At 33.4% G+C, this 63,979-nt stretch overlaps 2 protein-coding genes across 2 annotated transcripts; one reads left to right on the top strand and one right to left on the bottom strand.

The window, feature by feature from the left end:
* Positions 1-16,173: 16,173 nt before the first annotated feature.
* On the top strand, positions 16,174-53,783 carry LOC132756491 (soluble scavenger receptor cysteine-rich domain-containing protein SSC5D-like; the record flags this gene model as incomplete). Its single annotated transcript, XM_060747572.1, has 2 exons — positions 16,174-16,500; positions 53,428-53,783. Coding segments are annotated over 2 exons (602 nt in total), but the record flags the coding sequence as incomplete, so codon positions are not given.
* On the bottom strand, positions 24,082-27,052 carry LOC132756490 (tigger transposable element-derived protein 6-like). The gene is made up of 2 exons (XM_060747571.1): positions 26,662-27,052; positions 24,082-26,012 (listed from the first exon to the last, which is right to left on the bottom strand). The coding sequence occupies exon 2, from the start codon at positions 25,977-25,979 to the stop codon at positions 24,543-24,545; it is 1,437 nt and encodes a 478-aa protein (XP_060603554.1). The 5' UTR covers positions 25,980-26,012; positions 26,662-27,052; the 3' UTR covers positions 24,082-24,542.
* Positions 53,784-63,979: the final 10,196 nt, after the last annotated feature.

Here is a 63,979-nt window from a genome sequence, read left to right on the forward strand (position 1 = left end):
TATTTTTATACAGTTTCTTTTTAAATGTTAAAAAAAGATCTTTTGACTACATACAGAGAGGATATATTATGTTTAAAATACTACGCAATAGGTAAAAATTGTATGAATAAAATGTAGTGTCATAAAAAGATCAGGCAGTTTATTTTGGAAAAGACCCAGTTTTCCAAATATATTTTGTGTTTTCTTTTATTCAAATTGGACATATTTACTATTAACAAATTCCTACATTTTAATAAATTTCTGCAACAAAATTATTTACATAAAGATTAGCAAAGAATATCATTACTGGATAAAAATATGAAAAATTATGATTTTGATTACCTAAAATTTCATTGGCCGCACCAGAATCATCATGTAATAAAGTTGGGCGGGGTTGGCTATTGCAGTTATAATTTTCAATTACCAATGAATAAAGGAATAACCATTCGGCTAATAAATTGATTGGATTGCAATATAAATCAATGGCAGATCTGTTTGGGCCCCAATTTATGTTGACACCCCAAAAACTTGTGAAAAACATTATCATCACATGCTATAAATTACGTAACATATTACGCAACAGAAGATCAGATCGATCAATTAAGTTTTATTACCCTTAAATCAGATTGAGATAGCATTGCATGGTGTGAAAAACACAAATGACCCCTCTTTGGATATATCACAAAAAAATAAAATGTGGTTTATTAAGGTGACAACAGACACTTTCCGTGGTACTCACATAAATGTCATTTAAACCAACTTATTTTAGTAATAATTGTTATTTATTTAATCTTTGTGCATTAAATGTCGTTGATCATCATAAAAAATAACATATTTGAAAATAATGCCTTTGTAAATGATTGAATTTTAATAAAAATCCTAAAATTTTAAATCGTCATATCAAAGTTATTTTTTATTTTTTTGTCATCAAACTTTTGGAAAATAAACATACTTATAATATCTGGGGAACCGTGTCTCAAATTTTTTCTATCTTTTCTCAAAAAAATATTACGTAACGTCAAATATTTTATGCGACTTTTTTCACCATACATATTACGTAATTAAAGATAATTAAGTCGCTGATTGAGCAAACAAAATTCCCTGACACGGTTCCCTCCGTAAATGAATTCCCTTTCATGTGCTTTAAACCGCATGTTAATTGCTTGATTATTAAAAAAGTTATGCCGATTCAAAGTTAGTCCGACCCGCATCAAACGAAGTGTCATAAATCGGCTGTTCTCTCTCGGACCCCTACGTTTCACGCTAAATAATTGCATAATACACAAATATCGCACCAGAGAGGGTCACAAGTTGCGGTAACATACTCTAACAACATTTTATGACCCAGTGACATCTGACCAATTAAAAAGTTGCTGATTAATATCAATTTATAACAGAAATATCTTCAAATCTTAACGTGATTTACCTTCCGTCTGATAGCAGTCGCACATGTCACGTGACTTTCGGTAAAATTTGAGGCACTCGGTGGGGGGAAATGGAACGTAGCGGGGTATTTAATTGTTTCACTTTTGAAGTTTATTATTATTATGATTATCATCGGCATTATTATTATATTACACCAGTGTCACTCTGTCTGTGTATTCGTGTATGAAATTCCGTTAAAATATAAATTAAAATAACAAAAAACTGAGCTTCTGACGGTCTTTTAAAGTCCACGGTAGAACGGGATATTTTTTCCTCCAAATTGATATAAATGCTTAACATATTTTAATAGAAATAAAAGGTATCACTCGATCATTATGATCTGACCTTCTTGACTTCTATGATCATGAAAATCATCTATGCACGGCATAGGGATCCAGTTTCTACTGGGATATACAATAAATTCCATAATTTGTTCCAGGTTTATTAGTACTGTGTTCGATTTACTGGCGAACAATTTATTCAAAGCATTCACTGATAATATACTCGTATTTTATTATCTTTTTTATTGATTCATAGAGAAATAATCATCCTTAGACAACCTAAAATGGTTTAGAAATTTGTCAGGGACACCTTAAATTACCACAAGTCATATAGGCGTTCACATAAAAAATGTTGTCTGTTTTGTTGTTGTTTTACTTGACATTGTTAGAAAACGAGGTTGAATGTAAAGCAAGCCCTTGAATACGTACAAAAGTCCATAAACTCAATGTAATATCTATCAGATTAACGGGACAGACAAATTATTTTCACACATTATGGATATTTTAGCATCAACCACGTGGTCGTGCGATTTGCCGCTATATATTTATGTTTCATACATTATGTTACGTACATTGGCCGACAATTTCTTATTTTATAAAAAAAAGGCTAAATAAAAGGTAGACGATATTCATAAAAGATGTACGGTATTTGTACGATACATGAATTACGGGTAGTATGGACCAGTATGGACCGGTAATTCACGCATATATGGAACTACCGATTTCCCTCATTGATGCCTCAACAGGGGGCGGAGCGTTATCGATAATTGACAGGTTACGCGAATAGCAGATAAAAATGCGACAGGTACCGTTTTAAAACGTTTAAAAACACATTTTTTGGACTAACTACTTCCAAAATTAAATCACGAATGTGTTCAGAAAAGGTTGATAAATCTACGAAGCAAAAAATCTCATTTTAGGTATTTTCAGTGATAATTGACTCCGTTGTCACCTTAAGCCTAAATTTTACATACAGTTTATTAAGGAAATAAACTTAAAAAGACGGGATTTTTAGTTCATTCATTCATTCATTCATTCATCGAGTATATGATCCAGAAGAGTCTGAACAGGTCGTACTTTATAATGTACAAAAAATTGTTTTACCTGAATTTCATCATGATTCTTTTACTCGATATGTCAATGGCTTTGTTTTGGACGGGTAAGAGCCCCATGAGCCTAATATAATCAATTTTATACACGGTTGTGTAGGTATTGGTCCTTGGTAGCTCATTAAATATGAATCGCTAAAAATTATTTCAAGTACAGTCATTTCAAAAACTTCATTGGAGTCCCTTTGTTACAGTAACTTTATAAAATTAAGTTTTATTACCCTTAAATCAGATTGAGATAGCATTGCGTGGTGTGAAAAACACAAATGACCCCTTTTGGGATATATCACAATAAAATAAAGGATATATTATGCCAAAATTTGATATTTGCAATACTGATTATTTTTATACAGTTTCGTTTTAAATGTTAAAAAAGGTCTTTTGACTACACACAGAGAGGATATATTATGTTTTAAATACTACGCAATAGGTAAATATTGTATGAATAAAATGTAGTGTCATAAAAAGATCAGGCAGTTTATTTTGGAAAAGACCCAGTTTTCCAAACATATTTTGTGCTTTCTTTTATTCAAATTGGACATATTTACTATTAACAAATTCCTACATTTTAATAAATTTCTGCAACAAAATTATTTACATAAAGATTAGCAAAGAATATCATTAATGGGTAAAAATATAAAAAAATATTATTTTGATTGGATGATTACCTAAAATTTCATTGGCCGCACCAGAATCATCATGTAATAAAGTTGGGCGGGGTTCGGCTATTGCAGTTATAATTTTCAATTACCAATGAATAAAGGAATTACCATTCGGCTAATAAATTGATTGGATTGCAATATAAATCAATGACAGATCTGATTGGACCCCAATGTATGTTGACACCCCAAAAACTTGTGAAAAACATTATCATCACATGCTATAAATTACGTAACATATTACGCAACAGAAGATCAGATCGATCAATTAAGTTTTATTACCCTTAAATCAGATTGAGATAGCATTGCATGGTGTGAAAAACACAAATGACCCCTCTTTGGATATATCACAAAAAAATAAAATGTGGTTTATTAAGCCTAAATTTTACATACAGTTTATTAAGGAAATAAACTTAAAAAGACGGGATTTTTAGTTCATTCATTCATTCATTCATTCATTCATTCATTCATTCATTCATTCATTCATTCATTCATTCATTCATTCATTCATTCATTCATTCATTCATTCATTCATTCATTCATTCATTCATTCATTCATTCATTCATTCATTCATTCATTCATTCATTCATTCATTCATTCATTCATTCATTCATTCATTCATTCATTCATTCATTCAATTCATTCATTCATTCATTCATTCATCCAGTCATTCATTCATTCATTTATGCATTCATTCATTCATTTATTCATTCATTCATTCATTCATTCATTTACTCATTTCATTCATTCATTCATTCATTCATTCATTCATTCATTCATTCATTCATTCATTCATTCATTCATTCATTCATTCATTCACTCACTCACTCACTCACTCACTCATTCATTCATTCATTCATTCATTTATCCATCCTTTCATTCATTCATCCTTTCCACTATTCCTTCATTCGTTCATTCATTCATTCATTCATTCATTCATTCATTCATTCATTCATTCATTCATTCATTCATTCATTCATTCATTCATTCATTCATTCATTCATTCATTCATTCATTCATTCATTCATTCATTCATTCATTCATTCATTCATTCATTCATTCATTCATTCATTCATTCATTCATTCATTCATTCATTCATTCATTCCCCGTCTTTTTAGAGCTAATTTCCTTCGTAAATTGTATGTTAAATTAATGGCTAAATGATCCACATTTAATTTTTAGTGCTATATCCAAAGAGGGGTCATTTGTGTTTTTCACACCATGCAATGCTATCTCAATCTGATTTAAGGGTAATAAAACTTAATTGATCGATCTGCACTCCTGTTGCGTAATATGTTACCTAATTTATTACCCGTGATGATAATGTTTTTCACAAGTTTTTGGGGTGTGAACATGCATTGGGGGCCAATCAGATCTGTCATTGATTCATATTGCAATCCAATCAATTTATTAGCAGAATGATATTTTTTTTTCATTGGTAATTTAAAATAAGAACTGCAATAGACAAACCCCGCCCAATTTTATTGCTTAATTATGTTACGGTCAAAGAAATTTTAGGCAATCATCCAATCAAAATCATATGTTTTCATATGTTTATTCATTTAAGATAATCTTTATGTAAAAAAAATTTTGTTACAGAAATTTATTAACTTCTTATTGAAACTGCCAAATGGTGTTTAATATTATTTTCCTACAACATACTCAAGAGGTTATTCATGTGTGTATTTCAAACTAATATGAAAATCAGAAATAGATTGAAAATGTTTTGACACATTTAGATGGTGAAATTCAACATTATGAAAAAATAAATAACAACATTTTATTTTTTTTTGCATATAAATGTTATAACAACATTATCGCCATTAAGTATATATAATGCAAAAATATATAACTATATACTTGCCAATTACATGTAATGTGATGAGATATTTTAACGATTGGCACTAATTTTCGTACAATTTGACATATTTTATGTGAAATATTGGCATAACGCAGCTTTTAAAAAAATATTACAATTATAATAATATAAGAGGCAAAATATCAGCGAATTTCATTTGAAATTCCAAATTGTATTCAGCAAATCAAGGTAGGGTGATTTCTTTGAAGAGCTGCCGTATATGTGGCAGGATTTTAAAATGTATGATATAATTTTTACACAATAGACTAACGTGCATTTTGTAACTATAATCTTATTGAAATCGACGTGATTTGACAAATTTTGCTAACAAAAGTTCGACGTAAATTTTCATAATTGGAAACATCTAAATAGGGGAAGAATTGTAAGGGAAGAATTTTATATATACACGAGCTCTGAACTTTTAAATAAATATTTCGAAAATATAAGAAAATAATTAAAGGTAATATTCTATAAGTTTAAGTAACGAATTACAAACCCTGTTGAATTGAAGCATGATTATGTTTGTTTAACATAACAACAAATATTAAGTGAATGGCAGGATGTTTTGCATTGGCGTTTATTACCGATATTTTAATCAACAATGGTTCGCGACTAATATCCTAACCCATAAAATAAAACTCAATCTGTAAGATTTACAACACTCATTCATTTGGCGTGCGTGTTCATACACTTTAGATAGACTTTAACATATTAAAATTTATTTAAATGTAAAATACGACAACAGATATTTGATGTATAACCCGGATAAATTTACACATAGGTGAAACCGACATGTAGGGCAACACAGGTGATATAGGTATTGCCTAAAAAAAACTTCCAAAATTACATTTTAGGCATTACGAACAAATGTTAATAGTTTTAATATGTTAAAGTCAAGATTTGATCCTCTATCTAAAGTGTGTGAATACGCATGCCAAATAAATATAAGTGGTGTGTCATTGTTGATTAAAATATCGGTAATTAACACCATTGTATCCACTAAATGCTATTAAACAATCAAACGCTTCATTTTAACAGCGTTTGTAATTCGATACATATTACTTATAGCACATTGCGTTTAATTATTTTCTTTTTTATCAAATATTTATTTTAAAGTTCACAGCTCGTGTACATAGAAAATTCTTCCCCTATCCAGATATATTCAATTATGAAAGTTAACGTGTGAATTTGTCAAATCGCATCGGTTTTCATTAAGATTAGTCTCAGAATGCACGTTTGTCTATTGTGTAAAAATGATAATCCTGCCACATGTACGACAGCTCTTAGACGAAATCACCCTACATTTATTTGATGAATACAATTTTGGAATTTCAGTTGAAAATCGCCATTTTTATGCCTCTTCTATCATAACTCTATTTTTTGTAAAAAATAAAATGTAAAAAAATGCATAATGGCAAATGTTTTAACATTAATATATGAAATTGTAAAACAAGACAAGAAATTAAATGCATGTATTTTAATATGTAAAAAAATCTCTAGAGAATGTTGTAAGAAAATAATATTTAACACAATGTGCCATTTGTGTTTTTAAAAAATTTACCGACTATCCGGATTTTGTTCAGACCAATTCATAAAATTAACCAATTATGTCTTCGTCTGTTCGTATAGGCAGTGCCTCCTTCAACAGACGGAATTCGAGATAACCTTGTTTGTTCGTGTCAAGATGACTTTGTCTGTTCTGAAATACTGAAAAGGCGTAAAATGAAACAAACAAACAAACAAAAACTTAATTAATATTTCCTGTACAAAGTGTGATCAACAAACATGTGTTTTATGCCACAAAAATCATTATATACATGTATTTGATACGTATAATTATCTTATACAGTTACATCATGCTAGTTATAAATATTACATGTATGCATGACATCTGTATATCCGTTTACAGTACTGAATATAACTGACACACATCAATAAAAAGTTCCGATTTGTAGAAAGAGGGAAATACAACTATGTTCAAATAAATAATCGGCCTTAAATAAGAATAACGACATATTCTGTGAATTACGCATGTCATTAATTATCAATTTAAGAAATATAAGGTAATTAAAAAAGTTCGTTTTCAATCTTTTAAATAATTCGGTAAAACTGGCAATGAAAATATTAACTTATTTTTATTATGTTTATATAAATCAACATTTATTGAAAAATTTCGTAAATTTGCGTAATAAAAGTGTTTAATATGGTGTTTCCATGGATGGAGTTAAAGTTACACAATTTTGATGATAATGGAAACTTTTTTTACCTCATTATTCATGATTTATTTTGTAAAGTCACCAAATGTTAATAAACATTAAGTCTGTGCGAGAAACTGTTGTTTATTGACGACATAAAAATTGAGTTAATCGGGTGTCGAAGAGGCTCGAATCTCAATTAATCTCACCGAAATAACAGACAAGAGCATTTTAAATTGCATTTCCATCTATAATGCCCTTTATCACCCCTCTTTTAAAAAATGTGGTCGCATTACAGGTTGCGATTTCAAAAGAGCGGCTCGTTTGTTTACAGGATGTCTGTTGGTAGGCATGCAGATTTCTTGATAAGACTTAATCTATACGATGATTATGGTAATTAATTGATATACATTCGGTAATTTATGGATTTCGGATCAAACAGACCTGATGATGGCATACTACGGAAATTAATAGAATTTATCCTTTATTATTAAGTGCAATAAACGGGATTTAACTTGTCAAATATGAGCTATTTCTTTAATATATTTTTTATTGATAAACATAATTTTTATGCCCCCGCCATGTAATGGCCGGGGCATATAGTGTTACCCTGTTCCGTCATTCCGTCCTTCCATCCTTCCGTCATTCTGTCATTCCGTCATAATCAGTTTCCGTTCATTATCTTAAGAACGGTTGCACACATTCAACTCAAATTTGACATATGGATATGTCATGAGAAAATACAGGTCAAGTTCGAATTTGGTCATGGTTCGATGATTTTTGGCAGAGTTATGCCCCTTTTACTTTGAAAATAATATGAAATTTCAGTTTCCATTCCTTATCTCCCCAACAGTACAACACATTCAACTCAAACTTGACATATGGATATGTCGTGAGAAAATACAGGTCAAGTTCGAATTTGGTCATGGTTCAATGATTTTTAGCAGAGTTATGCCCCTTTTACTTTGAAAATAATATGAAATTTCAGTTTCCATTCCTTATCTCCGCAACAGTACAACATATTCAACTCAAACTTGACATATGGATATGTCATGAGAAAATACAGGTCAAGTTCAAATTTGGTCATGGTTCAATGATTTTTAGCAGAGTTATGCCCCTTTTACTTTGAAAATAATATGAAATTTTTAGTTTCCGTTCATTATCTCCCCAAAGGTACAACACATTCAACTCAAACTTGACATATGGATGCGTCAAAGGAATGCGCAGGTCAAGTTCAAATTGGGTCATGGTTCGATGATTTTTGGCAGAGTTATGCCCCTTTCACTGTGAAAGTAATATGAAATTTTCAGTTTCTGTTTATTATCTCCCCAATGGTACAACACTTTCAACTCAAATTTGACATATGGATATGTTTTTGGAATGCCCAGGCCAAGTTGGAATTTGGTCATGGTTCAATGATTTTTGGCAGAGTAATGCCCCTTTCACTTTGAAAATAATATGAAATTTACAGTTTCTGTTCATTATCTACCCAACAGTGTTACATTTTCAACTTAAATTTGACATATGGATATGTCAAAGGAATGGGCAGGTCAAGTTTGAATTTGGTCATGTTTGATGATTTTTTGGCAGAGTTATGTCCCTTTCACTTTGAAAATAATATAGGTACATCTTAGGAATAAGCAGTTTAAGTTTGAATTTGGTCGTGGTTCAATGATTTTAGACAAACTTATCTTTCCTGAATGTTGGAAAAACTTTGAACTTTCAGTTTTAGCACTCATACTTTTAGCCATAATTTTGGCTACAAATATGCAATATGCTATTTTTAAAAGGTTAAGACTGAATAATTTCAGTGCCTTGAACATTGTATGAAAATGGTTTGTGTTAACATTGAAAAGTTTTAAGGGCTTTGAACTTAAAATGAAAAAAATAATTAATGCACCATCTGAAATTTTGGCTGTATGCAGGGGCATCCGTGGCATGATGACACATTTCTAGTTTTTAAACTGAATTTCGTTGTGAATGAAATTTTACAAAATTATCTTTGCTATTTCATGTTTATCAACTTACAAAATAGAATAATAAAGTATTGTTTTTATACAATAGTATGAAATACGACGAAAAAGGCATCATTTAAGACTTAATCAGAAAATAGCATTGTAATCTTATATAGATTAGTTTGGTCACTGTCTTAATTTACTGACGATTTTGCACGAAAATCACGAGCCCCCACCCATATGTTAGGAAAACCTAATATCAAAAAATCATTACAAACACACATTTCATTATCGTTAAAGCATTAAATTCAAATTATGCATATGTTTAATATATGTTTAATTAATATGTCTACATGTGTCGTAGATCAGCTTTAACGGGTTCATATCAAATGTGGAACATTTTTAATACATGTTTGAGTTGATAAATGTTATGCTGGAGCGGAGTTTCAAAATATACTTTCAAAGTAAAATCTGATATCGAGTATTATTTTGGAATTAAAAAACAACAACAACAACAAAAGACGAAACAGACAGTCTTATTTTCTTATAATAATGTTAACCTTCTCAAAAATGGTTTAATCTTGGCTGTAGCAAATTCTTATATCATCTGTATCGCTAAAAGCTGTACCGCAGTCTAGCTAGGAAAGTAAATAACAATAAGCTTTTTCTCCGTTCAATCCACTTTACATATACATTTTCTGTATCTTGTGTAGTTTTGTAACTTGATAAATATGTTTAAACCAACGCCTACAACGCCTACCAAAAAGTAGGCATAACCTGCCGTCAAGGCAGGCACTGCCTGTCGTCTTGAAGCCTGTCTGTCTGTCTGTCTGTCCGTCACAAAACTTGTCCGGACTACTCCTCATTAACTACTGGTGCAATTTCATCCAAACTTTACAGGAATGATCAGTACCAAGTCTAGTTGTGCATATTGTCAGCATTTTCCGGTTCAATGATTTTTGTCAGAGTTATGGCCCTTTAATAATTTTTAATTTTAAAGTTTGTCCGGACTACTTCTCTTATACCACTAATGCAATTTCAATGAAACTTTACAGGATTGATCTGTAGCTCAAGTCCTTGTGCATATTGCACGGGTTTTCAGGTTGAATGATTTTTGGCCGAGTTATGGCCCTTTGATAAAAAGGTTTCTTTTTCTGTGTGTTGCCAGATACACAAAAGCTTGTCCGGACTACTCCTCATAAACTACTGGTGCAATTTCATCCAAACTTTACAGGAATGATCAGTACCAAGTCTAGTTGTGCATATTGTCAGCATTTTCCGGTTCAATGATTTTTGTTTGAGTTATGGCCCTTTAATAATTTTTATTTTTAAAGTTTGTCCGGACTACTTCTCTTGTATACCACTCATGTAATTTCAATGAAACTTTACAGGATTGATCTGTAGCTCAAGTCCTTGCGCATATTGCACGGGTTTTCTGGTTGAATGATTTTTGGCCGAGTTATGGCCCTTTGATAGAAAGGTGTTTTTTGCGACGGACGCGCCCTCAGGCGCGTTCAGAGCTATGTCATCTACACATGGAATTTCGACGTCTACAATCAAAAAAAGTGTCCAGAACCGAATAACATCTAACAAATAGTGCACGATTTAATCAAATAAAGCACACCCATTATGTCAAAATATGCGAAAAGCGTTTATGTTCCAGTTTGATTGCAAAGACCGTTAGTTATCTGACTTATAAGATAAACAAATGAATATCATATAAACGAGAAAATATTGTAATAATTGCACTACTTTGACCTAATTTGTCCAATCCGATTTACAGCCAAACACGGTTTTATGAATGAAAGTAATAAGCAGAAAAAGTAGACGACAAGTTATATAGAAAATAGTAAAAGTACATTTTAATATAGAGCAAAAATGTAAGTAAAAACATTAGGAAGTAACTTTTATGTGAAAAATATGTGCCAAAATATCTTTTGTGGTGACTGAAATAATTTTCTAAATAACGATTCCTCCTCCTAGAAGCACTATTTTTATCAATGAGATTGTACAGACACGTCACTCCTCAGACATTTTAACTTTGGCCATTTTGCAGACACTTAACCCTCAGACAGTTCACTCATCTTTTTAAGAAATTTGATTGAGACACATTTTCAATTTTTATTTTTTTCTGTTGAACGATAATTAATGTTAGAAACGATAAAAATATTCAATATTGAAGTATCTTGAGGGGTGGGTGTGGCTTGAATTGTCCGGGGGATTAAGTGTCTTTTTCCCATTAATCTGACCTAGTTTATCGACGATCAGATCAAGCATCAAACTGCAGTATTTTCATGTAAAATGTGTTTAGATATTAATTTCCTTCATTTGCAAAAAATGTGTAAATTATACGATTACGCATGTGTTAAAGCAACTAAAAGTAGTGTATACTGTGTAGAAGTACGTACTACGGTAAATGTTACGACCGAGTTATATCCCTTTACTTTCGGAAAACCTAGCTAAACACCGGATTCCGGCACGTTACGGATTTAGCTGCGGGAAATTTACACTAATCGATGAACATAACACAATAACATGATATTTCTATTTTTCTATCATTACTTTACCGTTTAAGGTGAAAATAATTGATGTGTTTGAAAATTATCAATATTTCTTTTATATCTATTGCAAATTTTTCAAAAAATATATTGTTTATAATGAAAATCAATAAAATTAAAACAGTCGTAGTAGTGGCATCTTCCATTATAAATAGAGTTATTTCTAGGTTTTCGAATAAGTGAATATATTAATGTAAACAGTAGAGATTGGCGAAAAATATAAATTCTGAAAAAAAAAACATGAAAGAGAACAATTATCCAGGCAGTAAGACAAAACAGTCGTTGTACATTTTCCTGAGATTTGGTTTCAAAGACAGTTCTTTTTTCACGGGTGGCACACTTCTTTATAACATGCATAAACCATTTATTCAGCGAACTATTATTTATTAACTATAGAAATACGACCCATACAAATTATTAAAACATTGAAATCGAAAATTGTTTATTTTTTATTATTTTAAATCGTAGACTGACATTAAAAAGAAACTTTATTAGCGAAAGAAAAGAATCGACACAAGTATGTTTTCTCCAGCATCATGAAATAAGTCATACTGGACCTCAATCTAATATATTCTAGACAAATACGATACGTACAAGTTTGTAACCAAGATATTAAAGTACGGTTCAGCTATAAGACTAAGATGTGTCTCAAATTGAACATTTTTATGGAAAGTTAAAATTGAACTGACCATTTATTTGTGATATTTTTCCATATTAAATAGACTTATGTGATAATATCAGGCACGGGTACACGGCAGGGAACTGAAGGGCTGGAGCCCCCTTCCCAGACACCCTGGCCTGAATTGTTTACCTATAAAAAGACAAAGCGCATTGAGAGTAAAATATGATATTAATCTAAGTCCTTTTTATTTGAACCTGGACCCCAGCTGAGTTTCCTGTCCATTTTACAATTAGTCGAGACTAAATACTATGGCTAAGACTAAATACATACATGCAGACACTTATTAGTTCTCTTGGTCAGTGTAGATGCAGTTTAAGCGCCTTGATAGAGAAACTTATTCATAGTACATCTAAATACATTTACTTTTGAACTATAAATAGCCCCCTATTGAATATTGAATGTGATGATGATTTTTTCGTATATATACGTGTTCAGCAACATTTTTTAATACTGAAGCGCAAGTGATGTAAATTTAAATTATTTTAATCATAAAGCACGCTTTTTATGGTTAATGTAAAGCATATCTTACCCTCTGGAAAATTCATTAAAAATCATAGCTTTCCCATACATGTAGAAGTTTTTTTCTCCCAGTTTTGCAGAAAAATCATTTTTGTGAAAAATATGTAGACACTTCAGTTTCAAAATGTGCAAATAAAATGCACCAAAAGCCATAAGGTATCATATGAATTTCATTTTTTTTCCTGGGAGAACCGCCAGACCCTCCCTCATCAAAAGGGGGAGTTTGGTCATTTCAAACATACCCCCCCCCTACGAATTCTTATGGCCCGGCCCTGTAATAACAGAGTAAGTCTATTCGAATGATATTCTCTCCCTTCACAAATCTTGACCTATTTCATACTCTGCATAATATGTGTGCACTGTTATAAATGCCCTGACTCTTGAGGAAAATATTACTTCCTTATTAATTTTCTGTGTTACCAAACACGGAACAAATAAAATTTAAAATATTGCAAGGTCTCATGTCACTTGTATATGAAAAAAAAGACTGGAGCCTGATGGAAACATTAGCTCAACTGTCCTTCTATCCTTCTCATCTTGGTGTCATGAGTGTCCGCGTTGGCATACCACTTTGGTTACAGGTTTTGGGGCAACGTTCAGCTTATAAAGCATAGAACTTCATAAACAATTAAACTATTTACTTGTAACTTCACAAATATTTTTGAGATCGTCCGTAATAAAATTTGCAAAGCCAATAACTCTAGCATAGTTTTTTGACAGAACAAATTAAAAATTTTGAAACAAATTAATCTTGCTTATTTCTTTCTATTTTATTGTATAATTATGTTTTCAGGATTATAAATGAAGGTTACTCTCTGAACCCCATGAATCTAACATTTTAACAGAGTAATAGTCATTTTTTAGGTTAAAAAAATCTTAATTTAAAATTTTGCAAGAAAATCAATCTTTAGGACAACAAATATATACTTGTGGTATTCATTTAAACATATAACATCAGTTTTCAAAAGAAAACAGAAGATATTCATATGAAACCTTTACATGTCTTTAGTCATAATTGGAAGCTTCTATCCAAGCTCCATAAAACTCAGGCATAGAATTTTGCTGCCCTTTGTAAATAATAAAAAAAAACTTAGTCCTTTTTTGACAGCATTTATGCAATTCCCTTTTCATGTCTGTCGCACCCAGTGCTTTCAGCACTTTGATTTTCTGTGTGTTGCCAGATACGCAAAAGCTTGTCCGGACTACTCCTCATAAACTACTGGTGCAATTTTATCCAAACTTTACAGGAATGATCAGTACCAAGTCTAGTTGTGCACTGTCCGTCTGTCTGTCCGTCTGTCTGTCACAAAATTTGTCCCAACATGAAATTGGCCATCATGAGGCGACACATGTGATTACTGATCGCTCTTGTGTTCAAATAAGGGCCCTGGGGTCAAAATTGTCCCTGCCCTGGGATAATTTATTTTCCTAATATGTATATAGTAAAAACTTAAAAAATCTTCTTTTAAAAAGCCCAAATAGCTAGAGCTAAGATATAAATCATGAAACATCTTCTAGTGGGTGTCTACTAAGTTTGTTCAAATAAAAGCCCTGTAGTCAAAATTGGCCCCGCCCCAGGGGGTCATTTTTTTCCTTTATGTATTAAGTAAAAACTTAAAAAATCTTCTTTTAAAAAACCCTTAGTGCTAGAGCTAAGATATTTGCCATGAAACATCTTCTAATTGTTGTCTACCATTTTTGTTCAAATAAGGGCCCTGGGGTTGAAATTGGCCCCGCTCCTGGGATCATTGATTTTCCTTATATGTATATAGTAAAACTTAAAAATTTTTTTTATAAAAAAACCAAAGAGCTCGAGTTTAGATATTCAGCATGAACTATCTTCTAGTGATTGACTAATAAAAGCTCTGGGGACAAAATTGGCCCAGCCCAGTGGGGGAGGTAGGGGGGCATTGTTTTTTTCCCCTATATATGTATAGTAAAAACTTAAAAAAATTCTTACAGCTAGAGCTTATATATTAGTCTCCTACCGGTTAAACCGGAGGGGACTTTAGGTTTACCCTCTGTCCGTCAGTCCGTCCTTCCACAAAACTGGATCCCGAGATAACGCAAAAAGTACTGAAAATATTTTTATGAAACTTGATATATGGATAAATGGCAGTAAGGAGATTATGCACATCTTTTTCTTTTTTTCCTATGTTGAAAATTCTGGTTGCTATGGCAACAAATAGACTGAAAAGGCAAATTTTACACATAAACTGGATTCAGTGATAACTCAAAAAGTACTGAAAATATTTTTATGAAACTTGAAATATGGGTAGATGACAGTCTGGAAATTATGCATATCTTTTTCTTTTCTTCCTATGTTGAAAATTCTGGTTGCTATGGCAACAAATAGAATGATTTTCAAGATTTCTGATTTGAATTTTTACGCTTTTTCACTATTAGTTCTTTATTTCTTAAGGTGTTTACTTCAAACTTTATATATAAGTTTCTGGTCATCAACCACATCATATGTGACAAGGTTTACAACTCTAGCACAAAAATTATCAGAATTACCTCCCTTGAACTTAGAATTTTTATGAAAAAAATGCCTTTTTTAAATAACTTCTTTATTTCTTAATTTATCTACTTCAAACTTCATATATATGTTTCTTATTATCACTCAACATTTGTGAGAAGGTTAAATACTCTAGCAAGACTATTTCTAGAATTATGTCCCCCTTGAACTTGATTTTTTTCGAGAAATTGGTATTATTTATTCCAAATTCCTCATCTTTATAGGATTTACATCATTATAATATGACAAGGTTTATAAATCTAGATCCATATTTCCAGAATTATCTCCTCCTTAAACTCCTCCTGAGATCACTTTTAAAGATTTGTTCCAACAAATTTACTTAAAATAGAGAAAAGTTGAAAAATTAGTTATACTTATTCATCCTGATAAAATTGGACTATTATCTGTTGTATAAACATAATTTTTTTTTCAGAAGCAGCAATATCACCTGTGGATAAAACATATACGGCTACTGTTGGTACTGACTTGACAATTCCATGGAGTTTTGATAATGAAGCAGACATGAGTTCAGTTTTTTGGTCCCATAAAACCACGGCTACACCTACAACAGTCATGTCTAAAACTGGAACTAATGCTGCTGTAGTTTTCAATAACTTTAATATTGAACATGTTAGTAATGGAGAAATCAAATTGACATCGGTAACAATGGATAATGCAGGCATATATTACTGTGAAGTGTCTTATTCATTACTTTCAGGACACGCAACAGTAACTGGAACAGCTACAATCTCTATTGAAGGTAAGGAAATGAAATAATTGATGTTGTTGAAATAAACAGTTACACTGGGAGACACTTATGCAACACATGAAACATTTCTGCATCCGGAAATATTGTTTCACTCCAGCTTTGGTACTGCCAGACTCCTTTAATCTTCCTATATTGTCATGGTAATGTTCGCAAGACTTGGTAACCAATAATTGGGCTCTATGATAATGTTTTCACAAACAATGAAATGATCACAATTTGAACAATGTTCTGTAATACATCAGGGCTCTAACAACTGGGCAATTTGGGCGACTTAGTCGCCTAAAGTTTCTGAACTTCGCCGAGTTTGAACATCAAAGCGAAATTGACTTCGCCGCGCTTTTTTATTTTCCGCATGTACATATCACACAGGGCATGCAATAAATTTAATCCTCGCCTCCAGGGGTAATTCAAACTGAACTGGTGACACACAGTAACTGTTACTGCCGATTATTTACTGCAATTAGCAATTTAAGTGTCATGATATGCAGATTTATATAACATAGCAATTTTTTTAGCATAATTTTATGACACCTGCCACTCCTATTTTTAGCTCACCTGTCACAAAGTGACAGGGTGAGCTTTTGTGATCGCTTTTCGTCCGGCGTCCGTCCGTCCGTCGTCCGTCCGTCGTCCGTCCGTCGTCCGTCCGTAAACTTTTGCTTTAAATGACATCTCCTCATAAACCACTGAGCCAATTTCATCCAAACTTCACAGGAATGTTCCTTTGGTGGTCACCTTTAAAAATTGTTCAAAAAATTTAATTCCATGCAGAACTCTGGTTGCCATGGCAACCGAAAGAAAAATCTTTAAATATCTTCTTTTAAACAACCCTAAGAGCTAGAGCTTAGATATTTGGCATGAAACATCTTCTAGTGAGTGTCAACCAAGTTTGTTCAAATAAAATCCCTGGGGTCAAAATTGGCCCCGCACCAGGGGGTCATTGATTTTCCCTATATGCATATAGTAAAAACTTAAAAAATCTTCTTTTAAAGAACCCAAAGAGCTAGAGCTAAGATATTTGGCATGAAATATCTTCTAGTGAGTGTCTACCAAGTTTGTTCAAATAAAAGCCCTGGGGTCAATATTGGCCCCGCCCCGGGGGGTCATTGCTTTTCCCTATATGCATATAGTAAAAACTTAAAATATCTTCTTTTAAAGAACCATAAGAGCTAGAGCTTAGATATTAAGCATGAAACATCTTCTAGTGAATGTCTACCAAGTTTGTTCAAATAAAAGCCCTGGGGTCAAAATTGGCCCCGCCCCAGGGGGTCATTGATTTTCCCTATATGCATATAGTAAAAACTTAAAAAATCTTCTTTTAAGGAACCCAAAGAGCTAGAGCTAAGATATTAAGCATGAAACATCTTCTAGTGAGTGTCTACCAAGTTTGTTCAAATTAAAGCCCTGTGGTCAAAATTGGCCCCGCCCCGGGGGTCATTGATTTTCCCTATATGCATATAGTAAAAACTTAAAAAATCTTCTTTTAAAGAACCATAAGAGCTAGAGCTTAGATATTTGGCATGAAACATCTTCTAGTGAATGTCTACTAAGTTTGTTCAAATAAAAGCCCTGGGGTCAAAATTGACCCCGCCCCAGGGGGTCATAGATTTTCCCTATATGCATATAGTAAAAACTTAAAATATCTTCTTTTAAAGAACCCAAAGAGCTAGAGCTAAGATATTTAGCATGAAACATCTTCTAATGAGTGTCTACCAAGTTTGTTCAAATAAAAGCCCTGGGGGTCAAAATTGGCCCCGCCCCAGGGGGTCATTGATTTTCTCTATATGCATATAGTAAAAACTTAAAAAATCTTCTTTTAAAGAACCCAAAGAGCTAGAGCTAAGATATTAAGCATGAAACATCTTCTAGTGAGTGTCTACCAAGTTTGTTCAAATTAAAGCCCTGTGGTCAAAATTGGCCCCACCCCGGGGGGTCATTGATTTTCCCTATATGCATATAGTAAAAACTTAAAAAATCTTCTTTTAAAGAACCATAAGAGCTAGAGCTTAGATATTTGGCATGAAACATCTTCTAGTGAATGTCTACCAAGTTTGCCAATTTTGACCCCAGGGCTTTTATTTGAACAAACTTTATGGACACTCATTAGAAGATGTTTCATGCTAAATATCTTAGCTCTAGCTCTTTGGGTTCTTTAAAAGAAGATTTTTTTAAGTTTTTACTATATGCATATAGGGAAAATCTATGACCCCCTGGTGCGGGGTCAATTTTGACCCCAGGGCTTTTATTCGAACCAGACACATATAACTCAGATTTATGGCCCTTGATTAGTTATGCAGTATGCATACATCTTATTGGCATTTCCAGATATTACTATTTAACACAGAGTTATGGCTCTGTTATTGCCCTGAATATTTATCAAGTTCAAAGAATATTACTGTTTATGCCATGATAAATATATAAATAAAGCCTTATGTCTTCAGTTGTTGTGTTAGTAATAACCAGTACTTGGTGGGGGATATAAATTCAACGAATTTGCTTGTTGTAACTGATTTACCATCATTGTAATGGTTAAATATTGCAGCATTGCCGCTAACAACAATAACAAACCTACTTCTTTGCACATTCAATCAGGCACGTGTATATACATGTACGAATGTCAACGTAATGGTGGTAGTTCCATGTTACTTGAATTCCGTTTCTCTCGAAGTAAAATGCCTAGTCCCTTGGATTTCGAGTTACCGAGAGTCAAACTGTATATATATATATATATACATATATATACATATACATAGATATACATAGATATATATATATATATATATATATATATATATATATATATATATATATATATATATAATGAGAGAATATATACAAACATACCACCACATCGATATGCCAGTCCAATTACGGCACAGCGCCTAGCAGAACAGTCATGAAAGCATAGCCACTGCTCATCCACCATCACAAAAAATGATGGTTTCAGAGCAGCTTTATATACAGTCACAAACTGCACTACACATTGAAACAGGCTCAGCATTCGCATATGTAGAGTTTGTTCTCTGTTAAAACGTCTCACAAATCAACGATGACATTTTTATTGTCTTCTTCACTGATTGGGACCAGAGAACTATACAGTCTAACTTGCCCATGCAAACACGTGTATTAAGCAACTTTGTCTTAAATGACCACTTTAAATTCCCCCCGATCATTTTCTCTCTATATTTTTGATGTATTAAGCGACTTGCTTAACGCGACCAGCGACCGCTAATTAGTCACCTAATTGTGAACAATCTTTTCATTAAACGACCACTTTTACCTGTCAAGTAATTGTGTTTTTAGAGAACGCCGTCTCGTAATGTCACAAATGTCAACAATCAAAACATAACAAATAAATGTCTGAAAAACTCTATTTCCCAAAACATTTTAGCGTAAGCAAATGAAGTTAAGTATACGCGTAACGTGTATTATCCAATAATATCGATTAAACAATGCAACGCTCCGCCCCTACTGATGTGGTGTATACGCTTCGCTTGTTGACATTTAGACTGCATTGAATTGACCTTGAACTTGATCAGCAATTAAATTAGATGTAGTATGTTTATTTCAAATGAAAAATGCACAACAGAAAAGCATCTTCACTAATAGGGTTTTCGTGTTGGAGACAAGGAAAAACAACGGAAAAGTTAAAAAATTCTGGAAAAAATGTCAAACATGTACGTAATGGATCAAAACTGTTTTGTCAATAAATAACAGAAAGTTTTGTTTTTTAGCTCACCTGAGCATGCTCAGGGTGAGCTTTTAGGATCGATGATTGTCCGCCGTCTGTCGTCCGTCGTCCGTTCACATTTAGTTGTTAACACTCTAGAGGTCACATTTTTGCCTCAATCATCATCAAACTTGGTCAGGATGTTTGTCTAGGTTATAGCTCTGATAAGTTCGAACATGGGTCATCTCGGATGAAAAACTAGGTCACCGGAGCTAAAAATAGAAAAACCTTGTTAACACTCCAGCAGTCACATTTTTGCATCAATCATCATCAAACTTGGTCAGGATGCTTGTCTAGGTGATAGCTCAGATGAGTTCGAACATGGGTCATCTCGGATGAAAAACTAGGTCACCGTAGCTAAAAATAGAAAAACCTTGTTAACACTCCAGCGGTCATATTTTTGCATCAATCATCATCAAACATGGTCAGGACGCTTATCTAGTTGATAGCTCAGATGATGAGTTCGAACATGGGTCATCTCGGATGAAAAACTAGGTCACAAGTGCTAAAAATAGAAAAACCTTGTTAACACTCTAGAGGTCACAATTTTGCCTCAATCATCATCAAACTTGGTCAGGATGTTTGTCTAGGTGATAGCTCGGATGAGTTCAAACATGGCTCATCTCTGATGGAAAAGTAGGTCACCGGAGCTAAAAGTAGAAAAACCTTGTTAACACTCCAGCGGTCACATTTTTGCATCAATCATCATCAAACTTTGTCAGGATGCTTGTCTAGGTGGTGGCTTGGATGAGTTCGAACATGGGTCATCCTGGATGAAAAACTAGGTCACCGGAGCTAAAAATAGAAAAACCTTTTTTTATTAACGCTCTAGCAGTCACATTTTTGCCTCAATCACCATCAAACTTGGTCAGGATGCTTGTCTAGGTGATAGCTCGGATGAGTTTGAACATGGGTCATCTGGGTTGAAAAAGTAGGTCACCGGAGCTAAAATAGAAAAACCTTGTTAACACTCTAGCGGTCAAATTTTTGCCTCAATCATCATCAAACTTCGTCAGGATGCTTGTCTAGGTGATAGCTTGGATAAGTTCGAGCATAAGTTCGAGCATGGGTCATCTTGGATGAAAAACTAGGTCACAGGATCTTAAAATAGAAAAATCTTGTTAACACTCTAGCGGTCACATTTTTGACATAAGTGTCATCAAACTTTATCAGGATGCTTGTCTAGGTACTTGCTCGTATGAGTTCGAACATGGGTCATCTCGGATGAAAAACTAGGTCACAGGAGCTAAAAATAGAAAAACCTTGTTAACACTCTAGTGGTCACAATTTTGACTCAATTGTCATCAAACTTGGTCAGGAAACTTTGTCTAGGTCATTGCTGGGATTAAATCGAACATGGGTCATCTGGGATGAAAAGCTAGGTCACAGGAGCTAAAAATAGAAAAACCTTGTTAACACTCTAGTGGCTACTGTTGTGATCCAAATATCCTGTAAATTGGTCTGAAAGTTTGTTTTGATGATTTCTAAGTCAAGTTTGAACATGGGTCACTTGGGTAAAAAACTACTAGGTCACACTGCTCAAATATGGATAATCCTTGTTTACACTGTAGTCGTCACATTTTTGACTCACCTGTCATGAGACTTGGTCAGAATGCTTGTCTAAGTAATTGTTTGGATGAGTTTGATGAGTCAGGTGAGCGATCTAGGGCCATCATGGCCCTCTTGTTTTACATTGTCATCCATTATATTTTAGATTATCAAACGAACTAATTATTCAACATTTATATAAAAATGAAGTTGTTAAACATTCCCACCGCATTTGAAAGATGCCATTTGTAAAATTTTGACTTTTATGTCATGCTTAATGTCTTAAGAGACCGTTTCATTGAGCGACCGTTTTTGGTGTTTCCCTTGCGCGGTCGCTTAATACAAGTTTGACTGTATATCCATGTGTGTATATATATGATATACATGTGGATATAATATTATATGGAAAGGATTCATACTTTGACAAAACTAATCTGACAAGACAGACCGATTAAATTTATAAAAAGGAAACGTTAAGATTTGTTCAAACATTTCTTTGTTTGTTTTTAGAAAAAGTAAAAAGTCGAGCGTTGCGCCCGCTCGGCGATGGCTCTTGTTTGTTTACTTGAGTATGAAACAATTTTCATTCAGGTTAGAATGATGGCCCTTTGATGTTTTTTATTAGCTCGACTTTTTTTTTTTTGAAAAACCTTGTTGTTTATCAAACCCAAATTTGCTTGGGCTCTTTAATGACCTTGACCTTGAAGGTTAAATTACTGAATTTTTCTCAGATTTGTGCATTAAATGACCATAATTATATATTTATTGGTGTGTGTATATATATATATATACACATATCTATCATCATCATCATCATTATCTAATATCATCATCATCAACAACAACAACAAACAACAACAACAACTTATAGAATTGCGTGTTTCTATTTATAGAATTGCGTGTTTCTATTTATAGAATTGCGTGTTTCTATTTATAGAATTGCATGTTTCTATTTATAGAATTTTAGTTTCTATTTATAGGAATTGCGTGTTTTTATTTATAGGAATTGCGTGTTTCTATTTTTAGAAATTGCGTGTTTCAATTTTTAGAAATTGCGTGTTTCTATTTTTAGAAATTGCGTGTTACTATTTTTAGAAATTGCGTGTTACTATTTTTAGAAATTGCGTGTTACTATTTTTAGAAATTGCGTGTTTCTATTTATAGAATTGCGTGTTTCTATTTATAGAATTGCGTGTTTCTATTTTTAGAATTGCGTGTTTCTATTTTTAGAATTAGGTGTTTCTTTTTATAGAATTAGGTGTTTCTATTAATAGAATTGCGTGTTTCTATTCATATATATATACAAAATAGATAAACAAAACTATTGTGACAAGACAGACCAACTAAATTTATAAAAAGTAAACGTTAAGATATGTTCAAACCTTTCTATGTTTGCGTTTAGAAAAAGTAAAAAGTCGAGCGTTGCCCCCGCCCGGCAGTGGCTCTTGTTACATTTTACAATAATTTCTGCCAGTGAATTAAATGCCTGGTAACTGTGTAAATTTCAGGTACCACATCTACCACCCTAGCATCGAGCTCTACCAATATAACAGTTACTAACACAGCAACTACTACCATACCTTCATCAACTAAATTTTCCACTACTAACTCTCCTGATGCAGATATAAGTAAGATTGTAGGGTGTCGCTATTTTTATGGCAATAAGTGCCATCGTCTGTGTATGTTTAAGGACAAACATATTATCATTGTTTAGAAGAAACAATTCTACAAGGCCTGATAAAATTGGCAATGCTGACACAGCTCCTGATGTCCAAAGCAAAGAAGGAAAAGGAGTGCAAAATGTTGCTAACATAAGATTTAAGATCTAATGAGTAGCAAAATTGCAAAAAAAGTTTCAATTTTTGCTCAGTATAAGTAGTCTAACATGGATAGTCATATTTGAAAGAATGGTCAAATGATAGATAATAGATAGGGAATTTCTTTACATTTTATGTCAGTATGATGTAATGTAATTAACATTAATTAAGACTAAATAATATATTGATGCAATTAATAGAAAATTAATTATTGGTGCAAAATATATCAATTATTTAATTCAATTTTGTCAGTACTTCTGTCAATTATCTGTTGTTGCTGTGTCCTGAAGTGTATCTTTTCACAATGTTATGCATTTTATGTGTCAGTCTTTTAACATAATTTATAAACATAGAGCTGTCTATAAACATTCCATTTAGACTTTATAGACATTTTAAATTAAATTGCACAGATGATTATGTGAGCACTCAACAAATTTGCTATTCCTTTATGGATTTTAAAATAACTTTGTATACAGTGAAACCCCTCAATTAAGACCACCCATGGGACTGCTCTAAAGTGGTCTTAATTGCGGGGTGGTCTGATTAGTGAGTTTTAGCATGATAGCCTGGTTATTTGTTTGAATTCTTTCCTTACTGTAGATCTACAAGGTAAATATACTTCCTGTCCCATTTGAGGGAAATACTTCAGGATTTGATAAAGTAAATAAAATTTTCATTTTACATAACTTTATTGCAATAAATCAATCATTTGTCATAAAATAATGTGCAATGTTTTTTATTCTTCATTTATTTATAAAACATTTAACTATGAAAATCTCAACATACATGTACATGTACATAAATTAAGTGCACTAAAATAGCCATTAGCATTTAGATTGTTCTTCAATGTTTCTCTAATAATGTCACAAGCCAACTCATGTTTATCAGATGTTGTCAAAAGTCGATCATATTCTTCTTGCAGGTTTTTTTTTAAATTTTTACTTTACAAGAAACCTATCCAAAGTTGACTGTTTTGATCCACACATAACATTAACTGACAGTTTTTCAAAGTCCTCTTGTGCTTGGTCAAATGCTGGCAACATAGTCATTAAGTCCTTTTTGAAACAGTACAACTTGAGCTGTTCAATCCACTTAAGGGCATCCTGGTGGGAATTGATTAAACACTCAGTACCAGGTTCTAAGTCATCAGTACACTCATCGTTATCTACATCTATAGATCCTGTAGATTTATGAGCTTCAATAAGCTCGTTCTCCCAGTTCTCACTGATATCATCATTTGCTATCAATTCATTGTCAATGTTAATGTAATCCTCTGGCGTCATCACAGATTCAACAGATATTTTTGACTGAGCGGTTCTCATCAATTCTACTAATTCCGCAATAGGCACATTGTCATCATCGTCATCATCTTCCACATCCACACTTTCACCGACAGTCAGTCCACAGGCCTTAAAACACTTAGTGACAGTCTCTGGCTTTATTTCTTTTACCGCACAACTAGTCCATTGAATGGCATCTAAGACAGTCAAACTCTTAGAAAGTTCATCAGCACTCACAGTAGATCCATTGTCAATTTTAGCAAGCACTGATCTTAGCAATCTCTTCCTGTAGATCTGTTTCATGTTTTGAATAATGCCCTGGTCAAGAGGCTGAAGCTTTGATGTAGTGTTGGCTGGAAGGTACACAAGTTTCACATTTGATAGTTTCAAGTCATGAGGATGAGATGGAGCATTATCTAACAATAACAAAACACTGCGCCCAGCACGTTTCATTCTAGCATTAAAATCCTTCACCCAGTCAGTAAATAGTCCACTAGTCATCCATGCTTTCTTGTTGTATCTCCAATCTACAGGTAAGTTCTTTGTGTTTATGTTTTTAAAGCACCTTGGTTTAGCTGATTTCCCTATCACTAGTGGTTTTTCAAATGTCCCTTCCATGTTCACACAGAGCATGACTGTTATGCGATCTTTTGATTTTTTCCCACCTTTACATTGATCGCCGCGCATGTTTAAAGACTTATCTGGAAGTGCACGAAAGAAAAGTCCAGTTTCATCCATGTTATAAATGTCACATGACCTGTAACCAGAAACTATGTCTGGCAACCTCTGAATCCAGTCATCTACTTTTTCCTGAGGTACACTACCACTTTCCCCACACACTGACGCAAAGTTTATATTATGGCGTTGTCTAAACCTTGATAACCATCCGTTTGATGCCTTAAAATCATCATCTGATAACCCTAGGTCTTTAGCATACACAAGTGCTTTCTCCTGTAGCATGGGACCAGACACTGGTATACCTTGTGAACGAGCAGTTTGGAACCACTGCCACATAAGTGTGTTTACTTCCTCCATTGGCGAACGTTGACATATGCGTTTTCTGTCTACATTTTGATTTGACTCATACCCTTCCATAATCTCTGCCTTACGTTTCAGAATACCCTGGACCTGTAATTACAAAATGAACACATTTAAAATCATAATCAAGATTTTTTTAACTTTGTATGTTTACTTTAACATTTTTTGAATTTCGTTTTTCTTAAGAATTTAAACGGTTAAAGTATCACAGTTTCTAATTGTGATGAAAACTTGCAAATTTGATTTTTTTTCTTCCGACAATAATTTGTTTTGTTTTTACCTGAGTTTTTCCGACACCAAAGTGCTCAGCCAACTGACGTTGACTTTTGCCATCACTTTGTTTAATCAACTGTACTTTCTCTTTCAAGCTTAATTCTTTTCGTTTGCCCATTGTTTTAGGCTTACAAATAATTTCTACAGACAGACACAGCTATAACAGTATAATTATGATTTTGTTTACTAAAGTGATCGTTCAAATTTACAATCAAATATGACCAAATAAACCAACAAAATATGTGCAGGAAAGTTACTATTTACTCTATTTTACTCTTCTCAATCGCTCATTGGATAGACGTATAAAAAGATGCGTAATTAAAAAATTACATGATCAACTATTCGTACATTGTTGCACATCCGAATACCGCTACAAACAATAAAATAGTAATAAAGCGAAGCGGCTAATTCAAACGTGCATATAAACAATTTTATAGTCTTGAGAAAGTTAATTGAATAATCATACCTTTAATCAGCCCTTTAATCCAGTTTTGTTTGTTTAACAATTAACAACATTTAGCAGAAGTTTTTCACACGTTTGCATAAATTAGCGGATACCGCAAATCGGTTTGTGTATGTTGCAAACACGTGTCAAAATCTAGTACACCTCGCGGGAAGGCTCGCAGCTGAAAGAGGCTCGTAGATGTTTTTTTTATCGGTCGTAATTACAGGGTTGAAATTAAACTATAAATGACCATTGGGACTGAATTTGGTGGTCGTAAAAGTGGATAACCGGGGTGGTCTTAAATGTGAATCAAACGACCATTAAAATAAAGAACAAAAAATTCGGGACTGAAAAAAATCGGTCGTATTAGCGGGTTGGTCTTAAATCCGGGGTGGTCGTAAGGAGGGTTTCTACTGTAATTGTGTTTGAGAGGATGACAATTTGTTGCTAGCAAGAATTGTGTCTCAAGCCCAAAGATGAAGGGCACAATGTCATGTCAGAAGTTGTGACATGATTTTTTCATATAAAAAGTGCATTGATACTCTTTGACAGTCAACACATTTGTCATTCGTGAATGGAATTTGAAATGAATCAAGAATCAAGTCTCTAACTCAAGGTCATAGTTAATATCCAAAGTAGAAATATGATTTGGGGAAATTCAACAAGATGTCTAGTTGAAAAATTGGAAAAGAAGAGAAATTTTAACCTGCTGGAAGAGAAATATTTATGTGGTCAGTGTAAGACAGTAACGCAGTCCCGGGGTCCCGAGGACTCCAAAAATTGGCAAGGGATTTCTAAAATTCCAAGTCAGATGTTGGGACTTTAAATTTTTAATTTGAAAAATATACTAAACAATTAAAATTGATCATAAATCAACTTTAAAGCATTCGTTTAAGATGGTATTCTTGCAAAAAAAGTATTTATTAAACATGATAAACTTTCAAAAAATTAACTGGAAATAAAACATTGTTAACAAAACACGAAAATTCTCCACATACCAAACATTCCAATGTCAGTATTTGCCGAAATTTTGCTGTATTTTTAACCACCATTGTAAAAATGATTTGTTATGCTCCCCGAAAAATTTCAAGGGAGCATATAGTCGGCGCCTTGTCCGTCCGTCCGTCCGGGCAAACGAGTGGATACTTGTTGGGTAATTCTATTAATTCCGTCAGTATTGTTGGGTACTTATGTTCTCTTGTTGGGTACCTTTAAACAAAAGAAGTACCCAATAAATGACCATTCGTAGGAACGTCCGTCCGTCTGTCCGTCCGTCTGTCTGTCCATCCGTTGTCTTGTCCGGAGCATAACTTGAAAACCCTTGGAGATAATTTGTTGAAACTTCATACAGTGGTAGAGGGCATTGAGAGGGAGTGCAGTGTCAAAGAACCATAACTCTATTTTGTCCAGTTTTTGAATTATCTCCCCTTATAGAAAAATATTGTCCGGGGCATAACTCTAAAAGTATATGAGATATCAACATGAAACTTTGTAGGTGAATGGGTAGATGTGCAGTGCATAAGAACAATAACTCTTTTTGTCCTAATTTTGGAGTTATTGCCCTTTGTTAATTTTAACACTTTGAACTTTGTCCGGAACATAACTCTAAAACTATAAGAGATATCAAGATGAAACATTGTAGGTATATAGATCTCATTGAGTAGAGGTGCAGTGCAAAAGAACCATAACTCTGTTAAGCCTCATTTTTTAATTATCTCCCCTTTTAGAAAAATCTTGTCCAGGACATAGCTGTAAAACTATAAGAGATATCAGCATGAAACTTTGTAGGTAAATATATGTCAATGGGTAGATGGCAGGGCACAAGAATCATAACTCTGCCTTGCCTAATTTTGGAGTTATTGCCCTTTGTTTATTTTTACTTTTTAAAGTTGTCAGGGACATAACTCGGAAATCATAAGAGATATCATCAAGAAACTTTGTAGGTTGATAGATCACATTGATTAGAAGTGCAGTGCAAAGGACAGTTACTCTGCCTTGCCTGATTTAGGAATTATTGCATTTTGAACTTTTTCCAGGGACATAACTTTGAAACTACAAGAGGTGTACTTTCCTGTGTCCAAAACCTATTCGGGGAGCATCACCCGGCTCAAACCGGGCTCTTGTTTAATATAGTTTATTGTTTAATATTTGATGTTTACTATGGTGTAAGAACACTTACATTGTGAAAAAAGTTGGCAATTACATAATCAATAGTGTATTAGATTTCGATAAACAAATTTGGATACGTGATTTTTAGCTCACCTGTCACAAAGTGACAGGGTGAGCTTTTGTGATCGCTTTTCGTCCGGCGTCCGGCGTCCGTCCGTAAACTTTTACTTTAAACGACATCTCCTCATAAACCACTAAGCCAATTTCATCCAAACTTCACAGGAATGTTCCTTTGGTGGTCACCTTTAAAAATTGTTCAAAGAATTTAATTCCATGCAGAACTCTGGTTGCCATGGCAACCGAAAGAAAAAACTTTAAATATCTTCTTTTAAAAAACCATAAGAGCTAGAGCTTAGATATTTGGCATGAAACATCTTCTAATGGGTGTCTACCAAGATTGTTCAAATAAAAGCCCTGGGGTCAAAATTGGCTCCGCCCCGGGGGGTCATTGATTTTCCCTATATGCATATATTAAAAACTTAAAAAACTTCTTTTAAAGAACTCAAAGAGCTATGGCTAAGATATTGAGCATCAAACATGTTCTAATAGGTGTCTACCAAGTTTGTTCAAATAAAAGCCCTGGGGTCAAAATTGGCCCCGCCCAAGGGGGTCATTGATTTTCCCTATATGCATATAGTAAAAACTTAAAAAATCTTCATTTAAAGAACCCAAAGAGTTAGAAATAAGATATTTAGCATGAAACATGTTCTTATGGGTGTCTACCAAGTTTGTTCAAATAAAAGCCCTGGGGTCAAAATTGGCCCCGCCCCGGGGGGTCATTGATTTTCCCTATATGCATATAGTAAAAACTTAAAAAATCTTCTTTTAAAGAACTCAAAGAGCTATGGCTAAGATATTTAGCATCAAACATGTTCTAATAGATGTCTACCAAGTTTGTTCAAATAAAAGCCCTGGGGTCAAAATTGGCACCGCCCCGGGGGTCATTGATTTTCCTTATATGTGTATAGCAAAAACTTAAATAATCTTCTTTGAAAAAACCCAAATAGCTAGAGTTAAGATATTAAGCATGAAACATCTTTTAGTGAGTGTCTACAAAGTTTGTTCAAATAGAAGACCTGGGGTCAAAATTGGCCCCGCCCCGGGGGTCATTGATTTTCTTTATATGTGTATAGCAAAAACTTAAAATCTTCTTTGAAAAAACCCAAATAGCTAGAGTTTAGATATTAAGCATGAAAAATCTTCTAGTAAGTGTCTACAAAGTTTGTTCAAATAAAAGCCCTGGGGTCAAAACTGGCCCGGCCCCAGGGGTGTCATTGTTTTTAATTCTATGTGTATAGTAAAAACTTTAAAAAAATCTTAAAAAGCCCAATGAGCTAGAGCTTAGATGTTTAGCATGAAACATCTTCTTATGGGTGTCTACCAAGTTTGTTCAAATAAAAGCCCTTGGGTTAAAATTGGCCCTGCAACGTTGGGGGGGGGGGGGGGGGGGGCCTATATACAGGTGAGCGACCTCAGGGCCATCATGGCCCCCTCTTGTTTTTATTTTTATTTTTTATTTATTTTTTTTAGCTCGACTATTCGATAAGAATAAGTAGAGCTATTGCAGTCACCCGAGCGTCGGCGTAACCACTTATGTTAAAGTTTTTGTAATAGTTCAAATATTTTCAAAGTCCATTGACATATGGCTTTGAAACTTTGCACACTTGTTCACCATCATGACCCCAACCTGTAGACAGGAGAAGGTAACTCTATCAAGCATTTTGACAGAATTATGCCCCTTTTTCGACTTAGAATTTACGTTAAAGTTTTTGTAATAGTTCAAATATTTTCAAAGTCCATTGACATATGGCTTTGAAACTTTGCACACTTGTTCACCATCATGACCCCAACCTGTAGACAGGAGAAGGTAACTCTACAAAGTATTTTGACAGAATTATGCCCCTTTTTCGACTTAGAATTTACGTTAAAGTTTTTGTAATAGTTCAAATATTTTCAAAGTCGATTGACATATGGCTTTGAAACTTTGCACACTTGTTCACCATCATGACCCCAACCTGTAGACAGGAGGAGGTAACTCTATCAAGCATTTTGACAGAATTATGCCCCTTTTTCGACTAAGAATTTACGTTAAAGTTTTTGTAATAGTTCAAATATTTTCAAAGTCCATAGACATATGGGCTGAAACTTTGCACACTTGTTCACCATCATGACCCCAACCTGTAGACAGGAGAAAGTAACTCTATCAAGCATTTTGACAGAATTATGCCCCTTTTTCGACTTAGAATTTACGTTAAAGTTTTTGTAATAGTTCAAATATTTTCAAAGTCCATAGACATATGGCTTTGAAACTTTGCACACTTGTTCACCATCATGACCCCAACCTGTAAACAGGTGGAGGTAACTGTATCAAGCATCTTTTTTACTATCAAGCACTAAGAATAGTCGAGCGTTGCTGTCCTACCGACAGCTCTTGTTTATTTACCGATTTAGGGATTTTATTTTAAATGCAATAATAATTTGTTCTTGTCTTTCTAATCATGAAATTGATATCATTATGTAAAGGAATTATGAGCAAAAAAGCTTTTTTGCAGTAACTCATTTTTTTCTCTTGACTAGTTTACACTTATTCAAGTAGACCTAATACAGCAATATTATACCAAATAAAATTATTACTGGAATATATTATGGATAACTACAGACAAAGAGATGAAATAAATTATATTTACTGTAGTCAGTAATATTTAGGACTTATTTTACAAGACCTATAAACACTAATCCAACTGCATGTATGATTTTATTACCAAACTTAATAATGCTGGAAGGTAACATAGCGGATTTCTTTCCTTCATTACTTAATGTTATCACAGATGGGCTATGATCAACATCCCAAAAAGTAGGACAAAAGAACAATAGAAATAAGTTTGCGTATCAATACTGATAGGCAAAGGTTATTGCTTTATTCTTATAAATAAATAAAAAAATCATGGACTTCCAACTTACAGAAGGGACTTTTGAATTCAAAAAGAGATGTCCCATTGGGATTCCTGGCTTAAAAGTTAGTGTCAACCCCTGGTGGTCTTATCATGTTGGTAGCTCACTTTATATAGTAAGATACACAAAGTCGCCAGGTAAAGAGTTAAATGACACTGTAAATATTAAGGTGCTTATGTTTAAGAGATATTTTACTTCATTAAATGATGTTTTATACAAACTTTTTCAAAAGTTGTTTTGAAAGATACAATAATATTTCATATCACATATTTGTTTAGATTTGAAAATGACAATCTAACAGTGCAAAATAAAAAAATCACATACCATCCAAGATAATTAAAAAGATATGACAGCATTGCTTAAGTTGAAACAGTAGATATTTTTGTTGTTTCCTATGTGTTTACAGTTATTATTTATGTTCCGAATTAATGCTGTGTTATTTGTTTTTCTGAGCTCAACTGAGCAGAAAGTGAGATAGATCTAGGTAAATTTTGCCAATTAAACACTTTATGCTGTATGTTAAAACATGTATTTTTGTTATACTTGATTCATTTTGAAAGTTGAGTTCTTTTTGGTATAAAGAGGTAAATGAGGACATATCATTTTCTATTCAGCTACATCTACCACTACATCCACAACAACAACAACACCTGCCTCTACAACAACAACACCACGCGCCTCTACAACAACAACAACACCACCTGCCTCTCCAACAACACCACCACCTGCCTTAACAACAACCACACATGCCTCTACAACAACGATGTCTGCCTCTACAACAACGACAACATCTACCACTACAGCAACAACTACACCTACAACATCTTCCCTGACAACAAGAACCACACCTGTCACTACACCATCAACCACATCTTTAAGTGATAAAATGATCATAGTTGTTGTTGTTGTACCTGTTGGTGTAATAGCTGTAGTTGGGACAATCATCTTTTTTAGTTTATTTTATCGACTACGAAGGGGGGAAAGAAAACCTACAAGTCATGAAAGACACAAACATGGAAAACATAACAAAGTAAATATGAGACCAGTCCAGCAACATCAGCAGAAGCCTTATATATTATATGGTAGAGGTCATACAAGAGAATCAAACCACAAAGAGACCAAGAGATCACGATCATTACATGATGATAGGTATAATTGGTATGATGGGTATCACTTGGGAAGTCAGGTCAAACAGAACCCTGTGTACAAGGGTGATAGAAATCTCAGCAGATTATATAACAATGAATCGTTATCAGGGTATGATGACTACAGGTCAGGATATACAACGGGGCATGTTTACCCGACACATATAAGTGGTTATCAGTACAGACCAGATTACCATGGAGACAGCAGACGACATGGAAACAGCCAATATTCCTCTTCTCCAGTCTATTCGAGACAACAGGAATACATTAATCCTTCATATTCATACATGGGATACTGATATGATAATAGATATGAACATATTGATAGCAGTAATCAAAAGATACTTATTGGTTGTACATGTCCATATTAAATTTTAATCACTTATGACAGAATCAAAACAGATATGTAATTATGTCCTTTTTAGCTCGACTATTCGAAGAATATGAGAGCTATTGTAGTCGCGTCGGCGTCAGCGTCCGCGTCTGCGTTGGTTAAAGTTTTTTAGCTCGACTATTCGATAAGAATAAGTAGAGCTATTGCAGTCACCCGAGCGTCGGCGTCTGCGACATCGTCGGCGTAACCACTTATGTTAAAGTTTTTGTAATAGTTCAAATATTTTCAAAGTCCATTGACATATGGCTTTGAAACTTTGCACACTTGTTCACCATCATGACCCCAACATGTAGACATGAGGAGGGAACTGTATCAAGCATTTTGACAGAATTATGCCCCTTTTTCGACTTAGAATTTACGTTAAAGTTTTTGTAATAGTTCAAATATTTTCAAAGTCCATAGATATATGGCTTTGAAACTTTGCACACTTGTTCACCATCATGACCCCAACCTGTAGACATGAGGAGGTAACTCTATCAAGCATTTTGACAGAATTGTGCCCCTTTTTTGACTTAGAATTTATGTTAAAGTTTCTGTTATACCTCAAATATTTTCAAAGTCCAATGACATATGGCTTTGAATCTTTGCACACTTTTGACCATCATGACCCCAACCTGTAAACAGGAGGAGGTAACTGTATCAAGCATTTTTTTTTACTATCAAGCACTCAGAATAGTCGAGCGTTGCTGTCCTACCGACAGCTGTTGTTGTAAATTCAAATATCTCAATTATTGCTTGAGATATTCAATTGAAACTTACAATACTAATTTATAGTAACAATGTTCATCAGATTGACAAGTTGGATAACTCTGCCTACAATATTGACAGAATTATGCCTCTTTTTTTAACTTAGAAATTTTGGTTAAAGTTTTTTGTAAATTCAAATATCTCAAATATTGCTCGAGATATTCAATTGAAACTTACAATACTTATTAATAGTAACAATGTACAGTACGCTCAGCGCGACTTTTTCAAAACCCGCGTGACCCCGCGGATGAGGTTTACCGCGGACGAAAATTTGCTCATATATTGTCCGCGTGACCCCGTGGACAGAAAATTTTCACCACCGCGGACATAAATCGGCGGCTGAAACCGTTTCCCCCGCGGAACGCAGTGGTAAATTGCGGAGGAACGCGGCGGTCAAACACCGGTCAAAGCGGTGGAAACCTTTAATTTTGAAAATTAATTACTGTATTTAAACATCAGTATACGTACGTACTGTAACATTTACTGTACATATTCATGTAACTATATGTAAAATGTGTTTGTTTGTTTTCTTTTTTGTTGTAATAAAAGTACATGTACAAATTTTGTTATTGTGTTGGGTAATGTATAATATGTATTCGACATCAAGATAAATCCTTGTCGTCGCAACTTTACGGTAGTGAGAAACTTGAAGTCAAATAATGAAAAATTCGCATATGCCATTTATGAAAAAGATACTACAACAATTTATATGCCAGCTTTTGTTTCTTATTTAAAAACTTTGAAAACGTAACCCTCAACAATTTATTCAGGCAATATTCCAGGACGTCTCTTTCAATTGTCAGATGCGTTTTACTGTTTCTGTTTATTTGCATGTTGATCATAAAGTCTTATATTTTATTTGGAACATTAAAAGAAAGTGTTTATTTCACCAAAATATACATTAAATGATATTTCAGTTGTAAAAATATTGGTATGTGGACGAACAGTTTTGTGGATGTTTATAACAAAAATATTAAAAACAACAACAAAAACAGGTACAGCTGTAATTATTTTTATTTCAAATTCCGTTCAAATAATTTAACGTATAATAACATTTAAGGAGACGATTGTGGTCAATTTTCAAGTCATTGTGTAAAAAAGATGACGTTAAAAAATAATAAAACGTCTATTAATTTTGGAGGTTAATTTATACTGACCATGGCGTTCCCCCGCGGGAAACGGGTGACTGATTTTATCGATGAATGAAGAACGGTCGTCAGAATTTTGTTCGCGGTGGAAACAACTGAACACCGGGGATCGCGGGGAAATAAGGCTTCTCATCGCGGACGAACCCCCGCGTTTGTCCGCGATAAAAAAAAATCGTCCGCGGTGGTATCGCGGAAAAAGCAAAACCCGCGGTGAGCGTACTGTACATCAGATTGATAAGTTGGATAACTCTGCCTACAATATTTACAGAATTATGCCCCTTTTTAACTTAGAAATTTTGATTAAAGTTTTTTTGTAATTTCAAATATTCAATTATTGCTTGAGATATTTGATTGAAACTTACAATACTTATTTATAGTAACAATGTACACCAGATTGACAAGTTGGATAACTCTGCCTATAATATTTACAGAGTTATGCCCCTTTAGAACTTAGAAATTTTGGTAAAAGATTTTTTGTAAAGTCAAATATCACAATTATTGCTTGAGATATTCAATTGAAATTTACAATACTTTTTTATAGTAACAATGTACATCAGTTTGCAAAATTGCATAACTCTGCCTGCAATATTTGCAAAATTATTTGCCCCTTTGAAACTTAGAAATTTTGGTTAAAGGTCTTCAAAGATATTTACTTGAAACTTTACACATGTACTTAGGGTCATAATTGGAGAGTCATAATTGTATGTCACTGACCAAGTTCCATAACTCTACTCGCATTTAGGCTGATTCATCTCCCCTTTTCTACTTAGTCTCTAGGTTAATGTTTACATGCAAGTTTTACATACCTCAATAAGTATTAAAGATATTTATTTAAAACTTCACATATGCATTTAGAATTTAATTGTAGGTCACAGACCAAGATCCATAATTCTATCTTGCATTTAGGCTGATTTTTCTCCCCTTTTTCAACTTTGAAATTCATGGTGAAGTTTTGCTTGTAAGCTGTTATCTCCATAACTACTGAAGAGTTTGTGATTTTTTGGGACATTTTTATGCATTCATAATAATAAAGCAGTGATTTACTTGATAAAACATCTTAATAACAAGCCTTTGTACCTTTTCGGTCAATTTTATGTATTCATAGGTAACTAGCATTATTATACTCAATAAAACACCCTTGTGACAAATTTTTGAATAGTCGAGCCAATACTGTCCTCCGACAGTTCTTGTTATATGCCCGATAACAACTCATTAGAGCTTGTAGGTTTGTTAAATGTCTGTCATTTGTTGTCCATCCACATTCACTTTGGTCACATTTTTGCCTCAGTTGTTACCAAATTTCAGGATGTTTGTCCCATTAATTGCTGGGATGAGTTCGAACATGGGTAATCTCGGTAGAAAAACTTAAAGTCAAATGAGTCAAAAATAGAAAAAGAAACTTGTTAACACTCTTGTGGCTTACTGTTTCGGCCAAAATATTCTGGAAATATGTCTATGTTTTAGATGTTTTCTATGCTCAAGTTCGAAAATGGGTCACCTGGGGTAAAAAACTAGGTCACAGAGGCCAAATATGGTATTGAAAAACTTTGTTTACACTCAAGAGGTTACATTTTCAGCCAAAAAATCCTTAAAATTGGCTAGAAAGGTTTTTTAGATGATTTGTAGCTCAAGTTCGATATGTGTCACCTGTGGTCAAAAACTAGGTCACAGAAGCAAAATATGGAAAAACATTGTTAACACTATAGATGTAATATTTTCAGTTCAAATTTCCTGGAAATTTGTCAGCAAGGTTGTTTAAATGATTTCTAAATCAAGTTTGAATATGGGTCATATGGGGTCAAATCTAGGTGACACAGTCCAAAGGTGAAAAAACCTTGTTGACATTTGCACTATTATACTTCCCCTTGGTAGCCTTTGTTGACAAGTTTGACTGTATGTTAACTTGATAACCAAGAAAAGTTTTCATTGTATATTTAATGGAAAAGTTGGAATCTGAGCCATTTACAACAGTAAATTTGCTATTTTTTATGTCGTATATTTGATATCAGGAATACAATTTGCCACTTGCCTGTGTCAATATTGGTGGCAAAGGTTTTGCAGTTAAAGTTTTAGTAATGTGTGGTCACAACTATTTGGTCTGAAACTAAAGATATTTGTCAGACTATTTTATCTAAATTATGGTCATAGCTTTATAGCACTATTTGATTGTCATTATTGTTTACAAAAGAGAGATTTGATTTAAATTTGCAGTATTTGTTTTAAAATGTTAAACATATCAGAAACCGTATGTTTTTTTTTTAGCTCACCTGAACCGAAGTGGTCAAGGTGAGGTATAGTGATGGATGTCCGTCGTCCGTCTCATGCATTGTTTGTCGTCAACAATTAGCTTGTTAACACTCTAGCAGTGACAAACTTTGTCAGAATGTTAGTCTCAATGAAATACAGGTCAAGTTCGAATATTGGTCATCTCGGGTCAAAAACTAGGTTAAAAGAGCTAAAAATAGAAAAAATCGTGTTAATGTTATATATCTGCAGTTTTGATCAAAATATTCTGGAAATTGGTTAGGAAAGTTGTTTTGATGATTTCTAGGTCAAGTTCTAATATAGGTCATTCTTTGTCAAAAACTAGGTCACAGGAGCTAGAAATAGAAAAATCTTGTTAACACTAGTGGCTGCAGTTTTGATCCAAATATTCTGGAAATTGATTAGGGAGGTTGTTTTGATGATTTCTAGGTCAATTTTAAATATGGATCATCTCTGGTCAAAAACTAGGTCACAGGAGCAAAAAATTGAAAAATCTCTACACTCTAGTGTCTGCTGTTTTGATCCAAATATCCTGGAAATTGGTCGGAAAGTTTCCAAATATCCTGGAAATTGGTCGGAAAGTTTCCAAATATCCTGGAAATTGGTCTGCAAGCTTGTTTTGATGATTTCTAGGTCAACTTTGAATATGGGTTACTTTGGGTGAAAATCTTGGTCACTCTGCCCAAATTAACCATAAACCTTGTTATCACTCTAGAGGTAACATTTTTTACTCAATTGTCATCAAATTTGGTCAGGATGCTTGTCTAAGTAATTGCCCGGATGATTTTGATGGATTAGGTGAGCGAGCTAGGGCCATCTTGGCCCTCTTCTTTTTTTTTTATATTCAGTATTATAGGTGGGGGTCTTTTGAAAAACTAATTTTTGTTTTTAATGCAATTGATATATATATTTATTTTCTTTGGTTTAAAGGGTACATTGTCAAACTTTTTATTGGGTATCATACCTTTTGTTACAACTGTCTCCATTCATTTATGTATTAATAAACCATACAGTCATGGGGGAGGAACTGTTAAATGAAAGAAAGAGTTCATATGATAACTTGTCAGGAGTTTTTGTGATAACTGTAACGGAGTACTCCGTGCTCGAGGGGTTAGAGTCGATGGCTTCTTATCCAGTTACCTCTCTGGCGTGGGTTTGTTCCCCGGGAGATGCTTTGGTAGTTTAGCGTGGAGGATTTTTAGGTAGTCTAGTACTGGTGTAGCTCTCCAGGAACGATGGTTAGGAAACTATCCGCCTATATGACTGAAATACTGTTGGGAAAAGGCGTAAAATGAAACAAACGTCGGAAAACCTGTATGTACTACAAAAACACTCGTCAATAAGGCCATCCTTAAAAAAATGTTTGTTTGCAGTAACCCGACCCAGAATTTTCAAGGTAGGTAGGTAGGTCGATTTTTTTTTTTTTATTGAACTGTACTCCCAAATAAACATGGAATTTCAAAATGCTGGACAATATATGCTTTGATAATCTGGTAACAATTAATAAATTGATTACTGAATTCTAATTTAATAAGGCAATAGAAAATAAATTCCCAGATTCTCATCCCCGCCCGCCCGGCAAAAATGGCTCCGCCCGAACGATTTTTATTTTCAAAAAAAAAAAGAAAAAAAGAGAAAGAAAGAAAGAAAGAAAGAAAGAAAGAAAAAGAATTAAGTTTTAAGCTTGATTACTGTGTACGGATGCCGAGTACTTGAAGTATATAAGTGTATCATCATCTGTACGGCCGAAAGTCCGTCAGTCTCGGTCTAGGTCCTGGCTGAATAGATTGGATCATGCGGGCCGAGCGTGAAAAATCCTCGGGTCCAAATAAAATTTCTTAGAGCTAAAAATAACCTGTTTTGATAGTTAAAATGAAATGTGTTAAAGAACTTAAACTATATTGAAGTTTGAACCACAAAAGACCAATTTTGGACAAGTAAAATATTCAAATAAACAGCAGTTCATAAACAGCATCGGTAAATTGTTGCCGTAAATTACAAATTTGGAAATTTTGTTTACAATGCCTTTAAAAACAGCAGCTGAATAACAATCTAAAAATACTCATAAAATAATTAATCTGATCAAATCAAAATCAACAATAAGCTAGAATTGTGAATGGTTATGCAGGAAACAGACATTTTCTTGTTTGTCACATATTTTCGCGATTACGATTTTTATAATAAAAAAAAAGAAGTCACCAAAAGGAAGCCTTGTATTGATAAAATTTGTCCAATAACACTTTAAATATAGTTTATTAATTAAATTTATTTACTGTATTGTTTACATTAGTTTAGAATGAGACATTTGCCAGTGTGTGTTGTACAATGGATATTTTCTTGAGGGAGGGGGGTGTGTGGAATCACAGATATATTATACAAGCTCTATGATGGAATTAATCAAGAAGAAACAGTTGAATTGGGAGTCTCAGGATTTTGAAAATTTTTATTTTTTCTACCGTCTACATTTTGTTTTGTTTCTTCATTGAAAGCCACACAAAGAAAAGCCGTCATTTTGACATTCACCCAGGTTGTTATCATATAATACTTGAAATGTCACGGCCTGAAATAATCATCTGAACCAAAAATAAACAAAAGGGTGCCGGTCCTTGTGGCCTTAACAATGAATGTCGCATAGAATCTTCATGGTCAGTGTGCTGCTTGATTTTGTATGTCATCTTTATAATATCTAGTCATGGTATGAAAGTGAAAATTAGATAGCCTTTTAATATAATAGATAAATCTCTGTACTTTCTTTGCCAAATTTTCAATAGCTTAGATGTTATTTTTGCAATGTGATATATAAATAGGATTGTCTTTTAGTGTAGCTTCAGTGGTTGATTAATTAATTTACACATGTAAAAGCACTAGGCCCTATTGATCTGCATAGGCATAGTCAGCTTTATTCAACTCTTTTATAAAATTAAGATGTTTTATTTTGTAACAATACATTTAGATCTATATATTGTTTTTTTTTTATATTGTCCAAACATCAATTGGTTTGATGTCAAAATATGAAAGGTTCAATAAAACAGCTAGATCATTACAATCAAGATATATTATCATGTTGCTTCAATTCTCAATCTGAATCTATGTATTTTACAAACACATAATATTAGAACCTATTATATAGAACAAATTCACAAGTATTGACCTCCTTGTGTGCAATTCCAGACCGAGAATGGAAAATAAAAAATAAAAATTAAAATCCACCCACCCGCCCCATTTTTTCCCGAAATTTGGATGAGAATCTAGTTATTTATTTTCTATTGCCTAAGAACTACATTTTATTTCTTCTATTAACCTTTAAAAGAACAAAAACAAAGCACAAGGCATAATTTTCTGATTAAAAAAAAAAATAAATTTTTTACCCAGACCAAGAAAAAAAATTTGAGTAGGGGCAAATTTTGTGAGTCGGTCGTGTTACTGCAAACAAACATTTTTTTAAGGATGGCCTAATGAACCGTATTGAATAATAAAAAAAACCCGCTAAAACATGCTGTGATTTAGCGCAAGAAACACACTGGCAGTAACAAAAGTTATCATAAGATCTCTATGACACCTTTATCACAAGAACTCCAGGATATGTGAAATAATGGGATATAAATTTGTTAGCCATGGCTTTATGTTTGCAATTTTGCATTATAATTAGGTAACTGTGCATGGCAAGGATGAAGACCAGAAATAAACATGTGCAAATTGGCAGATAATGTGGAATTGTACTCAAAACTACCAAATTTTAAGCAAGCAGGGCTTTTTACCTCTATTTTGGGAAAACGCTACAATGCAAATTTGGGAAATTTGTGTCATAAAATTTTTCAATTTTGGAAAAAAAAAATTATCCTGAAATTTGCCAGTTTGGGAAATTAGGCTAGCATTCAAGGTGTTACAATTGTTAAAATAAATCTAATTTAATCTTACTTAAATTGTTCAGCTTTTTCTGTCATATCAAAAATACAAGGACACTCTAAAATGTGTACAAATGTAAAACTGATATCAATTAAAAATCTTGTTTTTATTCACAAAACATGAATATAATTATTCAGTTAATTTGAGGATACAACTTTAACTCAGTATATCACTAGCTTAAGATATCTTTAATGACTTCGGAACTTCCTTAACTCTATTTCCCAACACCAAAATTGAAAATGCGGTACTTTTTCTTCCAAATTGCCGACTTCTAGATTGCCCAGGGAATATTTTTTTTGGATTGGGAAAAAAAAAACATATTTGGATGGGGAATGGGGCCCATATTCGGACCTGTAGGATAGGGGGGAAAAGGGCTGGCAAGAGGAGATGAAAAATGGTCTATGAATTAGTTTTTGACAAATAACTCAATGTGTAAGGCAAGTTTTATCATTAAAGTTTAATTAAGCACCTAAAACTCGCTTTTTAAAGATTATCATTTTTATCATTCAAGTGTTATTGTAGCATATATACAAAAGTTTTCCAACGAACTCCGTGAAAGTTATCACAACTACTCAATCCTTTGTTTAACAGAGTCTTTCCTGTGACAGTGGGAAGGATGATAGCATACACTAAATATATTTATCATATTTCATCAAATGATACTTATTGTATTCCTTCTGTTAACACATGCTGCTGCAGATATGAATTTAACAAATGCTTGTCTGATATTCAAATGAACTGACTACAAATTATATTTTGTATTGTATAATTATACAATCATGTATTTAAGTAGAAACATTTTTGTTTGTCTTATTGATAGTAAAAAAATAAATGATACTTTTAACACTGAACTCTCGTAAGTTTACAGGTAACTATATCTTTCAATATCATAGTTGTATTATTTTTCTGCTATTTTTGAAGAATAAGATTGTTTTAAATTTGAGGTTGATATACTGATAACTGCTTTTTGTGTAATATGTAAAATAAGGTTTATTGTAAGAAGTCCAAAATAGCAAATAATTAGAAAAAAGTTTCAGTAAGATTGGTTATTTGCTCATTGTTTTCTTCAAAGGTATGCATTATCAAGAAAGGAACATAAAGGTGTCATATTTTTACATTGTTGAATGTTTTTCAAATTCAAAAACATATGAGTATATAATCATTGTCATTATTATTAAAGTTGACATTAAACTGGTGTTTTAAACATTGTGAAGGTTATCATTTCAAGTTACTGGTTAAAGTTTTGCATGCATGATCAATCTTTGTATTAACTTGAAACTTCTTATTCTGTCTCTTTGATCAAAGCTGAAGATCAATATTCAAGAATCATGATTTTATTGATCATAATTGAAGATCAGTTTCCTTAAACCTTAAATTATATATCCCTTTGTGAACTAAAAAAAAACAACGTGTTTCATGTTTATAGTGTGCTTTATCATTCTCTACAATTACTGAAGGTACTCACTTTAAGATACAGTTGTAAGTTCACTTTGGCCCTGAACACCATTGACAGGCCTTTGTGAACATTGTGTGTCCTGGCTACAACTCACTGAGAATAGTAAAATGTCCCCCCTCATCCAAGCTTTAGTGATGGATGAGGGGCAGTATTGGAATAAAGCCGGAGGCTGAGCATGTATAAATAGCATGTTATCCTAACGCATCGAGTCCACAACGCCGCTTCAACGAACCGTAAAAAACATGACCAAACCATGCGCGCGACCATGTCAACCCCAGAAATCATAATTCAAAGCCCAAAAAATTTGTTGACGTACATAAAAAATAAACTGGGAGGGAAAAAGAAAAAACTTGTAGCACCCAAAAATGGGGGGTTTATACATGCTCAGCCTCCGGCTTTATTCCAATACTGCCCCTCATCCATCACTAAAGCTTGGATGAGGGGGGACAGTATTTTCATAAAGCCTCAGCTTTCACATGTATAAATAGCATCTTTAAAGATCGGCAACAAATATTTCCATGTCATTAGAAAAATGAAAAGACACATAACGCCAATCAAGAAACACAAATGTAATATCTGACAAATCCATAATATTTTATATCAAACAAAATATAAAATTCATATTTCATCAAAAAATAATAAATCCAGATTGTCACTTTGAGGAAAAAACAGCTGTAGAAAAAGACAGATCCTCATTTTCAATAATAGGTCTATAATAAAAAACTTGTAAAAGTTATTGTCCGATTTCCAACCAGCTGTATTCAAGATATTTTTAATTGAACATCTCTGACTTCTTGCTGCTGCCGATACCGAGGCCCCACGAAAAGAATGGGCCTTAAAAATGGCAACATCAATGCCTGACAATTGTAACACTGTCTTTAGCCATCTAGCAATAGTGCTTGATGTAACTGCATTAAATGTTACATATGAAATTAATAATTGATCAGATAGTCTCAACTGTTCCGTTACTTTGATATAATATAATAATGTATGATATACACACAAACTTTCTTTCCTAAAATGCTCAAATTTAACACAAAAATTATTTTCTTTTCCCACGACTGAAGTCTTCAATAGATTCGGGAAATAAAACACACAATAAGAATTATTGTACCTTCATATAATTCAAATCAAGTGACATAATTGTCTGAGCTCTAGGAGCACATGCCAACGCTATAAGTGCCGTAACTTTTAATGTTAAAAAACTTTAAATTTAAAGTTTCTAAAGGATACCAAGTACTAAGCAATTTTCAAAAACTATTGTCACATCCCATGTGAACTTGTATCTCGGTAACGCCGGTTTTAAAATAAAAATCCTCTCATAAAACGTTTAATCAAATTAGGTGAATCACACCAATCATTTCCTAACAATGACAAAGTCTGCAATAACATAGCCTTGTGAGAATTCAGCACCGAATATGACTTCTTGTCTAGATGCAAAAATATAAAAACGATATTACCTCCATTTCAGTTGCTTTAAGGGGATTCTTACATTTCTGTGAACACCAAAACAGCCATCTTTTCCATGCCATGGAATACTGTTTACGAATTCCTTGTTTCCAGGAACCAAGGATGATTGCAACAATTTCTGGAAGTAATCCTCTACCCTGGAGATATCTGCTGATAGTTGAAGAGCGACAAAAGTTGTAGAATGGACCATTGGACACACTGTACTGGAATCTTGAGGCATAATCATCAGATCTTTGTGACGCGGCAACCTAACAGGATCAGAAATTAGAAGATCCATAATAAGTGGAAACCAAAATTGTGTTCTCCACAAAGGGATAATCAATATAGCTTTTTTAACCTTATCATCTTTTAATTTATTGATAACTCTCCCAACCAACGAGAATGGTGGAAACAAATAGGGCTTAAGGTTTGACCAAAGGAAACGAAAAAGCATCATTTCTAAATGCCCCATGCTGGGGAAACCATGACACAAACCTTGACAATTGACAGTTTAACCTAGACGCAAATAAATCGATGTCTGGAAAGAACATCTGTGAACAGATTCTATCAAAAATCTCCTTTTTTTAACATCCATTCAGCAAGACTCTGAACGAAAATGTCGAGAAAAATAATCAGCTTGTACATTCTCTGAACCTTTAAGATAATTAGCTGATAAAAATATAGATCTCTCTAAGCACCAATTCCAGATATCAATAGCTAAACTATCAAGACTGGGGGAAGACATTCCACCCATGTCATTTATGTATGCTACAGCTGTCACATTGTTCTGAAAAAACCTGAAGATGACAACTTTTTAAAACTATCATACAAGGCTTTAATTCCATTAAAAACAGCTAAAAGTTCTAAATAATTTATGGCAAAACTTTGTTCACAAATTAACCAACGACCATTAGCAACTGAACCTGATGAAACATCAACACAAGCCCAGCCAAGTTTACTAGCATCTGTTTGACACGAAAAGGAAATATTTTGAGGTCGTATTCGCTTACCATTCTTGAGACGTATATTTTCAAGCCACCAACGAATTTCAGATTTTGCACCTTCGGAAAAAAAACACTTTATTGTCAAAATTCATATTTTTACCTAATCCATTAATTTTACATCTTTCCATTTGTCTATAATGAAGAGGAGCTTCTAAAACTGCATGGAAGGCATTTATAACAGACCCTATAAATGAAGCAAGCTCTCTAACAATCACTAACTCACTGTGAATGAGATTATTAGCCTTTGAAAGTATTTTCTCAATCTTTTCCTCTGTCAAAAAACACCATAAAAAGAACTGAATCCAAAAGATACCCAAAAAAGACAATTTTATGACTGGGTACCAAACTTGATTTTTTCTCATTAATAACATAGCCTAAAGACTGTAATGTGTCACAAATAATCTTTGCATTTTCTAGACACAAATCTCTATCACAGTTCATATTTAAAGAATCATCTATATAATAGGCACATCTGATGGCTTGAGAAACGAAACCAGCATAAATAGGTTTTAATAATTTGGTAAAGACTCTAGGTGCAGCACTATAACCAAATGGTAAACAAACAAAGGCATATAATGAATCTCTCCAATAAAATTTCAGAAATTTTTGGAACTCTGAATGAATGGGAATGGAAAAGTAAGCATCTTGTAAATCAACTGAACAAAAATAAATCATTTTCTTGAACTAAGTCCAAAATTACTTTGAAATGCTCCTGTTGAAATGTTCATAATGAACAAAATTATTTAACTCTTTGAGATTAATGATTGGTCTATATTTACCATTTGGCTTTTTCACTAAAAAAATATTAGAAAATAAATTGATCACTTTCCTCCACAGAAGGTGCAATAGCCCCTTTTTTAAGCAAATCTTCAACTTCAGAATCTATAATACTCATTTCTTCTGTATTAAAATTGATTTCCTTTGGTAAAGAATATTGCACAGGATAAACATCAAATTCTAATGAATAACCCTGAACAGTACTCAAAACCCCAAGGGTCATTAGAAAACTTTTCCCATGCATGAATAAAGTATCTTAACTTACCTACCGAACTTATTTCTCCCCGTTTGGGGTGCCGTCACAGTGGCAGACTTAAATGTTCCCTTCCTCATGGAGCTCTCTGGGAATAACCACCCCGCACCTGTGGATAAGGTGTCATTCTTCCTCTGTTAAAATGCCTTGCTCTAGAAAAACGACCTCTGAAAGAATTCCTATTATACTGTGCGTTATAATCCTTTCCCAGATTAACCCCTACTTCACAATGCTTAATCTCTTTAGAAATATCGTCACCAAAAAGAGAGGTTGAAATAGGGACAGACATGTTACACAAATTTTTATACCTCTTGTTCAATGATGGACGAATCAAATATCTACGTCTGATACTTATGTTATACTGTGCTTGTCCAAGAATTGACAAAGAATCAGATAGTAACTGTTTAGCCTGTGGTTTAGCAGAAATAGAGGTCTTCAAAATCTTAGCCAGCTTAATAATGGGCACCATACCAGCTGCTAACAACGACTGAATATCCTGAAATAGACGGTCATGAGACCGAGAACGTTTATCCATAACCTTTCCAAATTTCCATGTTCACCATTGGAGGATTCAACTTCTCACAGTTAGCTGGTACAGGATATTTATCACAAAGTTCATCACTGTCACAAAGTGCGGTGCAGGCAGTATTAATGAGTTTAGCTAAGGAGGAAGAAATTGCCTCACCTTTATTTCTCTGCTTAATTTTAGGCAAGCCCCAATCTTCATCATCACTAACATGGGACACATCGTCCTCTCCAAACATTGAATCAATCAGCCTTTTAGTCATATCTCGACTTCTAGCATGCCTTGCAGGTCTGTGGCCAATACTGTCATCGCTATCTAAAAAATCATTTTCAACTTCAATTTGCATATTAGGTGCTCGGGCCAAATCAACATACTCATTTTCCATATCACTTTGTTTCCATAGAAAAAGTGTTAGAAACCTGTGGAGCAGGAAGCCCCAATTTACTACGTAACAACTCTAAATCATCAGAGGATAATTTATTTAAATCAATCAAACTTTTGTTTAGCGTTCCTTGATTTTGTCCCCTTTTTATCACTAACAGAGGTCTTTGTTGTCTTAGATTTATCCACATTGGTCGATTTTTTACCAGTTTTCGCGACCTCTTGACCAACTTTTGACACTGAACTTTTAATTCTGCCAGGCCCTTTACCACGGCTCTTATTCTTAACGGGGACATCGTCCTCCGAAAATCCAGAAAACTCTGAACTCTTGTCAGAAAGATGTAACACATCTTCATTCTGAACAGATAAATTCCTATTTACCGAGACATCGTCTTCGGACTGGCTCATATTGAAAAAACAACAAAGTCTGGACAACGTCCTAGACAGAGCCAAAATACTGTATAAGAAATAAAAATAACAAAAAAAAATTTCACGTCAATTCACACACTTACCGACAAACAAAAAGCCGAGAGCTGTAAATACAAAACAAACCCTCAAAAACTGCATAAGAAAACGAAAGTAAGCGTAACACGTGTGGACTATTCAACGACGCCAGGAAAACTATGATTTCTGGGGTTGACATGGTCGCGCGCATGGTTTGGTCATGTTTTTTACGGTTCGTTGAAGCGGCGTTGTGGACTCGATGCGTTAGGATAACATGCTATTTATACATGTGAAAGCTGAGGCTTTATGAAAATACTGCACTGTATGGTCTGGTCCTGCGATGTCTTTCCTTTGGAATTTTCAGGATATTTATTTCAGGGTATCATTTTCAAAACAATCTGCTTGTTTGATTTTATAAGAACTGAAAGCAAAATCATTGCTATAGCTGTATGTTTGTAGTATGTTGTTTTGGATAAAAACTCGAAAACCTTATAATGATTATTATCATTATCTTATTTTCATGTTTGTTCTTCATTGTCAATACTAGTATTTTGATTATTACAGCTGTATTATTTAATTTAAGCAATGCTGTCACTTAGTTTTTTTTAAAAAGTCACAAAAATAGCTTTCTTTTGTAAATTCTCCAAAAAGTGTAAACTGTTAATGGATATGTACTATAGTCTGTCCCATTAAAAATGGAAATGAACTTTTGCCTGGTATGAATTAACAAAACGACGTTGAATAAAAAGTAAAACATTTTTGTAAACTAAAAAAAAGTCACCCTCGAGATTTTTCAGGATTTTACTCTAAATTGTCTACTTTTCTTGTGAAAGCAAATTTTGATTTCTCTATGGAAAATCTCTGTTGTTTATTTTCCGTAGCCATTGCCGAAGTACTCTTCATTTGAAGATGAACGGGAGAAAGCACGTGTCATGTTTCTAATATATACATGAGGTTCTCGGGGTCGTTTCATGATTATTTTACAAAGCTGGATCTACAAGATGTAACGGTTTAGTTGCAATGCATGATGGAAAACTTTAAAAAATGAAAAATAAGCAACAAGAACACCGAGTCACATGGAGTAGATCTAGAAATTGCACTTACTTTTAAGCTTAATAGAATCCGATGAACTTTATAAACGTCACGACAAATTCGCATATGAAGATTCCTTCATTGCCAGTTTCTATCCAGTTCCGTAGATCCCACTTTTTGACTTCAAAAATCCTTAATGACATGAGTCATGACTCCTACACTTTTGATGATCCAGATTTTTATGCTCCCCGAAAAAATTTCGGGGGAGCATATAGTCGCCGCCTTGTCCGTCCGTCCGTCTTTCCGTCCGTCCGTCCGTCCCCTTTTCTTGTCCGGGACATAACTTTGAAACAACAAGAGGTATCAACATGAAACTTTGTAGGTAGATAGATCTCATTGAGTAGAAGTGCAGTGCACAAGAACCGTAACTCTGCCTTGCCTAATTTTTGAATTATTCCCCTTTGTTTATTTTTACACTTTGAACTTTGTCCGGGACATAACTCTAAAAGTATAAGAGGTATCAACATGAAACTTTGTAGGTAGATAGATCTCATTGAGTAGAAGTGCAGTGCACAAGAACCATAACTCTGCCTTGCCTAATTTTTGAATTATCCCCCTTTGTTTATTTTACACTTTGAACTTTGTCCGGGACATAACTCTAAAAGTATAAGAGGTATCAACATGAAACTTTGTAGGTAGTTAGATCTCATTGAGTAGAAGTGCAGTGCACAAGAACCATAACTCTGCCTTGCCTAATTTTTGAATTATCCCCCTTTGTTTATTTTACACTTTGAACTTTGCCCGGGACATAACTCTAAAAGTATAAGAGGTATCAACATGAAACTTTGTAGGTAGATAGATCTTATTGAGTAGGTGTGCAGTGCAAAAGAACCGTAACTCTGTCTTGCCTTATTTTTGAATTATTGCCCTTAGTTTATTTTTACACTTTGAAATTTGTCCGAGACATAACTCTAAAATTATAAATAATATCAACATTAAACTTTGTAGGTAGATAGGTCTCATTGAGTAGAAGTGCAGTGCACAAGAACCGTAACTCTGCCTTGCCTAATTTTTGAATTATCCCCCTTTGTTAATTTTACACTTTGAACTTTGTCCGGGTGATAACTCTAAAAGTATAAGAGATATCAACATGAAACTTTGTAGGTAGATAGATCTCATTGAGAAGGTGTGCAGTGCACAAGAACCATAACTCTGCCTTGTCTAAATTTTGAATTATCTCCCTTTGTTTATTTTACACTTTGAACTTTGTCCGGGACATAACTCTAAAAGTATAAGAGGTATCAACATGAAACTTTGTAGGTAGATAGATCTCATTGAGTAGGTGTGCAGTGAACAAGAACCTTAACTCTGCCTTGCCTAATTTTTGAATTATCTCCCTTTGTTTATTTTTACACTTTGAACTTTGTCCGGGACATATTTCTTAATGTATAAGAGATATCAACATGAAACTTTGTAGGTAGATAGATCTCATTGAGTAAGTTTGCAGTGCACAAGAACTGTAACACTGTCTTGCCTACTTTTGTAGTTATTGCCCTTTGTTCATTTTGACACTTTGAACTTTGTCTGGGACATTACTCTAAAATTATAAGAGATATCAACATGAAACTTTGTAGATAGATAGGTCTCATTGGGTGGAAGTGCAGTGCTTAAGAATCATTACTCTGCCTTGCCTTATTTTGAAGTAATTGCCCTTTGTTTATTTTTACTTTTTGACTTTTGTCCTGGACATTACTTTAAAACTATTAGAGATATCAACATGAAACTTTGTAGGTAGCTAGATATAATTGGATAGAACTGCAACGCTTCAAGAACCTAAACAAAGCCTGGTCTAATTTTGGAGTAATTGCCCTTTGTTCATTTTTTTTATACTTTCCTGTGTCCAGAACCTTCTCGGGGAGCATCACCCGGTTCAACCGGTTCTTGTTTAAACTGATAATCCGTCTCATTATTAAAACATTCTTCAATTTGTGGAGTTATCTGGTTAGCAAATGAAATATGTAAATGAAACACATCATAATTCAGCATGTTCCAAATCCATAATTCAAGAACGGCCCATAAATTTTAGTTGTCTACATCACAATGCTTATGGATTCCTCACGAAAAAAAACTTTATTACGTCAACAACAATTGACGAAATATATGACGTAACAAAAATGCCTCGCGCTTTTTATGGATGATTACAGTTGCGGCATTGACAGAGGGCGGTTAGGCATATGTAACCTCAAACAGATCATTTTAAGCGTTGAGATAAATTTGTCTTGATGGCATTTAAAATAATTTTTGTAAACCCAGATTTTGCAAATTCCACGTTCAATTCATATATTAATAATATAAAACTTTTGATAGATTTCTAACATTTAAAAATAATTTTAAACACACTTAAAATGACATGAATCTTCAACAGTACAATACTTCTTTCATTAACTACATATAAAATTCGTTTTGATTTTATGTTTTTGAACATTTTTTATATTTCTCAGAAATAGTTTCCCTACATATTTATCGTTATTCAAGACTTCTGTAAATCTTACTCTTTTAGCTACAAAATATACAATACGTGGTATTTTTCTCCTGCGAAAAATATGCTAGATTTTAGATCTTTTGTTTTTGTAAAACACTGAATATTTTCAAATTTTAGGAAGGCTAAAATTATTGAGAACGTCACTTGATGTTTCTCTTTGACTCGATCTACCCTTCATATAAACAAAATAATTATTTAGTGTCCAGCTATATTTGTCATCCAATGAAAACGCTGTATTTCTTAAAAATTATGTGTGTTAATTTTCATAGAAGAAAAAAAGTCGATACTATATTGAAATCCGTTCATAGTCGCCTTCTATTTTTCATAGTGCTTCATAGTACCGCGTAGTGACGTAATCAAGGGCCAAATAAAACTTGACACTAAATATGTTAGTGTTCATCTTTACCTGTTCTATAGAAATTAGAAACATTCTCCTGTCGCTATAGCTCCCTTCGAAGTTTCTAATTTCTGTAGAACAGCACGGATGAACACTAACATATACATGTAACATTTTGTGTCTACAAAAAAACCACTTATTGTCGCTTATTGAACACTCCAATTCAAACTTTCTCTTAATAATATCAAATCACTGCCGGTATTTTCTGGACATTTTGTTGAATTGCGAGACGGAAAGATAAACATGTATTTACGAGCTTAAAGTGAATAGCCTTCGTTTGATTGCTTAAACTAGAAAGCATGATATTATATTCTTATAATTTACATTTTCCCCGAACGCGAGTCTGTGTTCTCCGTTAGCGACGGAGTTAGTTAAAGTAGACACTGTGGTAACAAGCAAACCAATGGTGAACATATAATGAATCATTTTTCTTAATATTTTTTTGTCAGATTTGCATGATAATGTAGTATTTGTTGGCATTTTCTTGTGAAAGTTGAAACCTACGGAAAGTTTTAGTGCACGAACATCGCACCCGAAATAAGAAGGGTAACATATTTTTGTATCCCATCGAACGTGGTCAATTTATTAATTTTTGAATAGACGTGATGCACACTAATGGACAGAATTCAGACAACTACAGAATTATTTAAATTAAACATTGATTAGCAAAGAACCATTTTTATAGTCTTCTAGCTGGTATTCCCGCTCCCCTACGACGCGTTGCGGTATTCAAGATACGCGCTTGATTGAAAAGCTATAATCAAATCACTTTCTTAAAAAAATATGAAATACGACATTATATCATGGTAACTAATTAAATCTTTGTGTGTTAGAATTTATAAACCTTACTGATATTTTCACTTCAAATGATTTTGATTATTTTAAATAATGGTTTGCTAGTAAAATTGCCTTTTTGACTCCAACTTTGTTGTCATTTTTCATTTTAATGATAACCTTTAGCTATTGACCAGTAAGTGAATAAGGATAATATTTTTTTATAATTACCGAGTATATTTCACGCTAATTGTGAGACGAACCCTAAATGACGTCTATATGGGCGCCGCCATTTTGAAATGGACGTCACGTCAGGTTACAACGTATGTCAACGGGAAAAAATATAATTTTAGCATTTTGACAACATTCGTGACTTTATGAAAAAAATGAAAAACATGCCTAGAGATATTGACGTCAGGGTTAACATGACATTAATTTAAATGATTTTACTATTATATTAAATAAAAAATGGAATGTTCAAATTTGATGGGACAGACTATAATATGTACTAAACAGCCTAGTTATTTTATCAAACTATTACAATACTTATTATTATATAATTTATAGGAACAATGACACAATTAACCATAAAGCTCAAAATCATGTGATATCTTTGTTCCATTTGCATAAATGTGTACAGAAGAGTCTGTATCAAATGACCAGGAAAATGTTGATCAGATATTTAATGGTTTTTATGTAATCTAGTAATGTGTTGGTATGTCATCTGATGACTCAAAGGTCTAAATAGATAGTGCCATATGATTTACAAAGACACTATAAGAAAATTGATTGAATTACTAAGATATTACTAACAATGGTAGAGATGTTGAAATATATTTATATCCCCACAAAACATAGTTTTTGGGGCTTTATGGGAATCACTTTGTCTTGTCCCATCCTGTCCTGTTCCATTCCATTATGTCAGGAACTACTAGAGGTTGGAACTTCAAAAATGTACCCCTTTGTCATTTTAAGTAATTCTGTCAAGATTTAAGAAATGAATGACTGATGTCTGTGTAATTTCAGGTACCACACCACCACCAACTACCACACCACCACCAACTACCACACCACCACCAACTACCACACCACCACCACCATCAGCTCCATCTACCACTCCTCCATCTACAACCAACAAATCTCCAGATATAGTTATAATTATAGTTCCATGTGTTTTAGGAGGGGTTGCTGTTATTGTGGTTCTAATAAGTGTTATAGTCTGCCTACGGAGAAAAACTAATAGAAAGAAGAACAACAGGAATGTCCCAGATATTGATAATACTTACATGTCCTCATTTTGACAATAAATGTAGAAACAAAACAACAAAATATTATGACAATAATGATGATTTGTTTATATTAGAAATGTCAAATACAAGATATCTAAATAAAAAAAACACATTTCCCAGTTTCTTGCACAGAACTTTCCTAGATTTTTATATCTGTCTTCTAAATGGTTTGTTTTGGTCTTGAAAAAGTGATGATAACTTCACAAATGTATTTCTCTTGACATTCCATTATATTACTATATTGAATTTATTGTTGCATGTTCAGACCTATCATTTATCAAGATTTTGCACTGAAAGTCCAGATCCATGTATCAAACTTCAGAAATATTACATTTTAGACGGAAAACTTCCAATATGGGTGAAATTGGTAACTCTTTTACAAACTTTTCTGTAGATATGTCGTGAAAAATTTACTTCTCCTACAACTATGTTTCCTTTAAGCATATGAGATGTGATCAATGCTCTGATGTTCTTTGAATTATATCTTTTCTAAAAGAAATCAAAATGGACAAAATTTTACCAAAGAATAAATATTGTATTTTGATTGTGCTTGTGTTAAAATATTATTTTTATATGTCCGAAAGAATTTCGGGCATATAATGTTATACCCCCTGGCGTCCGTCCGTCTGTCTGTCTTTTTAATCCGCACTCACAGGACAGTAATTTTGCGGCTAGAGGGACAATAGGTAACTGTTCTATCTCTTTGATGTCATTCATTCTGTAATTCTTTTATGTGGCTATTTTCTTTTGTATGGCTAAAAAGAACAATAGAGAGAACAATAGAGTAGCCACATAATTACTGTCCTGTGAGAACGTCTGTCTTTTAGCAAATTGGTTTCCGGAGCATAACTTAAGTTCCATTTGGCCCACAATATTCAAACTTTATAGGATGATTGTCCATATTGGGTAGAAGACCCCTATTGATTTTGGGGTCATTAGGTCAAAGGTCGAGGTCACCATTACTTTAAAACTGAAAACAGTTTCTGGAGCAGAACTTAAGGTCTATTTGGCCAACAATATCCAAACTTCATTGGATGATTGGCCATATTGGGTAGAAGACCCCTATTGATTTTGGGGTCACAAGGTCAAAGGTCAAGGTAACTATTACTTTAAAACTGAAAACAGTTTCCAGAACATAACCTTATTTCTATTGGGCCCATAGTGTTCAAACTTCATAGGATGATTGTCCATATTGGGTAGATCACCCTTATTGATTTTTGGGTCACAAGGTCAAAGTTCAAGGTCGCTATTACCTCAAAACTGAAAACAGTTTCCAGAGCATAACTTTAGTTCTATTTGGCCAACCATACTTAAACTTTATAGGAGGGTTGCTATTTTAAGGAGGTAATACTTTATTTAATTTATGTTATGTCTTACAAATGCTTCATCCTTACTTAAAAAAAAAAACAAAAAAAACTTTCAGGCATATAATGCTCCGCCTCGCGGTGCTATTGTTTGCTTTATAAAATGGTCAAAGATTAAGAGCAAATAATAAATCTTTCAATTGTTTCTCCTGTTTATACATCCTGTTGATGTAAACCTGAAAGACCATACTTATCATGGAAGACAAATTCATGTATCAAAGTATAAGCATTTGTTGAGAATGTAATTGTATCTTAATCAAATATAGACTATTAATTATTGTCATGAATGATTTACCTCTGTATAAGGTATTTGTCTGAAACTTGTTTAACAGGAAAATTTGATAAGAATAATAAAATAGTTGCAATATAGCAGAAATCTGCAATAATATTTGTTAATATCATACTTGTTCTGAAAATGTGCCATGATTTTGTTGTGTTATCATTGATATATTGGTTGTAATTTTGTATTTGGATTTTACAAGAAATAAATATAGTGTTTAATTATTTACTTATTTTTGATGATGTTTTTCCATTTCCTTTATTTATAATGGTAATTGTCTAATTGATAAATACATTATTGGTCTTTACTGACATCAAAACCAAAATGAACTGATATTCTGACCTTAATGATATCAATTTACACACTTAGTCGTAATTCATTTTCTCATCAATTCATGAACACATAATGAATTTGTACTTTTGTAGCAATTTGTTTCTGATAACATCATGTATTACAATACACATAAATAGTATTCAGAGGCAAAGTCCTCAAGGTGAGCTTTTGTGATGGCCTTTGTCCGTCGTCCATTGTGCATATGTGTGCCAACAATGTCCTTAAACAACTTCTCTTAAACCATGTGGCCAAAATTTTGATTTGAACGCCATGTTTATTTACAATCCCCTGTCTTGATTACTGATACAGCCAAAATGCACATTAAGCAGGAGAAATTATTTGTGAAAGGTTGGAACATGTATTTTGTAATTTTGTAATATATGCACCATTTCAAAAAATTAATGGACAAACCATGATACAACCATGGTGAAAACATGCTTTATGACCAGGTCGCAAAATACGTTGAAATGATACAATACTGTTTTCGAAGGAAATGGTCATGATTGATATCATTTTAGAACACTATTCAGTGTAACTTTCGAATTATGAAACTGGGAAAATTCGGAAACTTCAGAAATCTGAACTATTTTCATGGTTCCTTAATTTCTCTTTCTAATTTCTATGTAACTCATACCTATGAATTCTCCAGATTTACTTCTGAATTCCTAATGATTTTCTGGTAAAATTTGGGTTAATTATCAATTAAACTTGAAATCTGAAAATTAATGATTATAGATCCTTTCTACCCGAGATTAAAAAACATGCATAATGTCATTATCTTCCATTTAGAAATAGCCATAAATCTTGACTGTGACCAATTACAATCAGTACCTTCCAAGATGTCAAACCGTTGCTTTTCATTTTGGTGAGAAAATTATAAAAACTGAGAAGCATCATTATTGTGAAAAAAAGATTACACTAATAGCTGGTACAATATTTAACATGGGAAATGGACAAAAGCCCTCCCATCCAAAAATGACAAGGGGACTAAAGCCTTCCCATGAAAATGACAGGGCGGACAAAAGCTGATTCAGGGAAAAAGACATGGCTAATTGCCCAAACTTATCGATTAAAGCTTAATTCTATCTGTGATTGATTAAATTTATGAAGCTTTAATACAGTCCAACCCCATTTATTCGAAGTGCCGGGGACTGAAAATTTACTTCTAATAATTGATGGGTTCGAATAATAGAAATCGGAATATGGTGATAGACAAGAAATACTCCATTTTGACCAATCATAGCAAAACTTCCGTTTACAACAGACATACTTCCTGCAATCATTTGAGAAAAATAAATGTTAAAGAAAAGATGCGTAGAAGTTATTTTATTGGCATTGAAGACATAAATACTTGCATTTTATTCTACATTTTGTATCATTCGTTTCGTTTTTGTATCGTTTCTTTTCATGCAAAAAATAGAGAAAATGAGAATCCCTTAAAAGCCATGATATAGCCGTATTGTCACTACGGTATTTAAAGTTAAACTCTGGTATTTTTGATTAGGGTAAGGCTCTCATATAGCGTTACAATTAATGAAAAAAAAAGTTTTGGATGTTTTGACAAATTAACATAATTATACGGTATTTATGAAAATTAGCGCTGTCATCTTCAAGTAATAACAGTACCAACATCGGACACGGTGAATTAATTTTCAGATTTCAACATCGGACACAGTAATGTTTAAATTAAAGTTGATTAAAGAACACACAAAGCGTAATTATCATGATTGTCTAAGTACACATATGACTGTTGATATTTTTTCGCAAGTCGACCAGTCAGTAAGTGGATCTGCACCTCTTAGTCTGGCTTGGAATAATAGGTGTGAAATTCTTTCATAATTGTATAATCGGGACCAAAATTTTACTTCGAAAAATAGGAGGTATTTGGATACTGCATTTCAAATAATACGCTGGTATTTATATTGATTTATATAAAGATAAAAACGGGACCGCCAATATACTTTGGATAATGCTGGGTATTCAAATAAAGGGTTGTCGAATAACCAGGGTAGGACTGTACTTTAAAAAAAAAATAGAAAAAATGTTAATAATTATTGACGTTTTGTCTTGTTTATGTTGGCATTAAATTTGCAAGTTGTAAATTATAGTAATATAGGTTGTATGCCACTATGTAAATTTTAGAAACAATTTGCTTGCTGGTGAATGCATTTTCGAAATTATGCCATTTATTCTTTTATTCTGCAAGTTACCAAGGCAACTTGCCGGAAACCATATATCATCTGAGTCAGCATATGCATTCCAAAAAGTTTCTTCGCATAATTATTTATTAAACTTTCCATAATTTGTAGCATAAACATATAGTCCAACCCGATTATTTGAATTTCCAGGGACTGAAAAATTACTTTGCAATATCGATGGGTTTGATTAATCAAAATCCTAATATTGTGATAGACGAAAACTACTCAACTTCGGCCAATCATAGCAAAACTACCGTTTACAATTTTTTATTGGTATTGAAGACATAAATAAACATTTTATTCTACATTATGTTTCGTTTTGTGTAAAGCCTTAATAATAGCTGTGTTGTCACTACGGTTTTTACAGCTAAACCCAGGTGTTTTCGATAAGGGTAAAGGCTTACATGTATCGTTACAATCGGTGGAGAAGAAAAAAAATTGATAAGTTCAGAAATAGATTTTTCATGAAAATTATTGCTGTCATCTTCAAGCAATAGCAGTAACAACATACATGTAGGACACTGCAGTTATTTTAATTTTCGGTTAATATAGTTAATTAAAGAACACGCAATGAATAATTATCATGATTGGCTATATACACACATTATGCAATTTCATCGAAACTTTACAGGATTGATCTGTAGATCCAGTACTTTGGCATATTACATGGGTTTTCAGGTTGAAGATTTTTGGTGGACTTATGGACCTTGAAGAAAAAGGTGTTAATAAAATTTGTTCTGACTACTCCTCTTATACCACTAATTCCATTTAATGAAACTTTACAGGATTGATCAGTAGCTGAAGTACTTGCGCATATTACACAGGTTTTCTGGTTGAAAGATTTTCAGCCAAGTTATGTCCCTTGGTTAAAAAATATGTTTTGCCCTGTTAATGATTTTGTGATTCCTGCTACAAAGTAGCTGCAACATGCAATTGACACATGTCATTATTGATGGCCCTTGTCTGTTTAAATGGCTGCGATCGTTTTTTAGCTAAATAAAAAAACTGTTATTAAGTGGTATCTGAGGTTGGTAAAAGACAAAGTGCCGATTAAAAAAAAAAATTCTAAAAATTACCAACAAGATATGACATTCTATTTGTATTTGAGTTGTTTTCTGCAATTGCATGCTTTCTGATTGTGTATGTACTGTCCTAATGAAAAATAGTTGCTTTATATATATATAATCAGACTTCTCTTGTAATCAATTTATTGAGTACAACAAAATATGAACAAATTGTCATATGTAAAAAAAAAAAATGTCATGAGAAAGAAAGTTAATGTTGAAAATCTATTAATTTTATTACTATGGTCAGTGGTATGTCACAGTTATTAATTACATTTGAACATTTATTATGCTTAGCCCAGCTGTCACTTTGTGACAAGGTGAGCTTTTGTGATCACAATTCTTCCGGTGTCTGTCCGTCCGCACTTATTCAGTGGGATAGGGGGCCATCTAACTGTAAAAGAACAAAAGAGAACAATATAATTCATTCAGTAACAAGAGAATAAGGGGCCATGGCCCTCAATTAAACAAAAGAAAATAACAATAGAAATGGCCCTTTTATCTCTATTCAGCCGGACATCCATTAGTCCATCGTCTATCCGTAATTCACCCATAAACTTTTACTTTAAATGACATCTTGTCATAAACCATTAAGCTAATTTCATCCAAACTTCACAGGAGTGTTCCTTTGCTGGTCACCTTTAAAAATTGTTGAAATAATTTAATTCCATGAAGAACTCTGGTTGCCATGGTAACCAAAAGAAAAAACTTAAAAACAGCTATAGCTTAGATATTTGGCGAGAAGCATCTTCAAGTGAAGCCCTTGGGTCAAAATTGGCACGCCCCGGGGGTTATTGATTTTCCTTATATATGTATACAAAACTTTTGGAGCTGTTGTTTTCCCTTAGCATTATAGCAACCAGTAATATTTATACAACTTACACTTTTTCAGATACAAATATGAACGGTTGCAAAATGTAAACAAAGTTATTTTTTAACTTTCATACAAAGACCTTAATTACTATGTAAAAATTGCCTAAAACAAAAAAGAATCAAAAGATTGCTTAGGTATAATGCAAATGAACAACTGTTTTAAAATTGGAACAGGACACCAAAAATAAAAAGATACAAATTTTTAGGTTTTAAATGGACATTTCATGGACCTTTAATGTGATTGTTTTACCTACTATATTCGATGAGGTATTTCTCTGTTTCTATGATGAGAATTTGTACAACTGAAACTAATGAATAATTGACTTTCCCTTCTTAGCGATCAGGGAGAAGTTGAAATATACTTGACTAAAGTAACATAATGGTATAAACTTTTTACTTTGGTAGTTATTTTTGGAATCCATAACATTTGAATATTGTTTTTACAGCACCTTCAACTACATCACCTACAACAACAGGTAAATATGGAACAGCACATTCCTATCTTTCAATGTATATTGTTGATTTTCTGTTACTACTACTATTGACATAATTGACATGAAGGGTTGTTGTTGATTAACATATTGGGTTCAATTTTGTTAACCCACTTGAGTTTTTTTTAGCTCACTTGAGCTCAGTGGTCAGAGTAGAGCTTTTGTGATGGCAGTGTGTCAGTAGTCAGTTGGCCATTGTTAGTCAAATTCACAATTTCTTAAACAACATCTCCTTATAAAGCATGGTTTAATTTTGACAAAACTAAACAGTGGTCCTTTACAAAAGTTATATAATTGTTGTTTTGTCTGATGCATAAGTAGGGCACAAGAGCTATAAATAGTGTTATTAAATGAAAATCCTCTCAGAAACTGTATTGCCAAGGGCTTATTATGAATATTTTGGCATATTAGCATCACCTGGTGGTCCTCTAAATCATGCCAGGGGTTACTTAGTTTATATAGACTTAGGTAGGAAAATACATTTTAGTCTTCTTTTGTGAGGTTGCAATGTCCAAAGCTTAAATATTTGGCCTCCATTATTGTCTAGTGAGCCAGTCCTGTACAAATGTTTTACTTGTCATGCTCTTGGCGCAAAAATAGCTCTGCCTTAATTGTTAGTTCATTTTGATTTTAAGACTTGTATGGTAATTTATTTATTTTTAAAAATCGTCTTCCCCGAAAGTACAATTCCTACAGCTGAGATATTTTGCATGATTTAGTATCACATTCTGGTCCTTTAAAAACTTACCTAAATCAAACTCTGGAGTCAAAATTAGCCTGCCTCTGGGTCACTTTTAATAAATAGAGCTATTGTAGTCACCCGAGCGTTGGCGGCGGCGGCGGCGTAACCACTTATGTTAAAGTTTTTGTAATACCTCAAATATTTTCAATGTCCATTTAAAAATATGGCTTTGAAACTTTGCAAACTTGTTCACCATCATGATCCCAACCTGTAGACAGGGGGGAGGTAACTGTGTCAAGCATTTTCAAAGAATTATGCCCCTTTTTCGACTTAGAATTTATGTTAAAGTTTTTGTAATACCTGAAATTTTTTCAAAGTCCATTGACATATGGCTTTGAAACTTTGCACACTTGTTCACCATCATGACCCTAACTTGTAGACAGGAGGACTAACTGTATCAATCATTTTGACAGAATTATGCCCCTTTTTAGCTCGACTTTTTTTTTTTGAAAAAAAAAGTAGAGGTATTGTTATAGTCGGGTCGGCGTTGCCGTTCCCGTTCCCGTCCGCAAACTTGTACCTGGATCATAACTTTTTTATCTCCCGCCGAAAAGGCGGCGGGGGATATAGAAATAGTCTCCGTCCGTCCATCCGTCCATCCAACCTTCCATCCGTCTGACATTTTTGTCCGGTGCATATCTCTAAAAGTATTTGAGTAATCAACTTGAAACTTCATAGGTGGATAGACCTCATTGAGGAGGAGTGCAGTGCACAAGAATGATAACTCTACCCTGCATAATTTTTGAGTTATTGCCCTTTGTTATTTTTCAAAATTGATTTTTGTCCAGAGCATAACTCCAAAAGCCTATGAGATATCAACATGAAACTTCATAGGTGCATAGATCTCACTCAGGAGGTGTGCAGTGCACAAGAATGATAACTCTACCTTTCATAATTTTTGAGTTATTGCCCTTTGTTATTTTTCATTCTTATCTTTTCCCCTGAGTGGAGCATAACTCAAAAAGTGTTTGACATATCAACATAAAATGTCATAGGTGCAGGCTTTGCGAAACTCCTGAAACATTTGCCTGACATTCGGTCAGACAAACTTTCAATTCTTGTCTGACCGAAAGAACTTTTGTCTGACCGAATTTTTTTTCCAAATATATGTATAAAAATACAAATACCTTTGGTTTTTTTTAAAGACATAGGAACTTTTAAAGATTTGCAACACAATTTTATTCTCTTAAATAAAACATCAGTTTATCCAGATTGATGGACTCTGTCTGGAAATTTAAACATTCATGATCAAAATCATCATCATCATATGATCTTTATAAAATTTATGACACAATGTACATTTCATCTTATTTTCTTCCTCGTTAAAAACCAACCACGAGCGGCCATTTTTCCATTTACCCACAAATTTTCTCGGCAGGCGCCTGGACTCGTATTTCTTTTGTTTCGCTTTTTTCCTTCATTAGATAATTTACGTTTTTTGCCTGGCGTAGCGCCAACGTAATAATTTAATAATGCAGTAACACCGACATTTTCTTCTGAGTTACACAAGATCATCAAAAGTTGTATGTATCTAGAATTTGATTGGACACTAAAAATGAAACGGCGAATCAAAACTCGTTTTACATTTTATTATTCAAGGGAGAAAACTCGGTCTTAATCGGTCTTGGATATATCCCGGTATTCGTACCGGACATAAGGTCCGGAACTCGGAGAAAAATATCGGACCGGCCTGATTTTTGTCGGACATGTCCGACGGTCCGGCAACTTTCGCGAAGCCTGTAGGTGGATAGATTTTATTGAGGAGGAATGCTGTGCACAAGAATGATAACTCTTCCCTGTACAATTTTTGAGTTATTGCCCTTTGTTCTTTTTCATGCTATTTTGTCCAGAGCTTATCTCAAAAAGTATTTGAGGTATCAACTTGAAACTTCATAGGTGGATGGATCTCATTGAGGAAGAGTGCAGTTCACAAGAATGATAACTCTACCCTGCATGATTTTTGAGTTATTGCCCTTTGTTATTTTTCAAAATTAATTTTTGTCCAGAGCATAACTCAAAAAGCCTTTGAGATATCAAAATGAAACTTCATAGGTGCATAGATCTCACTCAGGAGGTGTGCAGTGCACAAGAATGATAACTCTACCTTTCATAATTTTAGAGTTTATTGCCCTTTGTTATTTTTCATACCTAATTTTTCACGCCGAGTGGAGCATAACTCACAAGTGTTTGAGATGTCAACATGAAAATGTCATAGGTGGATAGACTTTATTGAGGAGGAATGCTGTGCACAAGAATGATAACTCTTCCCCTGTACAATTTTTGAGTTTTTTGCCCTTTGTTCTTTTTCATACTATTTTGTCCGGAGCTTATCTCAAAAAGTATTTGAGGTATCAACTTGAAACTTCATAGGTGGATAGATCTCATTGAGGAAGAGTGCAGTTGCACAAGAATGATAACACTACCTGCATAATTGTTTAGTTATTGCCCTTTTTTTATTTTTCAAAATTAATTTTTGTCCAGAGCATAACTCAAAAGGCCTTTGAGATATCATTATGAAACTTCATAGGTGCATAGATCTAACTCAGGAGGTGTGCAGTGCACAAGAATGATAACTCTACCTTTTATAATTTTTGAGTTATTGCCCTTTGTTATTTTCATACTTGGCTATTATTGGCTGTAACTTTGTTATTTTTGAATGGATTGTCTTCAAACTTGAACATAATTATCTTCAGGGATATCCTTATAATAACTAGACAGACCCCTTGACCTTTACTTGTAAATGACCTTGATTTGAAGTCAAATTATTGAAATATTCATTGTTTGGTGGTAACTGACTGTAACTTTGCTATTAATTATTGAAGGATCAACTTCATATTATAACAGAACATTCTTGAGGACCAGACCTTGTTGTTTATCAAACCATTATTTGCTTGGGCTCTTTAATGACCTTGACTTAAAGGTTAAATTACTGAATTTTCTCAGA

This window comes from Ruditapes philippinarum, unplaced genomic scaffold (assembly GCF_026571515.1).
Source record: "Ruditapes philippinarum isolate M1 unplaced genomic scaffold, ASM2657151v2 ctg3028_1_1_1_1, whole genome shotgun sequence".
Lineage (NCBI taxonomy): Eukaryota > Metazoa > Mollusca > Bivalvia > Venerida > Veneridae > Ruditapes > Ruditapes philippinarum.

Coding starts and splice junctions, on each gene's coding strand:
- LOC132756490 (XM_060747571.1), bottom strand. CDS start 25,979: ATGGAAGGGTATGAGTCAAATCAAAATGTAGACAGAAAACGCATATGT.